Here is a 72,089-nt window from a genome sequence, read left to right as displayed (position 1 = left end):
AAAAAATGTCCCTCCATGACACCCATAATGCATAATGACGCCTGTAGTAACGTCAGGATGAAAGAGTGGGCTGAACTGGGTCTGAGAGAGGATGATATAAAGGAAAACAGAAACAGAACATGGGCTTGCAAAGAGCTAAACAATAAATATGAAAAACATAAATAACACTAGAATCTACTAAAATATGGGCTGCATGGTGGCGCAGTTGGTAGCACTGTTGCCTTGCAGCAAGAAGGTCCTGGGTTCAATTCCTGTCCGGGGGTCTTTCTGCATGGAGTTTGCATGTTCTCCTGGTGCATGCGTGGGTTCTCACCAGGTACTCTGGCTTCCTCCCACAGTCCAAAGACATGCCTGTTAGATTAATTGGTCTCTCTAAAATTGCCCTTAGGTGTATGAATGAGTGTTTGTGTGTTGCCCTGCGATGGACTGGTGATCTGTCCAGGGTGTATCCTGCCTCTCGCCCATAGACTGCTGGAGATAGGCACCAGCTCCCCCGTGACCCACTATGGAATAAGCGGTAGAAAATGACTGACTGACATTGTTTAGTTAATGGTAATCTGTGAAATGAAACTATTTCCTTAAACAATAAATGTATGAAAGTTGACCTATTACAGCTGTTTTATGGACATTTGTGTGTGAAATACTTTTATACAGGCAAGAACTCTGAAAATCCTCTAAAATGGGAGATATTTTTGTGCTAATATGAAACAATACAACCAATCATGAAAGGACAACATTTTGTCAGCTAAATGATGAAGTCCATTATATGGGATTTTAAGCTTTTCTCCTACACCTGTTTATTTATCTGACTGCTGCATAATCATGAGCTGCAGCTGCACACAAGTAGGGTTCAAAATGCAGAAAACATGATCTTTGATTTCTCCCTTTGTACCTAACAGCTGATTAGAGGAGAAGAGAGAAGGAAGTTGTTTAATAATTACCATGCTGATGCAGCAGAACCAAACAGAACTTAATGACATCCCGATGAAGGTGACTGAAATCAGGATCAGTCATTAAATGTTTAGATGGTTCAGGGTGTAGGATATCTAAATGTCTGAGCGTGACATCACTGCAGAGAGACAGCCTCTTCCTCAGTACTTTCAATTACGTTGATTTATGTAGCACCAATTCATCTCAAAGTACTTTAAAAGACAAACAGAACCACTTCATATCTATTACATATAAAGCAATTCAGTACTAATTCAGTTCTAATCAATCCAGGTTATTCCAATCTAGATTCAGCTCCAATTTACAGTTCAGTTCAGGCTAACTATCTAAGTAAGGCCACTAACTTTGGAGCAAACTCTCCTCCTGAGCGAGCACACAGCGAGAGTGGAGAGGAATCATTCTCTTTTAACAGAAAAAAACCTCCCAAACAGCTGGTGTCACTGCCACCAGCCAGGAGCCGAGTTGACAGGAAAGAAACACAACTAAATACAGAAGCACTGAACCAGGAGTACTTTCTATGGGACACAAAAACACGGAAAGTACAGTACGTTTATCGCAGTAACAGCTTTATCAATGACTCCATATCCAGGAAAGAGACACAGCTGAACACAAAGCACTGAGCAGAGGTGGGTAAAGTAGGGAAGAGTAAGAAAGTATTTGGTGAAAAGACAAGCAAAGTTCTCAGCAAGTGAAAGAAATGAGTAAAAATATCTAAGATCTTTATAAAATTCAAAGTAAGACAAAAGAAGCAGAAATCTCCAGACCTTTTCACAACATAAATCTTTTGAAGCTAATGTGTGCATGTTTGAACCGTGCAAACTGGTTTTAATCTCAACATTTATTGTTTACCCTCCAAAAAACACAGCAGGCTCAGCAGACAGGAAACATCAAAATAAGCTTGTTTACATCCAGGAAGTCTCGCTTTACCATAAACTGTGTGGGCGTGTGTCTGTTTCTGGTGCATGTTTGGTTGCTTCTTCATTCAGTGAAGTGACCAGAGTTGCTACAGTAGCCAACAATTATACAGGTCCTTCTCAAAATATTAGCATATTGTGATAAAGTTCATTATTTTCCATAATGTAATGATGAAAATTTAACATTCATATATTTTAGATTCATTGCACACTAACTGAAATATTTCAGGTCTTTTATTGTCTTAATACGGATGATTTTGGCATACAGCTCATGAAAACCCAACATTCCTATCTCACAAAATTAGCATATTTCATCTGACCAATAAAAGAAAAGTGTTTTTAATACAAAAAACGTCAACCTTCAAATAATCATGTACAGTTATGCACTCAATACTTGGTCGGGAATCCTTTTGCAGAAATGACTGCTTCAATGCGGCGTGGCATGGAGGCAATCAGCCTGTGGCACTGCTGAGGTCTTATGGAGGCCCAGGATGCTTCGATAGCGGCCTTTAGCTCATCCAGAGTGTTGGGTCTTGAGTCTCTCAACGTTCTCTTCACAATATCCCACAGATTCTCTATGGGGTTCAGGTCAGGAGAGTTGGCAGGCCAATTGAGCACAGTGATACCATGGTCAGTAAACCATTTACCAGTGGTTTTGCCACTGTGAGCAGGTGCCAGGTCGTGCTGAAAAATGAAATCTTCATCTCCATAAAGCTTTTCAGCAGATGGAAGCATGAAGTGCTCCAAAATCTCCTGATAGCTAGCTGCATTGACCCTGCCCTTGATAAAACACAGTGGACCAACACCAGCAGCTGACACGGCACCCCAGACCATCACTGACTGTGGGTACTTGACACTGGACTTCTGGCATTTTGGCATTTCCTTCTCCCCAGTCTTCCTCCAGACTCTGGCACCTTGATTTCCGAATGACATGCAGAATTTGCTTTCATCTGAAAAAAGTACTTTGGACCACTGAGCAACAGTCCAGTGCTGCTTCTCTGTAGCCCAGGTATGGGGAATGCGGCACCTGTAGCCTATTTCCTGCACACGCCTGTGCACGGTGGCTCTGGATGTTTCTACTCCAGACTCAGTCCACTGCTTCCGCAGGTCCCCCAAGGTCTGGAATCGGCCCTTCTCCACAATCTTCCTCAGGGTCCGGTCACCTCTTCTCGTTGTGCAGCGTTTTCTGCCACATTTTTCCTTCCCACAGACTTCCCACTGAGGTGCCTTGATACAGCACTCTGGGAACAGCCTATTTGTTCAGAAATTTCTTTCTGTGTCTTACCCTCTTGCTTGAGGGTGTCAATAGTGGCCTTCTGGACAGCAGTCAGGTCGGCAGTCTTACCCATGATTGGGGTTTTGAGTGATGAACCAGGCTGGGAGTTTTAAAGGCCTCAGGAATCTTTTGCAGGTGTTTAGAGTTAACTCGTTGATTCAGATGATTAGGTTCATAGCTCGTTTAGAGACCCTTTTAATGATATGCTAATTTTGTGAGATAGGAATTTTGGGTTTTCATGAGCTGTATGCCAAAATCATCCGTATTAAGACAATAAAAGACCTGAAATATTTCAGTTAGTGTGCAATGAATTTAAAATATATGAATGTTAAATTTTCATCATGACATTATGGAAAATAATGAACTTTATCACAATATGCAAATTTTTTGAGAAGGACCTGTACTCAGCTAAGAGCAGCATTGCTTCAGATAATACGTTTAATAGGTGTTGTGCAGTAAAAATACTACCAGGTGTGATTTCTATTGGAAGAAAAGGTAATGGAGAACTTAAGGCTCATTGCAGCACATCTCAGACATCAACGGCATCCAGAAAAGTGAATCCTATAAATAGGGGTGCTTTCTACTGGAAACTGTCAGTGGTTCTGTCCAGGAGAGACATGCAGCCAAACACAGGAGGACTGGGTCAGGAGTACTTTCTACAGGAAAGAAAAATGAAGGCAGTACAAACAGTTAAAAAATGTAGTTTAGTACAATGACAGAAGTCAATGATTTTGTATTAAAATGATGTTAAAGCTCAAAACACAAGAAATACTAATAATAAAAATGAGAAAAAAACTAAACAGAAAGGAATGAAATATATGGCAAAATCCAAATGGAGATAATAAACAACTGAATATGGCAATACCAATTCTAACAATAATAAGCCCAGAATGATTAGAGAGGAGCACAAAATAAAATCAAAGCTCAAACATCTGTGAATTGGGACAATTTCTTTAGATTTTTCCTCCACGCTGCTGATTTTCTTATGATCTTTTAAACATTTAATCAACATTTCTTCAGACTTTCTAAACATTTTTTCTACTTTTACTTTGATTGTTGCTTCATTTCATTTCTGCGGAAAACCATAGAAGCAGACTGTGGATGTCATTATGTATTTATGTTTAAATGTAAAGAATATTTTTACACATTTAACTGAACCTTTAGGAACATGGTGTCCCTGAAAGTGACTGGAGTATTGATTTGGAGTCTCTCTGGTCCGACTCAACTGGTTTCATCTAAAATGATTGATATGACTCCAGCTGATTGATTGCCCGATGCCAGGAATGAACTCATCAATACTACATGGCGCAGGAGGGGTCATCTGTAGTTAGAGGCTGATTCTGTCAGAAATGTGTGAATGTTTGATTTTTTTAGGACACAAAGTAAAACTCTGCCTTGGAGACATGGAGGTGGTTCTCCTCTGCACCCTTCACACAAAAAATCCACATCTTTTTCTACATATTGTAAGCATTTCTTCATGTAAAAGACGTGATCTTGTTATTTGCACATTTTATTCTAAAACCTTTATGGTTTAAATGACTTCATCTCTACTTTAGTAAAACTACAAAGGGTTTGAATTTTAATTTTAGAGGTGAAGAATGAGATTCAAGAAGGAGAGGAGGACTGAGGGGGAGGAAGATGAGCAAGCTGAGGTCTCGTGGTTGGAAGAAAGAACACTACAGAAAGTGTTTAAACTGGTGGAACAGCTCTGAACTGGACTCTGTAAAACTGCTGCTTAAATGGATCTAAAGGTACTCTAACATGTATAATATGCACTGAAGGACCTGGACAGAGTTCCTGCCTTTGTTCCTCAAGGTCTGGCTTCATTTTCAGAATGAGGTTGAGCAGAGTATTTACACCATAAACTTAATAACTGGCCTTTCCAGTGGTTTAGAAACAGTTTTACTGTTGTTTTAACTTATTATTGAGTCTTTAATATTTGGCTTTAAAGCAACAAACTTGTCTCCCTGCAGATTAATTCACGGTGATATTTCCATGTGGGCAGACAGCTAGCACCTAATTAAACATGTTTTTATCTGTTTAAATTCCCTCCACCCACTTCACTCCAACACACTTTTTCCTGCCACACGTTCTGGTGTGTCCCAGTCCTCTGCTGTCCCACTTCAGAGAACCAGTGCATTTCCATTTTCATGATTTCATCACTTCTCAGTGATAACATCAATGAATGCATTACCTTTTCAAAGAGAGACGAAGGCACCAAAATGGGATGCATTTCCACCCTCCCTCTGCCTCCCTTTCAGCATCTCTCTCCACATATCAGATGTTTGCCTCTCTCAGCGGAGATGGGCATATGGAAACGGAGCTGAAGCAGATGGGAGAGAGACCCACAGGCAGACCAGATGACTGATGCATAATGGACAATAGAGAGGAAACTGCTCTGTCGTGAAAACAAAGGTGCGATGTTCTCATCAGGTCACTATTCAGACCTCGCTAAACATGAATCAATATTGGATCGTGTCCCTCTGTCACAGTCGTTTAACCGCAGCATCAATTTGTTTCCACTGAGGCAGATATTAGATTATCAGCGAGAGAGCATGGTTTATAGGACGGGCCCGGCTGGATCCAGACTGATCTGTAATGCAGCAGGAACAGGCATGTTTCAGTGCAGCTCATAAGAAAAGATGGATTATTCCCTGGAGGGAACAATGTGCATAAGTCTGAATCCTGACTGCATAAGGATACCAAAATTACACTGCAAAAATAAATAAAAAATACTCGATTTGACCCAAACTCATTGAACTACATGGGAGAAATTTGTTTTTTCTTTTAATTTTTTTTCACATATAGAGGAGTGATGCTGCAGGTTTAGATCTGAGAAAACAGCCTCTAATTAATTCAGCCATTTTTATTAGTAAATGATAAAAACTCTTGATTTAACTACAATAAATAGTTGGTTGAGGATTTAAATGCATTAAAAGGAGGTTATTATGCAACAGTACAGTTCAACATTTTGGTTTGTTTCTTCATAAATATGTTTTATATTGTGTATTTAACTCTTTTCAGCTCTAATCCCATTTTAACATGTTGCAGTTGCTTTATAATTTGGTCAGAAATGATGCAATATCTAAAATACTTTTGATCAAATCAACATCTAAGGAGAACAGAATAAATAACCTTTAACTTGTGGTTTCTTGCCTTTTTCTGCCATCTTCTCTCCTGGGAAAATCTGCTGACACGTCTCAACCACAGTCCGCTGCAGCAAATTCACACATCTTCTCTCAGGTGTCACAAGGCTGACAGTCCCAGCAGAGACGTGTTTGAAGAAACTGGAACCAGCAGAGGAGAAAAATGCTCCATCTGTGAGAGTTCTAAGGAAACTTTCAGTGAGTAGAATCAGTGAAAGATGAATGTAGAGGAAGATGACGGATCATCAGGGTTTTATGGGTGGTGGCAGTGTAAGCAGGGACTGACAGACTGGGAGGAGGAAGGCTGGTTATTTTGGAAAATGTATGAACATGGTGAAAATGGTGAAATAGCAAGTAGCACCATAGAGCAGGATGGACTGCTACGGTACAGAGGAAGCAGAAGGGTGTCTTGATGGAGAAAGATCTGAGCTTGTGGATGACATGGGTTCTCTGCAGACAGCTCCTAATGATTCCAGTTGACGAGGTCCACAATCTCAGTTGGCTGACTGTTGATGTGTCTGGGATTATGTGGGGTGGTGCTTTTGCAGTAATCAAACATAAGTTCTTTGGTTTTAGTGACATTGAGGAGAAGATAATTGTTGTTGCACCACCTTGCAACAGTCACTTGGTAAGTTGTGATGGAGTCCTGGTCTGAGACCAGATCATGGCAGTGTCATCTGAATATCTGAAGTACCTGGTGATGAGAGATCGGCAAAGCCAAACGTTTGTATAGAAAGTGTATGGAAAGGGACCGAGAACACAGCCCTGTGGAGCACCTGTATTGTTGATGATGAAAGGAGATGTGGTAAAGCTGAATCTGACAGCCTCAGGTCTGTCGCTGAGAAAGCTGTGTATAAAGAGGATGAGAGGAGATGAGATATGAAGACTGTAAGGTTTACTGATTACCAGATGTTGTTGAATTTTGTAAAAAGCAGAACTGAAATCAATGAATAAGATCTATGAATATTCGCTCTTTGACTGAATACTCCACTACTTAAACAGGGCTGGGAAAGGATATTTCCCTCTTTACAGATTTCTTCTGTTTTTGTTTCAGATCATCAAATGTTTGTTTTTAATGACCTGAAACATTTTTAAGACAAGAAACAAAAACAAAATAAATCTATATACATTTTTACAGCTCTGTATGTGACGTCTTTGAGATGAGACACTCATGCTGTGGATTTATTCAACATGTTGAAAACAGTGTTGGAGGTCTGGTTTACCTCGAGATCATATGTATGTTAGTCTGATGCATACAGCAGCCATCTTTCTACACCACTTGAACACATGGAAGCTACTCAATATTGTGATGGAGGGATAAGTTACTGATTACTCGTAACTACTCATTCTGAAAATGAAGCCAGAACCTTGAGGAACAAAGGCAGGAACTCTGTCCAGGTCCTTCAGTGCATATTATACATGTTAGAGTACCTTTAGATCCATTTAAGCAGCAGTTTTACAGAGTCCAGTTCAGAGCTGTTCCACCAGTTTAAACACTTTCTGTAGTGTTCTTTCTTCCAACCACGAGACCTCAGCTTGCTCATCTTCCTCCCCCTCAGTCCTCCTCTCCTTCTTGAACCTCATTCTCCACCTTCTCAGCCTCCAGCTCAGAGCCCTGCTTTCTGCTATGAAGCGTGGTGCTCAGCATCTCTGTGAGTTTAAAGCTAAAGATTCATGCAGAAAATGTTTTAGAACCAGGGTTATCTGGTGGAAGGAGAGTGTTTGCTCCCAAGGATCAGAAGATCATTCCCACTATCCGTCTGATCTCTCCAGGATGCTTGAAGAAGACTCATTTTGTCTTGAAGCCACAGATACTGATAACCCACAGTGAGGGTTTGTTCCACTCAGCCGTAGATTGAAACGTAGGAGGGGGGATTAGCAGGGTAGTGGTTTTTCCATCAAAGCAAAACATGATTTTATAAACACCACACTGCTCTGTGCACCGCTGTGGTCTTTGTATTTCCAGGATAAAGGTCTCAGAACATCAGGATTTCTGGGTATTTTTACAGTTCAGATTATTCTTCCACACTGATCACTCTGCAAAACATGTATGTTAGGATCCTTTGGTGTTAAGGTTTTTTATCATTTCCTTGTTAATTGATGTTCTTTAGTTTTGTCCAGTTCAGCTCATTTCTCTGTGTTCATTATTGTTAGTGAACCATTTATATTACTTCAGTCTTAGTGTTTAGTTTCTTAGTTAATTCTCGTTTCTGTTCTTTGGATTTATTTCTCTTAAATCAGTCTTAGTCTTAGTTAATAGTTAACCAAGACTAACCAAGTTAATTGGTTAATAATCTCTTGGTTAATAGTTTCATTGTGTCTTAGTTGAGCTCTCTTTGTGTTAATTAGTCTTTCTCCCTCTGTTTCCCTGCCTTCATTCTGCCACAGCTAATTAACGTCTCCACTGATTAGTTTTTCTAGTTCATATGTAATTTTACATTCTGCCTTCGGTATTTAAGCGCCTGGTTTTTCACTGTTCATTACTGGATTCTTTTGTTATGCTGCTGGTTCCCAGTCCTAGTCTCCTCGGGAACTCCTGGAAGTTCCTGGAAGTACCTTCTGTCCTACTGTCTGTGTGTCAGTGCTCCTCTCTCTTCCCCATCTTCCAGACACCAAGAGTCCATTTGACATTATAGGCTCTGGCCACGTTGTACCCTCATTTAGCAACCATGTGTTGCCACATGTACTTCAGCGTTGTGTATAGGTATTCAATATGTAGCTGAAATAGGAAGTAACTATATAAACGCTTTTCTAACCAGAAGGCGATGTGGTTATGTGACTCTAATACCTGCTATCTACCAGCATGGGGTCCCTCAGTGTTATTTTGGTTTGATGATCAGGGTCAGAAGGGTCAGCTGGCCCAAACAGGGATCAGAACCACAATCGGTGGAACCGAGGTAAAGGTAAAATGAACAGAAAACATTTAATAAAATTATAAGTGAGATCAGAGCATTTATATTTTAATTTATTTTAATATTTTATAAGAAATACTAAAATCTGCTATAAACTGATGTGGAGACAATCATGTTTTATTTACTGCAATATTGTCGGGTTTCTATTCTATTTGATAAAATGTTATTTATCTACACTATGGTTTATTGGTTATGTTTAATATTATTTCATATTTTGTGCTGTGATTCTTCTTCACAATAAATGATCTGCTTTTATTGTTTGATTAGTTTTCTAAATCATTAATTTGTTTTCATGTGATCATTCCAGCCATCACAGCTTCTGTGGTCCCTATGAGCTGCTGAAGGTGTGAGAGATACGATGTTGAACCTGTAGCAGATTAGATGTGATCTCCTGTCAGGGCTGTGGAACTGTACCTCCAACTGAATCTGTTCAGGCACTCATTCAGAGCTTCACTTTAATCCAAACTGTCTGTTTATCTCTGTGCTGTCATAAACTACAGGAGAAAATCATGCAAAGCAGATATTGGATATGAGGTTTCCAGGCAACAGGAAGCAGCGGCAGCTTTTTCATAATGTCTCAATCCAAAGAGTTGGAGTTGTGGAAAAGCTCGGCGTGAGAAATGATTTCCTCTGCTCTGAGGCAACACGTCTGAATACGTCTCCAAATGTCAATTACTGCTGTTGTTAAAATCTGCTGAGTGCCGTCACACTGGGTGGAAACCTCTGAAAACACAGATACGTGCTGCCATTATGACCTGTTTGTTGCTGCAGCATGAAGCAGCCTTCATCATGAGGGCTACCTTTATTTGGCTGTTTCCATCACGGTGCCGTCTATTCACATCTACATTATAATGTTTGGTACGTAGCAGAACCCGGGTCGTTCTGGCTTAGGTTAGTTTTACACTCAGAAATAACTTAGAGATATGATCAGAACCAACATAATTTGAGCGGAATGACTGAATTTATTTACCACTGTTTGTCCCAACTGTACCTGTACTGTTTTATTTTTATTCTAGGCCTGTTTCTATTCATTTAATTTCTGTCTTGATTTCCTAATACATTTATTTTTGCTGGCTGTCTTACATTTAAATTAAAATTGAAATAGCTTATTTAATTAACATAAAAACTGAACTTTTTCACACAGTTCTATAGATGTATTTCAGAGTTAAATAATGAAGGTCAATACTATGTCTGGCAGATGGTCATATGGTGCCCCTGTTGGCCAAAAACACTGCATTGAAAATGTGGTTTAACTTTGTAATAAAACATTTATTATTAAAGAAATTATACTGAAGTAGACATTCCCAGAATATATGTTTGCAAAATATTCATTAAATACCTTGATTCTATTCAAAATATGTAAAATTAATGTGTCTTTAACCTGCTGTAGTTTGTGTGTGTATGTATGTATGTACAGGTGTTGGACAATGAAACTGAAACACCTGGTTTTAGACCACAATAATTTATCAGTATGGTGTAGGACCTCCTTTTGCGGCCAATACAGCGTCAATTCATCTTGGGAATGACATATACAAGTCCTGCACAGTGGTCAGAGGGATTTTAAGCCATTCTTCTTGCAGGATAGTGGCCAGGTCACTACATGATACTGGTGGAGGAAAACGTTTCCTGACTCGCTCCTCCAAAACACCCCAAAGTGGCTCAATAATATTTAGATCTGGTGACTGTGCAGGCCATGGGAGATGTTCAACTTCACTTTCATGTTCATCAAACCAATCTTTCACCAGTCTTGCTGTGTGTATTGGTGCATTGTCATCCTGATACACGGCACCGCCTTCAGGATACAATGTTTGAACCATTGGATGCACATGGTCCTCAAGAATGGTTCGGTAGTCCTTGGCAGTGACGCGCCCATCTAGCACAAGTATTGGGCCAAGGGAATGCCATGATATGGCAGCCCAAACCATCACTGATCCACCCCCATGCTTCACTCTGGGCATGCAACAGTCTGGGTGGTACGCTTCTTTGGGGCTTCTCCACAGCCCAAGATTTTCACTCCTTGCACCATTGAAACCAACGTTTGGCATTGGCATGAGTGACCAAAGGTTTGGCTATAGCAGCCCGGCCGTGTATATTGACCCTGTGGAGCTCCTGACGGACAGTTCTGGTGGAAACAGGAGAGTTGAGGTGGTTTTATGTTTTTTGGATACAATCCGGGTTAGCACCTGAACATCCCTTTCAGACAGCTTCCTCTTGCGTCCACAGTTAATCCTGTTGGATGTGGTTCGTCCTTCTTGGTGGTATGCTGACATTACCCTGGATACCGTGGCTCTTGATACATCACAAAGACTTGCTGTCTTGGTCACAGATGCGCCAGCAAGACGTGCACCAACAATTTGTCCTCTTTTGAACTCTGGTATGTCACCCATAATGTTGTGTGCATTTCAATATTTTGAGCAAAACTGTGCTCTTACTCTGCTAATTGAACCTTCACACTCTGCTCTTACTGGTGCAATGTGCAATCAATGAAGACTGGCTACCAGGCTGGTCCAATTTAGCCATGAAACCTCCCACAATAAAATGACAGGTGTTTCAGTTTCATTGTCCAACCCCTGTATGTGTGTGTATATATATATATATATATATATATACATAAATAAGTATGCTTTTTATTCTTTTGCATAGCATCAACCATTCATTAGAAATGAAATGACTTTCTCAATCTTCATGACTGAAAGACAGAGGATCGCACACTTAACTGGACCTGCTGAGGGATCACAGACTAGAGGGTTTACCAGACCAACTAAAGCCAACTGAGAACCTCTCATCTGAGGTGAGCATCAAAGTGCAGACAGGACATAGGTAGCAGCAGAGTGAATCAAATGACTTAATTAATAGCAAAACAAACTTACAAGTGGTGTGGCATAAGGACAACATGAGCGCAGGCGGAAAACCAGAGAACATGGTAGCAGAACGAAGGATCCAGTGGAGAACATTGACCAACAGTGAACTCAAATACTGAGAGAAGTGTGGGGAATGACACCAGAGGCCAGATGATAGGGAGCAGCTGAGGTAGAATGTAAGCAGGGAAGCTGAGAGAGGGAGAATAATTAAAACAGAGGAGCTGAACTAAGACACAAGGAAACACTAAACCAAGTGGAATAAACTAGAATAAATAGGGAACTGAACACAGGAACAAACTAAGAAACTAAAGGAATAAATGAATATGGGAACACCTTGGAGACATCTGGCCCTGCTGACTGACCCCAACTACTGCAGACTGACGTAGACTATTCCTGACTGGGCAATACAACCGTGGGTGTGGCCCCAGCACAGGGAGGACTAAAATGGAGGAGCACTGCATGGTAACAGAAAGAAACCATGCAAGCTGAGACCAGGCTCAGTGATTATATGAAGGTACACTAGAACGATAATCTAAGCATCTCTGATGGCATCATTATTACAGAAAACACAGATTTTCACAACTTTACCAGAGACTTCTGCTGCTCCAAGACAATCCAAACCTGATTCATCACAAGAGCATGGCTGAGAATGACAATACAGACATAAATAGGCCAAATCAGTTCTGTCACAATAGTTTTGCTTGTTTGGGTTTTGTTTTATGTTTCAGATCTCAGGTCCACATTACATTGTAGACTTCATTAATTGACTTAATTACTGTGGATATAACGTGTTCTCAGACCAGAGGAGTTGTCTCCTCCCCTGGGGGGACGTGGCCATAAAACCTTTGAAGTGGACACATCCTGGGGGTCTGCTAGAGGTCTGTCCCAGCTCAGCTGTGGCTCTTCAGAACTTGGCCACCCTGCAGAAGAAGCTTATTTCAGCTGCTTAAATTCAGGAACTCTTTATTACAGTCATGATCTAGGGTGAACCAGTAAAACCAGTCAGACTTCTTCTGCTAAATAGGAGGATTAATAGTTGGTTTGATATTCTTCTTATTGTCCTCCCTTTTTTAACCAACATCTGGATCTGCTGCTCCACAGGCATAACAGGACGGGTGAATAAACTCTAGATGTGTCGTTATGAAACTGCTTAACATTAAAATCCAGGTTCAGTTTTATAGCCTCAACATCTCTCTGTTTGTTATCAATATAATATAGAAATGTAAAAACGTGATGTTGCAAGGGAATAATCTGGTGCCCCAATAATGGTCTGATTCCGATCGGCTGGTGAACAATCGGTGCGTCCTTTATTCAGAGGTCACTGATTGAAACAAGGACAGCAGATCAAAGCTACCAGTAGATTTTAGTCATTTATTGTCTGAACATATTGAAGTCTTAAATGCTGTATTAGTATTAGTTCTGTCTATTGTAAGGGTCTTCAGGTTCTCTGAAGTTTTTTTTAGATTTATTATTTAAAGTCCAGTGTTTAGTTAATTGTAATGATTCAGTGAAAGAGTTAAGATGGATGGTTTGTTCTGAAGCTACATGAAGAAGCTGATTTCCTTCATCTCTCCATGCACGAAGGAGCATCTGTTAACCTCTAATCTCTCCACAGACAGATACACAGGTTCAGGAGTTTTAGATCAACAGCAGGAAAATGTCTCAGTCAAATAATTCCCAGATAGTTTAGACCCGAGAATCTGAAACAAAGATTTCAGATTATTTAAAATAAGGTTTTTATTTTAGAAATAATCATATTTGTTAAATGTTTCTTAGCAAGTTGCTTTCTGTAGCCATCAAAAGGCTTGTGGCATCCATCTGGCTCATATCTGACCTCTTGGTAGACCTGTTGAGTTAATTTCCTCTGCACGGACCTGGCTGCTACACATTCAAACAACATCCAGCAGCTTACTGGTAGTCTGTTTGATCCATTCCAAAACCAGTGGGGATGTGTGTTTGGGATCATTGTCTTGTTGGAACTGGGTCCAAGCTTCAGCCATCTGACCATTGGTCAGGATGTTTAAGAAGAACCCAGTAGGAACTGGTTCCACTCGAACCTGCAGCTAATCGGCAGAAACTTGGACACAGTTTGGTGTCCAACAGGACAATGAGCCCAAACTGGTTGAACCTCAGCCCGGCGTTAAAAGCCTGGTCTATTCCAAGAAACCAACCAGTTTATATGAACAGCCAGGAGGAAAGGTTAGATTATCAGAAGCTTGTTGAGAAGGTTTGATTGGAGTGAAACATCTGATTTCAACCCTGTTTCTATAAATAATCACACTTTTATGGTGCATAATCATGACTCTGGAGAAAGAACTGTTGAAATAAAAGAAAACTCTAACATCAACGTGGTTTCCATGTCCTACCTAAAGAAAGAGTAAAACAACAGATACAAATCCATAGAAATTTATTTTCTTATCAAAAATATCTGCAACACAATTGCATAGATGGATACAAAATATCTTAGCTGATGTATCTGTTTTTGTATAACAATAAGGAGAGAGTGCAGTTTTTTTAATTTAAAGGTTCCTGTTGTTGTTCTAAAGAATTTACTTCCAAATTTACCTTAAATATCCAGATCATAATAAATATAACAAAATATATTACTTGGTTAAGTTAAATATTCTTGGATTATATGTTTAGGGAACCAATCAGGTCAGACCAACAAAAACCAGCTAGGATGTCCCTCTGAGCCAAATAACAATGAAATTAAACATTTCTCCTGAAAATAAATTCTTCACAGATCAGCAAAGCACACGGATCATCAGCAGGGAATTCAGGAAGTTTTTCGGGTACTGCAAAAGAACCAAAATAAATCCCTCGATATAGCATTCTGTTGTCACCCTCTTTGTGCTTTTAGGTTCAATAGATTCAAAAAACCAATAAAAATTCTCAAATTTCTTCTTGTAATTTGAGGAAAACATGAGCAGGCAGGTAATAGTCTTCCTCCCCAGAGAAGACATGCCTCCAGGCTGAGTGGGGTCCGGTGGTGGGCTCAGTTGGCGAACTGTTTATAAAAGGCAACCTTAACACGCTCGATCTGGTGACACAGTTTGATGGCGGGCCCGAGCTTCAAGTCCATGCATTCCTGGACGGTGGGCAGAGTGAGCAGCAGCAGGGCCTGGCCATCGATGTCCTGCAAAACAGCAACAAGATGAAAACACTGGTGGACGTCCACAAATGCACAGGTTTCAGGACTTTTCAGCGACTCTGATCTTCCCATCCAAACATAAGACGTTATCAAACCTGTAGGATGCACTTGGCTATAAACAGAAATTTTGTATCATTCATTTCTTTTTTTACAACTAATTATTAAAGTGCCATTACACTTAAATGTTTAATATCTGAAAAAATTCCTAAACAGGACCTGTTTGACAACACGAAGTACGCTAAAAGATCCCAAACTTCATCAGATTATGAGAATAAAAGAGTTAATTATTTAACAATAAGAAAGACAGACTGTACAAAAATGGCCTCCATGGGAGAGTTCCAAAGCCAGAACCACTGCTGACCCAAAACAACACAAAGGCCCATTTCACATCACAGAATGTCTGGTCAACAACTTGGGTCATGTCGCAGAACATTGATCCAAAGCACATGAGCAAGCCTACCTCTGAATGGTTAAAAGAAACAACATGAAGGTTTTGAAGTGGCCTAGTCAAAGTGTGAACTTGGATCCGACTGAGATGTTGGGACTTTGTTTTAAACAGCCGTTCATGCTGGAAAACCCTCCAACGAATTAAAACAATTCAGCAAAGCAGAGTGGGTCAAAATCCCCCCACAGGAAGTTAAAGACTCATTACCAGTTATCATGAACACTTGGGTGGAACAGCCAGCTATCAGGTTTAGGGGGTAAATACTTATTCACACAGGGCCTGGTTGGTTTAGGTAGCTTTCTTCAATTTGATAAAAGGAAATTATTATTTGAAAACATCTTTTTTTAATTTACTCTGTTCATATTTGTCTGATATGAACGTTTGTTTCATTTGAAACACATAAGTGGGACAAAAAGAAGTAGAACAGAAGATGTCTATAAGGGAGTAAATACTTTTTCCCAGCCACATAGATCACAGGTCCAACTTGTCCAAATCAAAGTTTTCTAGAGTCCACTCAGGTTTGGATCCTGGCTGCCACAGGTGTGGATGTTCAGGACCTGCCCTGCATTAGCATTTGTCTAGAAGAAAGTTTTTTACTCTCTGAATGAGGTCTAAACTAACTAACTAACTAACAAACTAACTAACAAACTAACTAACTAACTAGCAAAGTGTCCAGTATTGTCCTACAGTTGTCTCCTGTCCAGGTTTGTCGTGTTTCTGGGATACAAAACTGCTTTTATTGTTTTCACTTAAAAATATTGGATTAAAAAACAAATATTAAAAACTTAAAAAAGGGCATTTTGAAGATTTTTTGTATAAGTATAAATTCAAAATCGTCCACATCTGATATCTAATATTTAATCAAAGCTCTTTGAGATCCAGTTTGAATATTTTAGAGATTCTGTTTAAATGAAAAGAAATGCCATGGAAAGCCCCTAGTGGTTATCAGTGGTATTGCATGTTTAGGCTAGTTTGCAGTGAGTAATTTAGGAGATTCAGATCGACTAACAGACAGAGACAATAGAGGCACAGCCATTGTTTCTCTCTCTCTGTGTGTGTACCTGCTCCCTGAAGATGTTTGCCAGTGACGCACAGTCGGTGGAGTTAATGAACTGGACGACTTCGTCTACGCTCCATTCCAGCGGGTTCCTGTCCAGAACCAGCTGGCCGTCGTCCTCCTCGACCTGCACGCACATTAAAACAAGCTACTGACCTCAGGGTCACTCACACTGGATCAGAAGGTGTTAAGGCTAGAAGATGATGAGAAGCTGTTTGTGGCCTCTCTGTTTCACCTTAACGTCTTGTCCTTTCTGTGGCTGGTACTTGTTGTTCTGGTGGTGGGCAGACAGGGACCGGGTCGATCGCCTGCAGGCCCCTGGAGTCTCTTGGATGGTTGTGAAGGTCCCGACGCTGAAGGCCCTGCGAAGTGTCACGGCTCGGCGGGGACGCCGGCTGCCGCTGCTGCTGGTCACCTCAACCAACGAGGCGTCTGTGTGGTCGTCACGGGGCTCTGAGCTGGTGCCTTCACTGCCGGACTGCAGCGCCAGGTCTTCATCGTCCTCTGCCTCATCGCTGTCCTGAAGGAAAGACAACAAGATTTCAGGGAGGCGTTTCTTCTTGATATGGCTCCTAAAAGGGTTCCCAGGTCTTTTGAACAACTGGAAGGCCCACAGCATGACAGAACCTACACCATATTTTACAGAGGGAATGAGGTGCTTTTCCACATACTCATCCCTCCATGAAAAGCTCAATCTGAGCCAAGGCAGGAACTTTCAGTTATAGTCCCAGTAGACTTTACATTTGTGATGGTAGGACGGAAAGGGCTTCTTCCTGTCCTGCAGGTAGCATCCACTGGTTGCTATGGAGACATGTTGACTCCAAGATGCCACTCTTTGCTGCAGCTCTCAGTCAGCTTTAGAGATGTTTTCCCTCCCTCACCGTCCTTCTGCCTGAGTGTAGTAGAAGATAAACGTGGGTCCTCATCCAACCCTGTGAGCCTCAGCTCCAGGTGGTTTAGATGTTCTAATTCCTGCTCTGACTGCAGATCTGGGGCCAGGAGCTGTGTCCTGGTAGCTTTTTCCTTTCTCGTTTAGATCAGCGCACATCTGCCTTACTTGAATGTCATGTTCTCGTGTCTTTCTTATGTTGAGTTTTGGTAGAAACAGTTCTCTGTGTCGTGTCCTATTCATTCCTTCGTGAAACAACAAGTCATGGATTATTAATAAGACGTTCCTCTAAAGTTTGATCAAGTAAACAGTTATATTTCTCTCACAGGAACTGTTATGGAGACCAATATATCAGTTAGAAACCTTCAGAATTTCTTGGAATAAAAAAACAATCATTTTAAAGCTTTTGATCTGTTTGTGTCAGGGGTGCCAATAAATATGGACGTGTTGCATGTCAGAACTACCTCCAGCTCTGCTCAGTCAGACCTGTAACATAAGGCTTGTTGCTCATATTTACTCCATTCACAACCTTTTAAAACCAAAACACAAGCTGCATTTGAGGGACGTTTTTCTTCTAGTTTTCTATTGTTTAGATGCATTTGAACTGAAACTGGAAAACTGAGAAGAATCTGGATAAAACTGTCAGTAGATTCTTAAAAAGTCTGCCACATTATATCATCTTTATGTTGGAGAAGCAAGAAAACAGTTCGTTGAAGGAAAAGTTCAACATTCATGTTGATTAATGAGTTCACTTTCCAACTTTAGATCATCTTATGTGTTTCTTCTTAGGACTAAAGCAGACATGCATTAACTGGTAACACCTGAGACTAGTGTTGTAGTCAAGACCACCAAACCCGAGACCAAGACCAGCGCCATACACTACATGACACAATAAAACGTGAAAATGATCAAAGGTTTTCCTCAAATAGATCTGAAAGATCCACAATCCCATAAAAACACCTAGATACTAAACACTAAGAGCTCAAATAAACTCAACCATCTTTATTCAGCACTCCTTGGTGACTTCCATCATTTAGCACAGAATGTAAGACAATTATTCATTGTTTATCACTAAAGTCTTCACTTTTCTTCACCTTTTAAAACAACACAACACATTATCAATTCTTGTAAAAATATGTGCTATTTCAAAACCACATATCTAAATGTGTAAAATAGAAAAAATGCCAAACATTCAACATTTAAAATGCAGAAAAGCTGTGTATTGTAATGAATACAGTATTTCTATTTGAAATGCTGATGTTCAGGAACAACTATTTTAAGTAAGAGTTTTTTATAGCATTTTCATGTAATCAAAGCAAGATTAGATACTTAATAAAACAGATCAGAAAGACAGTGGACTAATTGATAAAACTGGGGAGCAGTTTAATCATATCATCAAAATATGCTTCATAATTCCAAGTTCACTGCTATGGATAAACAATGGATGAGGAGCTGCACAACGCCACAAAAACATGACTGACTGACCATGTGATGTTATACAGTAAATCATATCCAGCTTCTTTTATAGAGTGCATAAATGCCCAAAATACGTATTGAATAGTAGTTTTATGTTGTTACTTACTTTAAAACATTAACTTTAAAGTCAGTCTATACAGCAAAATAAGTAAAATAAAAAATAAATGTCTGAGACAAATGAGGTTGAGACGAGACCGAGACCATCATAAAGTGGTTTTGAGACCGGTCTCGAGTACTACTTCTCTACTTGAAGCCAATTGGAAGTAATTAACACATTAAAGCATTATTCTGTAGTTTTTGTCCTGTGATGTTTTTCTTTGACATTTAAATGGACTTATTTTAGTCTTTAATACAGTTAAACAGTTAAAATGTCAAACAATTAATCAGGTATTTTTCTGATACAACTTTACTAAACACAGTCTTTGAATCATAATTTAATGGTCTGAACAGGGCTGCACAGTGGAGCAGTGGTTAGCACTGTTGCCTTGCAGCAAGAAGGTCCTGGGTTTGAATCCCAGTCTGGGGTCTTTCTGCAAGGACTTCTCCCGTGTTCTTGCCATGCATATGTGGGTTCTCTCCAGGTTCCTCCCACAGTCCAGAAATGTGAGTGTCAGGTTAAAATGTCTTTCTACACTTCCCTTAGGTACGAGTGTGTGTGCTTGTCTGTCCTCTGTCTCTGAATTAATGGACTGGAGGGCTGTACTCCGCCTCTCGCCCAACGACTGCTGGAGATAGGCATCATTTGAATTATGCCTAAAGGCCGAACCTTTTACAGAGAGAACAGCCATCCCTGCATTAAACCGTGGGAAAAAGGCCGATCCTGACATGTTGGGATGAAAGCACAGACGTGTCTGAGACGGTGTAACCCAGTGTAGCTCAGTCTGCATGCTGTCAAGTTATTTTTAGGTAAATCTAGCCTCTGCGGCTTCTTTCAGCTCCAAGCACTGCTAAGCTTCCCTCCTGTGAAGCTTCTGTCTTTAATATTTAAAGCTGAGTCTCTTTCCACTCATAAACTAGTTTTGTGCAGGACACCAGGTGTACTGACCTGTGGAGAGCCAGCAGGAGTGTAGTCAATGTTTGACGAGCGTCTTTTCTTCTGCACAAAGATAGCCTTCCTCTTCCTCCTGCGGCGCGGTGGCTTGGCTGGCTCTCCTCCCGCTGCCTCCTCTCCGCCCGCTGCTTTGGAAAGCTTCCTCTTTTTCCCGTAGTAATAAGCTGCAGCAGATGTTGAAAACAATGCACCCAGAACAAAATGACCCACTGCAGCTAGTTTTCTCTACATCTGTGTTTCTGGGAGGGATAATCACCGACACTCACTGTATTTGGTTTTAGTTTGGACCGAGCAGTTCTCGGGGCACTTGTCGGTAACAAGGGCAGTGCCGAAGAGGTTGGGGCAGCACTGCAGCTTCATGCACACCTTACGGCAGAAATCTGGGATCTGCTCAGCCAGACGAACTATCCGGATGGTGGAGCGGTAGGTTTTCCCTTTGTATCTGAGGAGAAATGAAGGATGCTGTCAGCCTCTGGTTACACTTTGATTTATGAAGACAAAGAATCATTAATTTAATTCATTAGGGGAGACAGAAATGAAAGATGGTCAACAGCTCAGTATTTCAGCACACATTCAGACAGTTTAAATCATCCTGAGGAGGATTATTCTGCAATAACCAACTTAAAGGTTTGGGTTTAATGAGCTCGTCTTGCTGCATTGTCTTATGTCTAGTCTGTCTGTCTGTCTGTCTGTCTGTCTGTCTGTCTGTCTATTGTTAACGAGTTTAACTCGTTCATCGCAGGCTGGAGTAAAATGGCCTCTCTGGGTCGTGGACATCCCAGAAAATTAAAGTGAACTCCGTTGGCAACATTTTCCAACATGGCTGGATGAATGTGATCATTGTGCTCTGCAGGCCACTGCAGGTGACTCACTCACACTTGTTACTGGCTCTAAAAAACATCCAGCATGCAGCCTGGAGCCACAGAATAATTTGGCTGGAGATGAAGCAAACAGGGACTGCTGCAAGAAGAGATGTGAAGATTTATTCTGACTCATGCATTAAATCCTGTGCTTCTACTGCTAGAAATGAAGAAAAACAAACGATGCTCTGTTTTGATCTTGTGCTCATTCTCCTACTTGGCTTTGAGGGTCTCCTCCTGGCATTCCCAGCTCTGGTCCTCCAGCTCCTGCAGCTCCTTCAGGACTCGTCCAGGCTTGTAGGCGGCGTTAATTAGCATGCTCAGCAGCTAGAGGCATAAACACGACTAAATAATCAGGATAATATAATAAAAACTAACAGACTGTGCACAGAATAAAAAGCACATAACCTGTGGATAAAACTGCAGCAGAGAACATGTGAGAAATATAAGGTATATGCCTGTAAACACAGTTGACTGACAGCTCCTCACATTAAAATGAAGGGCCTGCTGAGCAGCAGCAGGTGGTTAACAACACACCTGTCTCTCCATCTTTCTCCTCCTTCCCTTTGATTAAACCTGCCCAAACCAACTTCACCTCCATCTTTCCACCGTTCGTCTGACAGCAGCTCACCTCCTTCAGGACCAAGGTACATTTCCCGGGTCCCACAGCCTGCGGCAGCTCTGTGATGCGCCCCTTGTTGAGGTAAGGCCCTGAGAAACAGCGATGGTTGACAAAAATCCTGGAGCAGCAGTAACGGCCGTTGGTTGAGCCTGGAGAGGGAAAGAGAAACTGGAATGTTAACCAGAACGGGATCGGTTATAAAAACATGCATTTTACCAACACTGTGGTTTAATGAAATATTAAAGGTTTTTATTTTAATTGTGTCAGACTGGGAATTTTTCCAGACTCCATGAGAATATTGGTGTTAGCTGCTTTCCGTATTATGTATGATTTTCGTCACACAGACATCTCCATATGTTTAGGTTCCAGCCACATGTTGTGGTTGATCACAGTTTTCTCCTGATCAGCTGATCACAACAGTTTACTGCAGGCTGTAAATCTCATCAGTCCAACCCAGTCCATCTGCTTCAAGATGTTTAAAGGGAATCTATTATGCAAAATTCATTTTTGATCATTGTTATACATCCATTTGGGTCCCTAATGCCTCTACAAACAGTCCAAAGGCAAAAAACCAATTCAGCTGTTTTTTTGGCTAGAAATGAATGTTTAATTTTTTCTAGAAAACGCGTGGTTTCAAAAGCTGTGTAATTGTGACGTCACAATTATACTGGCACCTAGCAACGTTACCTGAATCCCGCCCCACTAACAACTGAAGCGGAGCTCCACCCAAATGATTTTCAAGACCTCGACTGAGAAAAATTCAGTCCCTACTGTTCATGGCAAATCTGCAGATGACAGAAATATAAGCACTTATTGTTTCTTCTAAGTTTCAGTTTTGTTTTCACGTATGAAGTGCTGTTTGGGGGCGTGGCCAGATACAGCTAATTTGCATAAAAGTGACAGAGCCCTAAAATAATTCATTCTGAAAGGAGCTCAAAAAAGGAAAAATGAGGTGAAATCTCATCTGAGAGAGATTTTGTTGGAAAATTGGAAAAATTAACATATTTTGTAAAGCTCATAGACCTCTCCCAAATGTTTAAAAGGAAGTATAATAGGTCACCTTTAATGGATGCTTTCAGGATTCTGATCATTTATTCATGTCTACCTGTGTGGTTTCTTTCCAGACTTTACAGATCTCAGGCAGGCAGATGAATGGATGGATGGATGGATGGATAAATGGTTAGATGGATAAATGGATGGATGATACATACCGAAGATCTTGCACTGGGAACTAATCAGAATAAATCGCTGCCATATTATTATGAATTTCAATAGAACTAGAGTCTCCTTAAGATCCTGCAGCTGTCTGGTCACACAACCTCATCATCTCATCATCATCATGTCTACATCATTCCTTAGTGAGTCAGGGCTGAAGAAGGTGGGCCTTTCACAGAACAAATGGAGAAGGCTCAAAAGAACCTCAACCCCACCTTCAAGTATTTTGTAAAAGGGGCTATGGTCCCTTTAGGTTCTCACTGAGCTTTTATGGTTCCAGGTATACAGGTACCACCGGTTTGGGATCAATTCTTTAGTTTTCTCTTTGAGAGGAAAAATTGTTTTATGTTTGACGATGTTAAGTATGGATTCCCGACCTGCAGAATGAAGGCAAACGTCTGGATGAAGGTTTGAGCTGCTTCCAAAGGTTGTTTCTGCTACAGTGTTTTCAGTTTTGATAGTTGCTGGTTGAAATAGGTTTTGTTTTGGAGTTTTTACCTCAGGAAATAAAGCAACGGCCTTATTTGTCTCTGCAGGTTTTTCTGTTTTTAAGTGCTGGCTGATGAATGTGAAGCTGCTGCAGGATCCGAGCAGCCTCGCTGTGGTTTTATCAGGTTTCCCAGCAGAGTTGGAGGGAGTTTAAAGAAATTACCCAGCAGTGAATCCAAAGTGTGACTGGAGCAGCCTTTTCCAGCCCACTCAAAACCAGAGAAGATGAGATAAGGACCGATGCAGAGAAGATTTTCAGAGACGGCTCTAATCTCAAGAAATCACTGTGTGTTCAGGCAGGACAAAGGTTAATATGGTTAAACAGATTAACTTTAAACTGGGCCACCAGTACATATTAATGCGAGCACTCCCCAGTCTGTACTGGGGGCTGACTGACTTTCAGTTACCTCCCCCTTCCTGCTGCAGCACCTGGACCTCCAGAGCCAGGGGTGAATGGCAATTAGCTAAGCTGATGAATATGCATTAACAAGTGGGTGCGTTTACTTAGTGGGGGGTTTGGAAAAGAGGTCAGGGGTCTCCTGGAAACAGCACGCAGCCCTCCCACCCGGCTCCCTCAGTGGAACAGGCATGCCTTCTGAAGACTGAAACCAACTCACATGGTGAAACCTCAGAGGAAGAGGAGGATGTGGGATTTTGGTTCATTCTAATCTTTCTCTGCTCACCAGTTATGGTCAACTTGACTCATTTTTCCATGTATTGATTTATTGACAAGTCTAAATAAAATACTGTGGAGGGATTTTATTTGTAGCTTTCAGGTCCATGTGGAAGCAAAAATGAAAGAAGAAGAAAGCCCTTATGCATTGCCTATACTGGGAATCCAGGACAACGCAAGAGATGCTGCTAAACTTCGGTCCAACTGCTAACAGAGAGCAGATCTGATGCTCTTGGTGATGTGATGAGGACATTCAAGCTGTGCCAATACGTCCCTGAGTATATGTGGTGGTAATGTCACTCGTTGCCAGTGTACGACTCCCTGGACAAAGAGCTAAAGTCCTCAGCCACACAGGTGGGATTGCTTATATGACTGACCACAGTAGGATCAAAGGTCAGGGAACACACTGGGATGGACTACACCCCTTTTTCCTGTTTGCTAGATAATTCGGAAAAAATAGGAGAGTTTTCCACACAGCGCTGAGGAATCGTCTCAAAAGGTCTTGTAGCTCTTCAATAAAAACAGATTATTTTGTCCTTTGGTGACGCGTCCTTATCTGGGATAGAAACAAGTACTAAGAGATAGTTGAACGACTGGTGTTTCTGAACATAAAATGATTGATTGTTTCATGGGAAGGGAAAACAATCGAATGGGATTTGAAATATCACTAATCTACACTACATTTAATAAAAATAATGTTTAAATTCTGTTATGTTTGTTGTATTTTAATGGGAGTGATTTTGTGCTTGCAGTTAATACAGGTAACCCTGGGCAGGTGATGCAGGAAAACAGTATTTATTAGTGATAGATAACTTCCTGTGCAACAAAAATCAATATGCATACAAGAAAAAAGTCTCGAATCAGAGCCTCAGGGAGAGGAGCCACAGGTGAGACACTGGAAACTATTACTTAGTATTATTACATCCTGGTCACAAACTGTTGAGACTTTTACCTTCAGGTGGTGCTACAGAGCAATGTTAGCAGAACCAGCCGCTACAGAGAGAGTTTCTCCCCCCTGGCTGTATTTCTGATGGACACTATGAATACCTGACAGCTACTCCGCTGGAAACTGAATAAGTATATTTGCACTAACACGACGTTTGAAAACCAGAACCTCCAGACCTTCTGCAGGTCTTTTGCAGAGAGTTTCTGACCTCCTGTCTCCTCAGCAACCTGCTGGCAGCTGTTGGTAGCTTCCTCCTTCTGAAACCAGGAGGCATGGCAACTGTTCCCTTAGCTGTAAATATGTGAAATCAACTTCCATCTGTATCTGCAGGAACATTCAGGCTCTGTGCTATCATTCTGTATCCTTTTTCTTGTTGTCAGTAGCTACTAGAAGTATTCAACATGGCATACGTCACTTTCTGGATTAGCAATTTCTGCTCCAGTTTATGCATTTGACATGTCAGGAAAGTAAACCTGCAGGAGATGCAGAAACACTGAAAAACCAATGAACACATGAATCTATGAAGGGTATTTTCAGTCAATTAATAAAACTTTGTGGCTTCATCTGCTAGGTTTCAAGAAAGAACCTAAAACCTGGATTAACTAATGATCATAACTATTTCATAACCTTTTGCTATCAAAGAGAACCTGACGAGTGAGTTTCCCTTTAACCGTAGTCAAAGTAGATCATTTACATCAATTACTGGGATATTAATTACCTGGATCCATGGCGACGGGCTGGCAGCGGTTCACAGGAGCTGGCTCGGCCGGCTGCGATGGAGCCAACCTGCAGCAAAAATCCCATCAATCCAGTCAGAATAATCAGTGAAATTATCCAAGAGATCCAATCAGACAGGAAACAAGAGGGAAAGCAGAGAAACCACAAGTTGGCTCAGACAGTCCATCAGCAGCCAACGCAGTTTCAGACACATCTAAAAAGCAGCAGAGAGGGAAGTATGAGCAGGAAACGATGTGAAGGAAGCAGCGTGGATGAGAGAGTTGATAAACTGCTGCTGAAGACCTCATATTTTTCCTGTTCTCTGACCGACATTCCCATCAGACTTCGGGGCAACGCTAGGCACAAAACAACAGCTCCACATCTCATGTCTCATCAAAATCAATCAGCGCCTCAGGAAGAGCAATTCCTGCTCCAAAAAACCCCCGTTTCTGTTAACGGTTGGCGCCATGGCCAGGCGACAGGAGACGAGGAGGGAGGAAGAAATAACCCTGAGTGGATTTTTCTCTCACAGGTAAACAGCTGACGGTTGGATTAGGTGATTTATCAACACTGTTTCAGCACCAGCTTCAATTCAGCTAATATTTACACCCTCAAAGGAGCCATTTTATTTAAGCTGAATGAGGGAAGTTCAAACATATTCAGAATTTTCAATGAATCTTTTTAGTCAACTGGGTTTCACTGATTTAAAAGAACCCGGACCTGGTTTAAATGACACGAGTCCCTGCTAAAACATCTGCTTGTATTTCACTTTAAACAGTAATCATCCTAGAAATATCATTTTATCTTATTTATCATCTTATTTCTATAGCTGTTTTTGTCTTTTTACAAATGAAGGACATTTGATCAATGGTTGATCAAATCTATTTATGAAGAACCCATTCCCACTATTTATTACATAAATAAGTTAGTAAATATTTATTTATTCTACCTAAAAAAATAAAAACATAAAAATGAATGTCATATTTTAAATTAAATTTGAAATAAATGACATAAATTTTCATCAGTTTTTAATTATTGTGTAAATCATGTAAAAATGTATTTATTTTGTAACATATTGGACGGTGAGGATATCATACCAGCTCATGACTACTGTAAATTATGCACAGGTAAATATAAAACCTGTCTAAAATATGTAAACTCAGTCAGATATATCTTCCTGAGTTTATTCTTGTCTGAACGCAGATGAAAACATTTAGCACTCACTGTTTCTCCGGCTGAACCACGGCGATCTTCTTCTGCTTCTGGCCTGCAAGAACAAGCAGACTTGGGTTAATGGTGGCAGCTGAGGTGCTTTGCTGTGTGTTTCTGGGAGTCTACACATACAGACGGGCTTGATTGGAGGGGTCAGAGGGTAAGCGTTGGCTTCACACCAGCCAACGGGGAAGATGTCCATGGACTCCACGTCCACGATACACTCTGACAGCGGCTTCAGCACACCTGGAGACAGGTGGACAGCAGAGGGAGAGGAGGGGGGAACTGTCAATCACACAAATGGATCTTTTATTTAAATTTAGCTTCAGTGTGAGATGCAACAAACAGAGGTGAGAACCTTCCAGTCGGAGCCACAGCAGGCGTCCTCGAGCCTGAGTGATCTGAGCCACACACACCTCCTCCGGCCGCCAAGAGTTCACCGCCTCCAGCCACATGTCCTTGGCGAAACCTCGAGTCTGCCAAGTCTGCGTGCAAACACACACACACACACCCACACACACACACACACACACACACACACACATACACACATACATACACACACCCACACACACCCACACACATACACACACACACACACAAACAAGAAGGGAGGAAGGTGTTAGTCCAACACTCACAGCAAGGACCTAAAACCATGTTTTCCTCTCCATGAACTTCATCAGCAACATTATTTTACTTCTTTACTCGACGTTACACTGTGTCAGAAAAATATAGTTATATATATATATATATATAGTCCGTCAGTCATTTTCTACCGCTTATTCCATAGTGGGTCGCGGGGGAGCTGGTGCCTATCTCCAGCAGTCTATGGGGGAGAGGCAGGGTACACCCTGGACAGGTCGCCAGTCCATCACAGGGCAACACACAAACAACCACACACACACTCATTCATACACCTAAGGGCAGTTTAGGGAGATCAATTAACCTAACAGGCATGTCTTTGGACTGTGGGAGGAAGCCGGAGTACCTGGTGAGAACCCACCGAGTACTCCGGTACTCCGGTAAATAATCAAAACTATAAAACTGCACATAAATACACACAAAGGCTGATAATGTCACTTTCACAAGTTCTATTGATAGTCTATATAATTATGTGACAAAATAGGCAGCAATAGAGTAGAATGCATATTTTTAGACTCCACACAACAAGTGCAGCTCAGTGACTTAGAAAATCATCACAAAGTTAATTTATTTCATTAATTCAATTCAAGAAGTGAAGCTCATGGTCTATGCATCCTTTCCACACAGAGTGAACCCAACATTTACTGTCTCAGAAAATTAGAATATTACATCCAGCCATTAAAAATAATATTATGTCCTCATAATGTCCTGTTCAAACATGAGGAAGACTGCTTACTGGACAGTTGTCCAGCAGACACACATTGACAACATCCACAAGGAGGCTAAGCTACAAAAGGTGATTGCTAAATAAGTTGGTAGCTCACACAGGCCTGTATTCAAGCATATAAGTGGAAAGTTGAGTGGAAGGTATACAAAGGTATACAACACCAGGGATAACTGCAGCCTTAAGAGAATTGTGGGGCAAAGTCCACTGAGATTTGGAAGAGATTCCCAGGGTTTGGACTGTAGCTGGAGTCTGAGCTTCAACACGTTTTTAGATTTCATGTGGAGACCATGTCTCAGTGTCTGGAGAAAGAGTGGAGAGGCCCAGAATCCAAGTTGCTTGAAGTCCAGTGGAAAGTTTTCACAGTCACTGATGATTTGGGGTGCCATGTCATCTCCTGGTTCGGGTCCACTGGGTTTTCTGAAGTCCACAGTTAATGCAGCCATCTACCAGGACATATGAGAACACTTCATGCTTCCTTCTGCTGACAAGCTTTATGGAGATAAGCAGGACTTGGTACCAGCCCACAGTGCCAAAGAGTACCAACATCTGCTTTAATAACCATGGTAACACCAGCAAACTGACCTGAGCAGAACCTCATAAAGAACCTTTGGAGTTCTGTCAAGAAGAGCATGAGAGACACCAGAACCAACAATGCAGATGACCTGAAAGCCGTTATTAAAGCAACCTGGGCTTCCTGAACACCTCAGCAGAACCACAGTCTGATCTCCTCCATGCTACGCCACATTGATGCAGTAATTTATGCAAAAGGAGCCCAGACCAGGTATTGCATGCAGATACTGTACAGTTGAACAAGATCACTCCGTGGAATGAATCTCTTTAATAAGTTCAGTTTTAAATTGAATCACTAAAATGAATTGACTCCATGGTGATATTTATGCAACTATATAACTTCCTTTAGAGGTAAATAATGCTTAATAGTTTAATTGTCATAAATCCTGTAGAAGTATTCTTGTTGCTCTGGTATTTTCTAGCTGAGAAAATGAATAGAAAACATGTTTATTTGAATCATTTCTTGATTTTCTCACAACTGATAAGAATTCTGCACTATTTTTTATTTTAGAGGGAGATTTATTTAAATCTCCTGGAAAGTTAAACACTGTATTTAATATGTATGTTTTCTCTATTTTGTGTCATCATTAACCTAAAAAACATTGATTTTCTGCAAAAATCAGGTTGAAGATGATTTCTTCAACAAGTTGCAAAGTTAAAAGTTTTTTAAAATAATTCTGTCTTAATTTCTTGGTTTTATTTTGACAGTTGTAGCAGTGAATGGGAACTCACCAGGGAACCTGGTCCATCTGCTGCTTGTGTTGTACAGCCCATAACTTCTTCATACTTCGTTCCCAACCAATCTCAAATAGACTGTTGATACTTTTACCACATGTACAAAATAATAACACTAAATAAGGATCCAAAATCTAGCTTATGCGTCACAGTTAATTATGGAGTACCACAGGGTCCAGTGCTTGGGCCAATTCTCTTTACTATATAAATGTTTCCAATAGGTAAAATTATCAGGCAACATGGGATAATTTCCACTGTTACGCTGATGATACTCAGCTTTACTTATCCATAAATCCTGACTAACCAGTTAGATAGACTACAGGCAGGTCTTGAAGGCATAAAACCTTGGTCTTATCTTTGACTAGGGCATTTAAATCCCATATTAAACAGGTTTCTAGGATTTCCTTCTTTCACCTCCAGAATATTGCCAAAAAATGCCAAAACAAATGCAGTTAAAAGCCCTTCAGCTGATCCAGAACGCTGCAGCACGATGGCTGTAGGACAGAAACATGATCTGATGAATGGACCCCAGGAACAAAGACTCAGAACCAGGGATCTGCTGTGTGGCAGGTTTTAAATAGCAGCTCTTTGGGGTCACCTTCTATCTGTCAAACTATGTTATCTTTTGTTTATTTTATTGATTGAACTAAAGGAACAGGAACAATTGAAAGACCCTCAGGATGCATTGAGAACAATGGATCAGAACCTCTTAAAGATGTATGAAGGTTTTTCCCCCTCAGGAGAGAGTGGAGCCATAAGTAGCCCATCCTTACATCAGGAAAGCAGGCATCTGGTGCTGCCTCAGATCCGGTCTGCTTCAGGTAGTCAGCCCAGTCAAAGTCCTGGCCCTCGCAGCCCAGAGGCCTCTCCAGCGCCACGCCGTTCTTTAGACACCACTGGACGGGCAGGAGGCCGGGCGAGTTGGCGTGACACACAACGGAGCGGGTCGTAGCATCCGCAGATAGGTCGTCCAGCGTCACCTGGAAGTAAATCTCATTGTAGACCTGAAGAGGAAAGAGAAACATGATTTCTGATGCCAGACTGAGGTGAATTCAGAGTGATGGTTCTGTCAGAATTATACAGGTTCCTGACCCAAAATCAGTTAGATCCCTCCTAACTGCTTGGATTTGAACATTAGCAGGACCTGAACAAACCAACAGGAGTTTGCTTTAAAAACAAGCATCTTCAGACCGTGAAGATCTGGGTCGGTTCTGTGGTGTAGATATAAGACACTAACACCATATTATCACCAATTTTCTGAGACAAAAATGTGGTAAACATTTTTACTTTATAATGTATTTCTGAAAAGGTTTGGGTTGTAGATTAACTCCAAATAAATGTGAATAAACAGGAAAAGTTTGAATTTTAACCAGATGATCCAGTACCTTGTGGAACCATTTGGTTTCCTGTCTGACTTCAGTTCATTGAGGTTTGCAGACGTTTGTTTCTGCACAGATTTCTGAAGGTCCCACCACAGCATTTTAATCATGTTGAGGTCCGTACTTGGACTAGGTCATTGCTAAACATAGATTCTTTTCACTTTCAGCCATTCTGCTGTTGATCTGTTGCTGTGTTTGGGTTCATGGTTCTGTTGATGACCCAGTTTGGACCAAGTTTCAGCTGTTGGACAGATGGACTAGCATTCAGAGAAGGTCATGGTCCACTCAGTGACTGTGAGGTTCCCAGGTCCCTTAGCAACATAACAGGCCCATATCATCACCCCTCCACCACTGTGCTTGACAGTTGGTCTGAGGTGTTTGTGCTCATCTGCTGTGTTTGGTTCTGTGCTTTATGACCAAACATCTCTGCCTTGGTCTCATCTGTCCAGGGGACATTGTTTCAGACGTCTTCTCCTTCATCCAGATGCAGCTTTGCTAGCCTCAGTCCTGCTACATCTTGTTTTTAGAGAGAAGAGGCCTTCTCCTTAAACCCTTCCAAACAGCCATACTGGTTCAGTGTCATGACCTTTAACCTTTAACCTGCCAACTGAGACCTGCAGAGTCTGAGATCGAGCGCTTGGGTTTTTGGTCATTTCTCTGAGCTTCACGCTCTGACCTTGGGCTGAATCTGCTGGGACGTCCACTCTGGGAAGCTATCTGAGATGTTTTCCCATCTAGGAATAACCTTTCTCTCTGCAGGACAAATGGACTTCAGATAGTTTGGAGTTGACCTTATAAGCCTTTCCAGACTGACGGACAGCAACAGTTGCTGCTCTGAGGTCATTGCTGATGTCTTTCCACCCTGAACTTGTGTTGAAACACATCTGGATGCTGCAGAGCAACAAAACTCCTGCAGTTATGTTGATGGTCAGACTGATAATGATCAGCTAATCTATGGTCTGATCAACAGCACCTGGTTGAAAGTAAACCTCTTAAATTATAGAAAAGCAGCAGAGGTGTACTTAGTTTTTCACACAGTTTTTATGTAATAAATAACGACAGTGTGGGATCTTTAGTATTTCTCTACACTTGCAGCCAGATTGAAGCAAGTTTTATTAACTCCTGATACATTCAAAGAGTGTACTTTCTTTTTACCACAACTGACACTTTTAAAAGAAGTACAAATCATGGCTGTGTTAAGTTAAGTTTAAGGTACAACGTCGTAATAAACATGGCAAATGTGCCTTTATATTTCAGTTCTGGAGGTTTAGTGGAAGAAAAATGTCGTCATCACTGAGATCCATCTGAGATAAAATACCACAGAATTTCCCTTTTCTACTGAAATTCTTTCTCTGGAATCCAAACACTTCCGGAACAAAGTCACCTCCTTCTAAAAGCATGTTAAAAGTCCTGTGGCATAATCTAAGTAGCTGAAGCATGCATGAGGGAGGAGACTGCCTGGAGGGGATGCATCTTTACTGTAGATGAAGGCTTTTTTTTTGTACTTTGACTCACCTTGGTGACAGAAACAGGGCAGATCTGGAGCTGTTCCCACGGAGAAACCATCTCCAGCTTCATGCCTGTCCTGAACGAGTGCTTGGGCAGGTCCATGTGGTCCTAGCACAGTGAGAAGAAGGCTTTAAGACAAATGAGCTCCACCTTTGATAATGCCAACATGTAGGTCATGCAAACTCTTCTGGGTGGTTGTGTGATAAATGAAGCTCACAGTGAGGACAAACCAAATGCTCTTTATGGCTTTTTTTTTGAAGCAGCACCATGCATCTTCTATCTTAGACCTTACCCTAACGTGTTGGGAGGAAATCATTGTTTTCCTTCTCTAAATGAACAGAAACATGCTGATTGGCAGCGGCATGCTGTGCTCACTTTCTATTTTCTCCTGACTTTATTTGCTGTCAGGGAGTTTCTAACGTGTCTGTCCCCCTCAGATTAAACGGTCTGTTCCCTCAGTTTGTGCTCAGTTTGTTTGTGTTTATATGTGAATAAATTATGCCAGCGTTTACACAAACTGAAAAGCTCCAGGTAAGCTCAGGAACAGAAAAAAGAAGCTCCTGGTGATGGCAGTGCTTTGGCACAAAATTCATTGGTTTTGTTTCCGAACAGGAAAGATGGGAATTCTCCGCATATTTTTAAGATAAAATCATTTTGGAAAATTGAATGAACTTTTTCTAATAAACCACCCATTTAAATCAGAGGTAACCATGGCAACATGGGAGCCACTCACCTTGAACACCTCCAGTGGCAGCGGGTTCTTCTGTCCGTCCAGCCGAGCGTCCTGCAGAGCCTGCTGCCAATCAGACTCACTGTTCAACGGCCTGAGCTCTGATTGGTCAAAACAAGGTGGTGTCAAAGGTTACCTTGTCATAAATAATCCAAACCCATGTTGTAACCCATGAAGGCTCACACCTGGATTCAGTTTATATTATATCATGTGGTTGGACTGGGTCAGAAATCAGCCCAGTCAAATCCAACATGGAAGTGCTGAGGGGAACTCTCAACTTTTCTTCTAAAACCAAACTTCTCCCCTCGTAATCAATGAGGTAAACCAGCAGATCCAAACAGATTCGGTTCTGACCTGTCGGTGGTTCTAAGGCCAGGCCGTTTTCAGAAGCCCAGCCAAGTGGGCGGAGCCTGACATCCAGGTAGAAAAGCCAAATGTCCTGGACCCGGTGATCCTCGGTGAGGCCGACGTGACGCAGCCGGAGCCTCCCTCCGATGTTCTGGACGACTCTCACCGGCCAGCACAGGAGAGGGTCAGAAACGTCCCGGAGCTCCAAGACGGAGCCGTCGACAATCAGATCCACCGTGTTCTTCCCTCGCAGCGGCTGAGGAGCAGACGTGGAAAGTTTTTAGGAATTCTGAAATCCAACCGGTCGGATCTGAATGATACACAGTAACACAGAGATCCGACAGAGGAAACAAAACCACACCCAAAGAGACCTGGTACTGCTTCCTGCTGCCTTTTATACCAGGAGTAAAACATAACCTGAGCGAGGAGGCTTCTTCTTCACATCGTCTAACGTCACTTTTACTCTTCCTGATCAAACTCATGATGCTGCTTTAGTTTTGATTAGTTTTTTGTAGAGATAAAATCTAAAAGGGATAAACTTCGCTGAAAGGCAGAAATCGACATTAAGCATGAAATTTGAAAACCGAGGATCAGAGAAACTGTAACAAAAATGTTTTTTTTTAAAAAGATATTAATGATTAAATTTGTTCTGAGCATAAATAATACCAGCTGAAAAACAAATGACCACAATAGGACGGGTTTTAAATCAAATCAAATAAAACTGATGATTATTTCTGCAGGGGTTCTGTTCGATTTGCTTCCTTTTCTAAATTCTGAATAGTTTGATAACCCATCCATAGATCCCTGATACCAGTTCACTGGAGTTAGACCCCAACACACCTGAATGGGCTGGTATTAGGTTCTGAGCTAAATTATCTGCTTTATAAAATTTAGACTAAAACCAGAAAAGGATCTAAAATCTCTCATTTGAAACAAGAAAGCAACAAATTATTTCTGCTCCAGCACAACATGTCTGTCTGTGAGTTTTATAATCTTGTTTGAGAAAGGAAGAACTGTGGAAGCTTTGACCGTCAGTGCAAAGCAACAGGTGGGGGAGGGGCAGTAGTATGTATTAAACTGGATAAAACCAGAGAAAACTCCAGTTACATCAGCACTTTCTCTGGCTTTTAAGCTGCAGGTCAGACATGACGAGAAATTTCAGTGGTTCTAAATCTGAGTTTCAAAAAGGCTTCATCTACTTTACCTCAGTACCAGTAACCGGGCCAGGCCCAGAACTCACCAGACTTCGCTGTGGTCTTTTTCTATGTACAGCATTGTGTTTAGAATTGAGTAAAGCACTAAATCCTAAATAGAGTTTTTATCTTCATGCACTGGGAAGACTCCATATTATGTTTCCATCCATCCGTCCGTCCAGAATCCAGAGTGGGATGTATTTTGTGTAAAAACACACTCACCCCCTCCAGCAGGTTGGCCGGTGCAGTCCTGGACCCGGTCAGGTCCTGAATGAGAAACTCTGTCCAGTTGCTGTATTTCTCCTTGATGGCTGCAATAAAAACACATGCAGAGCAGAAGGTTATTATCAATAATTAGTTATTAATTACTGAACTACAGAGAGCTCCTAACTGTTGCCTCCAGAGAACAACTACAGTCACTGACTGATTCAAAGGACATTTTTATCCAGAACCTGTAATTGGGATTTCAGTCTCAATAACTTTAATCTCATAATTGATGCAGCAGGAATGAATCTGAACCTGATTCCAGTGCAGAACTTGACCAGTTCAACATAGGACAAAGTTCAATGTCTTCCATGAGCGTTTGATGAAACCGTTGATATCTGCATGTAGAGAGAACAAGCAGCTGCAGGGAGATTCAACCAAGGTCCTGCAGCTACATGCTGGAGCAAAGCCACTTTCAGGCTTTAATGAGTAGAAACAAAGCATGAAGAAACTGAATCTGGATGGTTTTAGCTGAAGAAAACAGCTTATGATGACATTATGTGCAGAATGGCAGCTGCACGCCTGAGCAGGACCCTGGCAACTTTCTAGGAACCTGCCACTCAAATTTCTTCCTCTGTGAGACATAAAGAGATCATGAATTACATTGATGCTAAATAATGTTTTTATGTTGATCAAATGTATCAGATTCATCTAAAAACAGGTTTGACTCCCAGGAAGCAGAAAATCCTGATTTAATATTTAAGGGAATCCTCAAAGTGAAAATGAAAGTGAGAGGAGGTAAAGTTTGCAGATCTGCTCTCAGAGACCAGTTAATCAGGTTTTTACACCAACAATACTGTAACTGATAAGACTTGAAAACACATTAGTTATTATTTCAGCAGATCTGAGGGCAAACGATAAAACAAGTCCATTCTCTGACGTGCTTCATACACAGAAAAATAAAGCTTTAATTGGATGAAATCTCTTTAAACAGAAATCCATCAGATTGTTTTTCCAAACAAAAATTGGTTTAAAGAAATTTCTAAAGAGAGATTTAAATTGAATAAGTATTTTGGGCGCTCATGGAAAAGATCTACCAGAATAATATCAGTAACATTGAAGTCAGGAGTACCTTTTATGTTGAAGCTTAGACATAAAAAGCAGGTTAAACTGCTTTATTAAATTCGATTTGTTTCAACAGGAGAGTTGCAGCAGTTTGAAATGCACCATGCATGCATGAGGAAAAGAAAACGACTTGCATAAGGGTGGGACACTTTAACAGGAAAACTAACAGATAAGTGAGCATGCAGGTCTACTGCTGGTATGCAGTATGCAGCTAAACAGCTACCAGGCTGCTTCCTTATATTTCCTTCCTGCTTGCTTTCTATCACCGGCAGTTATTTTAGGCGGGTTACGCTGCATCAGTCAACTGAAGCTTTTTAAAGATTTTTTTCCCCTCCAGAATAAAATAAATCTGGGAGGAAAAGGTTTACCCATGAATTCAGTCATCATTACTACCCCCTAACCTCTATTACCCTTTTAGCCTCTCTGGGCTGTTTGTTTCCACAGTGACGCTGAGAGGGTCACCTCCTTCTGCCTGCAGCACAACATCTGAACTTCCTCATACATCCAGCTTTGTTCAGACGAGTAAAGAAAGAGCTCCAGGATGGGACAGACTCGTTCATTCAATTTTATTGCAATTTTCTCTTTTTATTCCTTAAAGTATTGATCTGACCGTGACTGGAATATTATATAATTTGCCTAAATGTAATTATCTTATTATTTCATGTACAATTACTCATTTCCTTATTTTCCTTATTTATATTTTATCTAGTTTTTGTAATTTATTTAGTTCTTCAGTTCTCTTTCCATAGACTGTCAAAGTTATTAAATTACTTCAATAATCTTATTTATTATTTTGTTTTTCTTTTTATATAATATCCTACATTTTATTCAATATATCCCCCCCCCCCCCCATTCTAAATGATTTGGATTTTTAAATAACGATTTTATTTCTATCTTGGATTTTAATTTTTGCCATAGGAGAAGAAGCCATTTGGATTGATCCAATCCTGATCCGATACTTTCCTAGTTCTAGAGAGAAGAACGTCTGTCTTACTGTCCAGAACCACAGGTCAGGAGACTCAGTCCGCTTTATGAAGCAGTGAGCTGGACCTAAGTAAAGTGTTTGACATTCAATTTTTTTTGGCAGTTATTCTGGTGTCAGAACTTGCTGGAATTAACAGCTCTTCAGTTTTTTCTTCTCCCAAAGTTTTCTCTAAGATCCAAATGAAGTAAAATATATTTTTATCTCTAGAGAGACACTGATAGAACTTTAATACATTTGGACTCTAATGAACTGATGTTCAACAGTGATGCTAATAGGTCATTTCTGAGTGCCACCATTATTTTTTATTATAAATGCAGGTGCTGATGTTGTGATTCTTCAAATAAATATTTAATCGCAACACACGCTAATGCATCTGTCATGTTTTAAAGCCAGGAAAAAATGCAGTGAAATAAATCATACAAACAGATTCCTGCAGATTTCCATGGATTTTATGTCTAAATGTGCGACTGAGAGCTTTAACCTTCCTTAATCAGCTCCATTTTCACCCCCCACCATCTGATATTCCAAAACTCGGCTCCAAGATCCAGTTGAACACAGAGCTGACGTTTAGAGGAACCTGTGGCCTGTCAGTAGTGACTTGCACCGACAGACGCGTGTCGGAAGAGTCGTGAAACGTTGTTGAAGGAGTGCGAGGCGCTGCAGGAGCATATTCCCTGCAGCATTGATGGCTGTCAGGCTGAAGAGAAACTCAGGCAGAAAACTGAAGCCCTGCTGGGAAAGAATGCTTCTAGATATACATTTGCAGGCAAAGAGGAAGACTTTTTAATAATTTATATCACTTGCTGATGAAGACATGACTTTTGATTTAGGTGTTATTTCTTCACATTTCCATTTAAAGGAACCAGATGTTCTTTTCTTTAAGTCTTTCTGGTCTTTCTAAGACTTTCTTTTGACGATGTAGACTTTATATCACTAATCAGTTTCAACAAATGACTTTAGTTGACATCTTAGCTCAAACTGTTAAACTTCAGCAGGGGGTATTTTAAACCTGCCAGTTTGCAGCTGGATGCATTTTCTTACAAGTCACAGAAAATAAAATCTCTGCAGTTTTCTAAGCAGATCAGCCCACAAGGGTGGTTGATTTTAACCACCATTATATAGTCATTATATGACTGTATATCAATAGATTATGTATTTAGATTAATAGAAACAGTTAAGAGCTACAGATTAATAAAACCATGATAAAACCTATAATCAAAATCCAAGATGGATGAATGGATGGATGAACAGAACGTTTAGAAAACAGGACAGGAAATTAATTTTGAAATGTATTTTAGTCAAACTGCATTTTGTTTTTCATAACTAATCCAGAAAGCAGTCAAACTCCAGTGCTTTGGAGCAGAGCTCTATATAATATTTGAATGTATGTTTCCTCTTCCTGCTCTCCAAATGCAAAACTCATCTTTAAACCTGTTTTCTACATTCTCAGCTTCAGTTGTTTTTCTGTTTGCAGACTCGCCCGTCTTTTTCTCACTGTGTGTGTTGTGGTGAATCTTTACTGACGGGCAATGGGGCTGATGTAATCAACAAGTGAGAAGTTGTAGCTTTAAAAAAACTAATTTTTTCAGCTTTCCAACACAGCTGTTCAACGTCTGTGATAAATGTATTTCTTGCTGATCTCAATGAATGTCAGGAAATCTCCTCTAAACAAATAGGAACTCTGATCCAGGCACCAAGCTAGCTGTCACTGAGCTCCACAGAGGCTCAGGATTTCAGATGCATAATTATTTTAGTAGTAGGAATCAATAAATCCTCTCCTGGCTGTGAACGTCAGAGGTTCTGCTGAATCGGACCTGAAGCCGGGTCAGTTTCTGCCAGAGTTTTCCTAGACGGTAACGTGCCAAGCAAACAGGTCTGTGGCCCTGCTGGTCAATAATAGCTTTACTTTCACACACACACACACACACGCACACACACACACACACACGCACACACAAACACTCTTGTTTTGCTATATGTAGTGAGGACCATCTGTTGACTCCCATTGACTTCCACTGATTTTCAGTCATTTTCAACCCTTTCTATGCCCTAACCCTGACAATAACCCTAAACCTAACCATTACCAGTGCTTACCTAACCCTAACCTTAACCTAAACTCAATTCACATCTTAGTCTTAAACCTAACCGTTAACAAAATAGGACGTGAGGACCAGCAAAATGTCCTCACTTTGGTACAAACGGTCCTCAATTTGATGGTGAAATTGGGAAAATGGTTCTCACTGTGATGCCAAGACAGGAACACACACACACACACACACACACACACACACACACACACACACACACACACACACAGTGTAGACTCGTGCTGATGTCCAGAAGGTAGAAATAGATTAACTATTTTTACAGATCCTGTGAGGCTCAAAGCAAAGCTGCAGAAGATAAAACGGGCACCCTGCTCCACAGTAATTTTACTTTCATTAGGCTTTACAACTTAGACATTAACAGATATTCAAATACATTTATCTGCATCTTAAAGGCAACAAACACTGTGTACAGTTTCACCTCGTCTAACATAATTCATGCGTAAGTTCTCAGGGCTTTCTCTGGTTTGTCGTTGCGCTTTGTCTGTTTTTCCACTTCAGGACACAACCATTTTCCAAGGAATGATTTTCTGTTTATTAAACCCGAACCCAAAACACTGAAGTTCAACAGACAAAAAACAGGATTTCACCCCAATAAGTTGCTTCCCAAGGAACTGTAAGATGAAAAGATCAGTGTTTTACCAAAGGTGTGACGATACTGATTGAAATGCTCAGGTATTAGAATCAAAATGGGTAAAGAAGCGGAAAAATCTGGCAGCTGAGAAATAAGAATATAAAAAACTTCACAAATCCATTTGCACACAGTAAAGATGTGCTTGCAGCAGTCTAATCCTCAAACTAAGCAAAGGATGATCTGCTTCTAAACCTTTGCTACTGAGCAAATAGATGCAGTTTTTACACTTTTAAAAGAGGGATCTTGAAACCTGCTGCCTCATTGTTTCCTGTGTTGCCGGGGTATCACAAAACCTGTTAGGTTGGCTCAGAAACAACAAAATTAGGCACATTTTGTTATTCCTGCTGGCAGCCATTAGACTGTTTAGTTGCTCAGTATAACATCCAAATGTGCAACTATGTTCCTGTCAACCCCATAACAATTTCTAGTCCAATAATGTACATTATAATTTATCACTTCAGCTTCCTTCTCTTTAACAGTGGCTGCTGCTGCTATTGTCCCTTTTTCTGCTGATGTGATGAGTTCATTTCCCCATTGCTGGATCAATGAAGTCTATCTTATCTTAAAGTATGTGTTAACTTTGACCGAGGAAATGACAGAAAGGGGGAAAGTAACCTTCTGTGTTCCTGGCTTGAAAACATGAATGTTGCCTTCATCCTCTCTTCCAGCATGTAAACGATAATTTTGTATGATTTCCAATGATTACTGCAACTTAAAAATAAATAGTTAAAACTGTAAAATTCAGCTGAGGTTAATAATAAGATGTTGAACAAATGAATCCCATAAATAAAAGCAGAGCTCTCTGCACCGACGTGGAGCACAAAACATGCAAAAAGCTGCTGTCAGTGTTTAGAGTGAAGTGTTTATATTTGTGATCAGAGTCTAATTAGTGTTAATTAGGTCTGTTTGGTTCATTCTGAGTGACGAGCAGCTCTGAACACACAGGTCATCTCTAACCACTAATCACGGTTGCAACATCAGCAAACACAAAGGCTGCAACACGTGGAGCAAATTCTGTGTTCATGGAGAAATGTGCTGCTGTGCTGTTTGGGTGGAAGCTTCCTGTTCTGTCCATTTCATACAGCGATTTGTATGAATCACATCAACGATGCATTCACTGCACAAATTACAGAGACCCACAGGCAGCTGCATCAAAGATGGAAACTCCTTTTATTCTTCAACCCATGGAGAAATTGCTCTCATAAATCATACGGAAATAATATCAGAGAAAACAGACGCGAACTTGGAGGAAACGTGAACTGGAGCTGGTCGAATCGGGCCACCTTCTTTACATGATCTTCGTCTGCCGCTGATAATGTTGGACATGGCATTTATTGTTCAAATGTAAATCAAAACATCCTAAAATGCTTCACTTCCAGCCAAAACACATATTCTTGGTTGATTTAAAATATTTGTCAAATCCAAATCTGAATTATTTTGGGCTTTACAGTACAAGCCAACATCCGACATTATTATTATTACTTTCTGGTTTCATGGTGGAGCTCTAAGAAAATATAACATTTTTCTTACAGTGCAGAGAGATAATGTTGCTCTGTGAGTTGCACCTAATTTCAGAATAATTAGCAGCATTTCTTCGGTCTTTCACCCGTGCACAACTCAAACAATAACAAAAAGGCACATTTAAACCAGCTGCCACACCCAAACTAATTCAGGCTCAGGTTCTTCCCACCAGGAATCAACCGTTTGCCTGAAGTCCCCAGCAGCACCCCGAGCCCATCACCAGCCGGATCTGGCAGAAACAGTGTGGTGAATTTATTATGCAAATCATCTCTGTCTGGAGTTGTTCTGCAAGCAGCTACCTAACCACATGACCAACCTTGTGATAGATCCTGAAAAAAATAAAAAAAAGCAGCTCTCCATGTATCCTAAATACACACATGCTAAAACAGGGAAACATGCACATGCTGGTGAAAAACTGGGAGAAACTGCCTAACCTGCAAACATTAAGGATTTATTTTCATAATGTCTGCTTTCATTTGTCCAAACTGCCACAGGAAATCTCAGCTTAAATTAATATTAATAACATTTTCAATCTGCATACATTAAATTAGCCTAAACTGTTGCATAAGGAGCGTATTTCTGAATCAGAGGAATAAAGTCACAACAGCTGAGGGAGAAGCAACCATCACATGACCGCCTAAAAATGAACTAATTATGCAACAAAGTGCTGGAAAACACTTATTAACTCGATGAGCAGCAAAGCTTTGCTGAATGCATCAGTTGGCATGCAGGCGCATCTGAATAGGAGGAGGGGTGTGTGATTGGTTGTGTGGGTGTGTTTCATGAATGACTGAGCTAATTTGACCTGAGATTAAGGCGTGTTTGTTGTGACACGTCCCTCTAAAAGCTCAGGTTAACGTCAGGTTTTGCACCTTTCCTTCCAAATGATGGTTTTTCTTTACCCAACCCAGTCTGCTTCATGCATGCATCAATCAGAGGCCGAAAGTCCGGAGGAGTCACTGTGAAACTGCCAAAGGTCACACGGCGGAAAAATCTCTGCTGCTCAGAGCTCAGCCTGACGTAAGGCAAAAATAAAAAAAAAACACCAACAAACAGAGCTGTTAAAAAGTATTTACCCTCTTTAAGGTTTAACAGCTTTTTATTGTCACACTGATAATGTTTCTAAACACCAGTTCAATTTTATGATCAGACAAAGATAACCCGAGTAAAAACAAAAAGCAGTTTTCATTTATTAAGGAAAAATGTATCCAAACCAAGGGATCCCCTTCCTAGTTAAATCATGACTTACCTGTGACTAACCCAATGTTTTTGGTTCAGTTTCACCAGTCAGCACCAGGCCTGATTACTGAAGTAAGTGCTTGACATCCATCAGTCTGGAAATGGTTACAAACCAATCCTGCTTTAGGAGACGACTGCACCTCCTGAGGGTTCTGAGGAGAAATACCATCCCACAGAGACTGCTGGTGTCCTCCCCTAGGTGATCTATTGAGAGCATAATGACCTACTGCATCTGTGTCAGGTGCACCAACTGTAGAGGGGCTCAGACGCAGCCCAGAGGATCACTGGCTGTCCTCTCCTCACACAGTTCCTGCTGTCCCCAATAAGTCCAGAACATCATAAAGGACCCTGGTCACCTGGGTCAGGCTCTGTTAGAACTGGTACCATCAGGCAGATGCTACAGACCCATTAAAGCAAGACAAGAAGATTCAACAACATATTTTATCCAACTGCAGCAGCTAAACTCAGCACAGCCAGACTGTAAAGGAGATGCAATAATGTGCTTCACTATGAATGTGTGAACATGTGGTTTTATTTTATCGTTTTAACAACTACTTCTATTTTTCTATTTTATATAAATTATTTATTGCTCTATGCACAGACCAGAGAGCCTTTTCATCTCAATTTCATTGTACTTGTGATAATGACAATAAAGTCTATTCTATTCTATGAAAGACTAGGGAGAGTTCCAAGGCCAGAACCACTCCTGATCCAAAAGAACACTAAGGCACGTCTCCTTTTGAAAGCTGGTGTAAAACTAACCCAGCAAAAAAACGATCATAGCTACAGTCAGACATGGTGGTAGTAGTGTGATGGTCTGGGGTTGATTTGCTGCTTTAAGATCTGGAGGAAGTTTCAGAATTGACGGAATTCAGCAAAGCAGAGTGGGTGAACGTTCCTCCACAGTGATGTTAAAGACTCATTACCAGTCATTTATGGTGGAACAGTCAGTTCAGTGGTTCAGGGGCGAATTACTTACTCACATAGAGCCAGGTCAAGTTGATTTGGAGATTGTTTCCCTTAATAAATGAAATCATTTCATAACAGCTTTCATATTTTCTTTGTCTCACTGTAAAATGTGTATTTTGATCTGAGACATGTAAGAAAGAAATGCTAAATCAGAAGAAATATTTAAGGGGGTAAATACTTTTCACAGCTCTGTAGATACTTCCATTAAAATTCTAATTATGAATTATGTGGAAACTATTGAATAAAAATGTTTGCATACAGTGCTCCGTAATATTAAGGGGCTGTTCCAAAACAACAAGACAAATGATGTAAACGGATCAAAAATGATCTCAGAAAGACGTTCTAGCTGCTCTGGATGAACGGTTCTGCAAGCTTTTTCAAAGTCCATCTGATTTACCTTCGGACTTTTCTTTGGACTGGACCAGTGATACTTCACTTCCTGGGAGAAGCCGTCTCTATGGAAACCTATAGTCTCTTCCCTGATCATGTTGCAAACCTGAGCTGAAAGACGCACACCGGACGTCTTTGTGACTTTTTTACTCCACATGTTTGATTCATGATGCAGCAGCTGCTTGCTGATTGATCCAAATTCATTTAGATGAAAAATAAAAACAGTGAAATGTCCTTTTACCTCACTGCTGCAGAGACATGTTTATGACATTTGGGGAAAACAACTAGAGTCTGGAAAAGTTGGGAATTCTGAAATGGAGAGAAGCCTGTATACAGCAACATATGCTGTCTGGATTAATTCACATTCATGGGTTTGTTGGAAGGAACAGTTTACTTTAGTTAAATCTCGTTCCAGTTCATCCAGAATTTTCAGTCCATTCTTTGGACCTTGGCATGAGATTTGTGTGACAATAGAAGTGGACAAGTAGAGGACAAAAGAAAGGAGAGTCAGGCTTAAAAAGAAACAATCTAGGGCAGATGAAGTTGGATTATGTTCGGGAACCGGACAGAAAAGAACCAAAAGTCCAAAGAAACATTCACCTCAAGACTTCTGCAAAGTTTTGTATTTTTAAATAAAAAATTTGAAGGACTAATCAAATGCTGCCAAATCAAACTCAAGTGACTGGACATCAGCAGTTAGTGTGGGCTCAGAAGGTTCAGACCATCTAATGATCTTATCTCCATGACACGTTCTTTAACTTCTGGACTGATGACCTTCATCACATGGAAGGAGGGCGTCGTTTATCAGAGCTCCAAGTTTCTGTCTCCCAGTTATCATTGGAGCACAGCAGTGTGTGTGTGTGTGTGTGTTTTATCTCTGCTAAAACACACTTGTTCAGCACTCGCCTAGAAAGCATGCAAGGAGAGACAAGATGTAAGAACTGAGCTGAGAGGTCACTCCCTGCAGACAGGAGGGGGAAGAGGAGGAAGAGGCAGCAGCCTGAGCATGCAGCACTGAGGTCTAACAGTCGTGTTCATTTCACGTCAGTCACTAGTGAAGCAGGCAGGTCTGATGCTCACATGGAGCAGCTTACCTGTTCTTAGGTAAATGTTATCTGAGAAGTGAAAAGAACACAAAACGAGAAGGAAACAGGTTAACAGAGGTGTAATCTTTCTCTCTCTCACACACACACACACACACACACACACACACACACACACACACACACACACACACACAACAATATTTACACTATCACTGAATTGCACACAGATGCTTGAAATGAATAAATAAAAAGTAATTTCTGGTCATATTGATCCGCCTGCTGGACGTATCAGAAGCTTCTGTAAAGTATTGGCACCCTGGTCAGTGATGTCAGCTCTGCTTGGTGGGATTTTAAACCAACTTCTCCACTTTAACTTCAACACAACTTTACCTTCTGATTCATAGGAGATGATGAATTCAGAAAGTGAACCTTCCAGTGTTTCCTCTGAACTTTGCTGGTTTCTAACAGCAAATGTTTTCACTGAAGATATGAGAGAAAGATCTGGTTCTGGACCTGTCTAATTGGGTTCATCAGCCTCTTACAGTTGATGGATCTCTTTGACCTTCTTTCCCACCAGATGTATCTGCATCACCACAGACAGACAGTATTTCAGCAGATCCTCTGCCTGGATCTCCAAACTGCCAAGTGTTTATTAAAAATATATATTTGTAACTGAAAACGTAAATCAAACCCATCATTATTAAAGCATTTTTAAAGTAATACATAAAGTGTTTTTGACTTAAACTTGAATTATGCGTGGTGTAAAATCCCTCAGGGTGAGTTGGATCTGGGGGATTATTGAGGATCACCACTGGAGTACCTGGGGGTTCTGGTGGAACTCTTAAAGGTTGCATACAGAACTGGAGGAACTTCAGATCATTTACTGCAGAACAGAGGCTGCAACGTAAACCATTAAAAATCAGAGAGAATGAATGTCAGAAACTGATCCTGATTAGTTCATTTTGGCAAATTATTCTGAGGAGCATCTAAGAACTCCTCTTCAACTTTAAGGAGATGTTAGTTTGTACACTTTATCCTTTTATAGGGAATCCACGATGGATAAAAATCAGAGCCTTCACCAAGAACTTCACTGGTCCAGACAGTATTTCTACAGTACATTTTCTTTTATTTGGGCACCAGTTGATATGATTCACTGAATTAATGATCTGTGCAGAAGCTGCAGCTCAAGGCAAACATGGAGGTTTTATTATTAGTGGAACATCCTTGGTGGAACCTGGAGGTTTATCTGGAGTCAGCGGTGGCTCTGAGGGGGGTGATGCTCAGCTACCGCAACATTTATTAAAGCTGCAGCTCGTGAGCTCCGACTGTCCATCACACATACTACAACTACCAGACGCTCCAGACAGCAACTTTTTGCAGACGGCAACCTTCAGCCTCTATGACCGACACCAACAGTTTGCTGAGATGTCAAATAAATATCAATGAAATGATATTTGGTATACAGGTCCTTCTCAAAATATTAGCATATTGTGATAAAGTTCATTATTTTCCATAATGTCATGATGAAAATTTAACATTCATATATTTTAGATTCATTGCACACTAACTGAAATATTTCAGGTCTTTTATTGTCTTAATACGGATGATTTTAGCATACAGCTCATGAAAACCCAAAATTCCTATCTCACAAAATTAGCATATTTCATCCGACCAATAAAAGAAAAGTGTTTTTAATACAAAAAACGTCAACCTTCAAATAATCATGTACAGTTATGCACTCAATACTTGGTTGGGAATCCTTTGGCAGAAATGACTGCTTCAATGCGGCGTGGCATGGAGGCAATCAGCCTGTGGCACTGCTGAGGTCTTATGGAAGCCCAGGATGCTTCGATAGCGGCCTTTAGCTCATCCAGAGTGTTGGGTCTTGAGTCTCTCAACGTTCTCTTCACAATATCCCACAGATTCTCTATGGGGTTCAGGTCAGGAGAGTTGGCAGGCCAATTGAGCACAGTGATACCATGGTCAGTAAACCATTTACCAGTGGTTTTGGCACTGTGAGCAGGTGCCAGGTCGTGCTGAAAAATGAAATCTTCATCTCCATAAAGCTTTTCAGCAGATGGAAGCATGAAGTGCTCCAAAATCTCCTGATAGCTAGCTGCATTGACCCTGCCCTTGATAAAACACAGTGGACCAACACCAGCAGCTGACACGGCACCCCAGACCATCACTGACTGTGGGTACTTGACACTGGACTTCTGGCATTTTGGCATTTCCTTCTCCCCAGTCTTCCTCCAGACTCTGGCACCTTGATTTCCGAATGACATGCAGAATTTGCTTTCATCCGAAAAAAGTACTTTGGACCACTGAGCAACAGTCCAGTGCTGCTTCTCTGTAGCCCAGGTCTGGGGAATGCGGCACCTGTAGCCCATTTCCTGCACACGCCTGTGCACGGTGGCTCTGGATGTTTCTACTCCAGACTCAGTCCACTGCTTCCGCAGGTCCCCCAAGGTCTGGAATCGGCCCTTCTCCACAATCTTCCTCAGGGTCCGGTCACCTCTTCTCGTTGCGCAGCGTTTTCTGCCACACTTTTTCCTTCCCACAGACTTCCCACTGAGGTGCCTTGATACAGCACTCTGGGAACAGCCTATTTGTTCAGAAATGTCTTTCTGTGTCTTACCCTCTTGCTTGAGGGTGTCAATAGTGGCCTTCTGGACAGCAGTCAGGTCGGCAGTCTTACCCATGATTGGGGTTTTGAGTGATGAACCAGGCTGGGAGTTTTAAAGGCCTCAGGAATCTTTTGCAGGTGTTTAGAGTTAACTCGTTGATTCAGATGATTAGGTTCATAGCTCGTTTAGAGACCCTTTTAATGATATGCTAATTTTGTGAGATAGGAATTTTGGGTTTTCATGAGCTGTATGCCAAAATCATCCGTATTAAGACAATAAAAGACCTGAAATATTTCAGTTAGTGTGCAATGAATCTAAAATATATGAATGTTAAATTTTCATCATGACATTATGGAAAATAATGAACTTTATCACAATATGCTAATATTTTGAGAAGGACCTGTATATGAGATTGTATGGAAACTGTTTGACAGATGGGATCTTTCTTTCATTCCACGTCATGTTACCGTTTGAGCTGCAACACAAACCTTGTAGTTTTGTTGCCTTAATAAAAATATATGTTTTCTTTTGGGAACATTTTAAATGTTTACACCAATTTCAGCAACTAAAAATGCCTGATTGATTTTATGAATGTTTTAAAATGATAAAATTATTATTGATTGGTAGTTTCTGAAACATTTAGATCCCTGAAACCTGCTCAGTGTATTTTTGTTTTCAGGAATTAAACCTCCAGGGTTTTATCTGTCAGCATAAATTCAGATGTGTTGATAACATTTGGTCAGTTTTATATCTTCCATATGCCATTTAAACTAAATAGATCAGTCTGTCATTTTGACATTAGTAAGAGGTTAAAAAACAGGAAATTAATGAATATTTGTTATTTGAAAAATACATTTATACAAAAAGATTCTCTGGCAATTTAAATAGAGCATTTTTTGTGTCTAAGTAACCCAGGAGGAGCAAATTATTTACAAATTAAATGACAAGAATCAAGGTTGATGCCAAATTATTACACTTAGAAATCAAACATGCATCAAGGTGACTTAAATCTCTAAAACTGGAAAAGGAAATTCAAAAACATTTCTAATTTATCATAAGAATATTTCTCTGGCAGTCTCCAATATTTGTGTTCAAGGACCAAGGTGGAAAAATCAATTTACAAACCATTTTGCTCGGCTGAAACCCTCATCATTCTGATGTGCCATAAGGGATGGTTAAGAAAACAAAAAATTTAAGACTTTAATCAGTAAAATTTGCATTTATTAAACTGTGAATATTTAAGGGGAGCATATAAAGATAATATTTCTCAGTGAGTGACTGAGGGACTGAGTGGAGACAACATGAAGGGACCCCAGTGAGGTCCAATCTAACCCTTGTTGGTTCTTCTCCACAACCAGCTCCTTCACACACAAGTCTTTTATTCAACGAGGTTCATGGCCTCAAAACAGTTCACTGAGACCAGAACCGGCCTCACTGGCTGAAAAACACCAACTGAAGCCGACAAAGTTAGATTTGAGTGACTAAATTGAAGTAAGGCAACTTCAGTTATGTTCTGCAATAACTAATACGTGTTGACTTAGTGAAGCGTGCAGAAACCCTGCATGGAGAAGAGTTTAAGGTACTTCTAAAATGTTCCTGTTGACCTTTAAACTTCAGACTTTAACACATAGAAGGAAAGTATTTTATTCATCTGAAACCCCCTGCCTGTGTGTGAGGAACACTGGAGTGTTTCTTCCTACCTTCAGGAGGCATCAGTGTCTTGTTATTCTGGGCGCACCAGCCCACAGGGTGCAGCTCGGCCGTCATCACGTCACACCAGAAGTCAGCCTTGCGGTCGTCGCCGTAGCCGCTGTAGCGCAGCAGGAGTAGCTGGCCGCAGGTGGTGATGATGGTGGCCACCCAGAAGGTTTCTGGGTTGCTCTTGTTGGCCACCTCCAGTTTCATGCCCGGCTGGAAGCTGCTCTGAAGGCTGGTTTCTACCTAAGGGGGACACAACAGGAGTTCATCACTATCTGACTGATTTTAGCTTTTATTTCTAATGAAGTGTAGAGTCAGTTTGGTTCCAAATCTGTTTTTCTGTTTTGTTTTTTCGGCTGTCTCCGACGAACTTTGGTGTTTTCTATTAAACTCAAACATTTTCTTAAACAAATCGATTCAAACGTGAAGCTAAACAGCAAAGCAGAGCATTGAAAATATTAAATTGTTGTATAGTTAGTTTAAAATGCATTAGTCATGAGCAACGGTGCAGTATTCATTAATTCATTAATTTTTAACACTTGTTAGTGTCTTTTGTTGCTCTGGAGGAAACTGCAGAATAACCTTTAATGGCATTATTATAATCCATTAAACTATAGCAGAACATTTAGTGTCAATATCTGATAGAAATATTCTCAACGTCCAAATACTTTTTAATTCAGTGATTTTCCTCAAACAGATTTCTTAAATTTGTCTCCAAATACGAGTAAAATAATTAAAACTGATTTATTTAAAGTTACTTTGGATTCAAAAAATAATTAAAATTTTCATCTATTTTGAGGCATTGTTGTTTCAGCATTTGTGAGAAATAAGTATCTTACACAAAGCAGACAGCAGTGAGACCAATCTCTGTTTGAAGAATTGGGCAGAAATATTAATGGGGGAATCATGCATTAAGCTAGAAAAGGCAGAACCACGTTAAAAACTTTAGTTCCAGCATCTAAAACATCGTAAACCCAAAACTTTCCAAACACTTTGACAGCTGGCTATATAAGGTCTAAACTCCATACTGATATTACTATCTGTCTCTGAATGCCACACAGGGTCTCTGGAATTAGCTCAGACTTTAACATACAGAAGGAAAGTATTTTATTCATCTGAAACCCCCTGCCTGTGTGTGAGGAACAAGCAACACTGGAGTGTTTCTTCCTACCTTCAGGAGGCATCAGCCAGAAAGATCGCAACAGACAGCAGAAATTAGGGTGATGGTCAGTTTACAGTTTTGGTTGTTTCCTACCCATCTTTTGTACAGAATAAATCAGTTTTTACGCATTGTGGAGTCTGTTACAACATTTCACATATTTTCCTACAATTAACTCAGAGCTTACTGTGGTAGATGTGGTTCTGTGATTCTGGTAAATAATGTTATATTTCAAGAAAGCCTGCTGACCAATGCAGAGATAACAGCAACACATAGATATAGATTGTAATATATAATACCGTTAGAGTACTTAAAAAGAATTAATCATTGCATAGAAATTAGTTTCTCGGGTCGGAAATGGAAGTCAGAAGGGAGGAACTACTGGAAACAAATTGGCAAAGGAGAGAATTGACCCGCAGCCAAAAGGATTGATTACTAAAATGATCTAAACAAGATTAAAAAAATAATTAAATGGTGGTTTGAGAGAATCCAACCACAGGTTAACAGTTTTCACAGCAACAGGGACATTTGCCAAGAAATATTTGATATGAAAATACCTTCCAATGTTTTGCAAATTTTCAAAGAAAGAGTTGGTTTACATTTGTTTTAAAACTGGCATTGATCTGAGCAGTAGCCACTAGCTTCAGTAGCCATTAGCTTCAGTAGCCACTAGCTTGATTACTGTGAGCAAAAGTAGCCACTAGCTTCAATAGTCATTAGCTTGGGCATCTGTTAGCAAAAGTAGCCACTAGTTTCAGTAACCATTAGCTTCAGTAGCCATTAGCTTCAGTAGCCACTAGCTTGATTACTGTGAGCAAAAGTAGCCACTAGCTTCAATAGTCATTAGCTTGAGCATCTGTTAGCAAAGGTAGCCACTAGCTTCAGTAGCCATTAGCTTGGGCATCTGTTAGCAAAAGTAGCCACTAGCTTCAATAGTCATTAGCTTGAGCATCTGTTAGCAAAAGTAGCCATTGATAACAAAATAATAATTTTCATACTGGTCCTTGCGTAAGAAGATTTAAATAGCGACAAAGCACCTTAAAACCAAACAAAAAAGTAATAAATCTATGCTGGAGTGCTACAATTCAACAGGAAATTCACATTTAGCCCTCAAACACCAATGAATGGATGAGACAACATCTTAGAAATAAACACAATACAATTGGCCCCATGACTTCCTGCTGCAACAATGCAAATGTGCAGTCTCTCTCGCTCTCTGCTGGGTTATGTAAGAGGGCAGCCTCGGCAGCAAAGTCTGACTCTTAAGAGTCTGTGTGTGTGTGTAGGCCCAGGAGAAATCATTGTTTCAATTTGTCCAAGCAGAGAGAGAGAAACGAGGGCAGCCCTTCACTAAATCACATTTTCCTGGGGAATTCATTGTCTGTTTCCTAGGAACTCAATCCACTTCCCAACAAGGCAATGTATCTTCCCTGGAGAGTTCCAATCAGCACTCAGACAGCTTTCCAACATCAGGACCAACTCAGAAAGATCACCCTTTCTAATCCTGCCCTCATTACATTCACTGCTGAAGGTGATGGAAGAAACTGAAACACTGACACACTTTTTAAAATCCACAGCATACATGTCTCCACCGGCCAAGACAGCTGCTCCGTCTGTCCAACACACGGTCATCTGATGGATAAGGACCTCACATCCAGGATCAGCTGCCATCCATCTGGACCTTAATGGACCCAGACCTTTGGAATGATCTGGTTTTGGACTGATTTCAAGTCAAATTTGTCATGTGTAAGCTAAATTAATACATTTAATGTACAATGAGACTAGCTTTTTATTAAAAATCATCAACCAACGGAGGATAAAACTGACCGGACCAGCAGAACACATTCATAAAAAGAATCATGTCAAAATGACCGGAAGCCAAAACACAAACAGACATGACACTGAAGACCAACAGAATCAAACTAGGAAACAATCAGTTTCAACATCCCTGATGGTCTGAACTCAGACCAGAGATTAGGCCTTTGGAACAGAATCAAGCCCCCAGCATGACAGATCCTCCACCATACTTTGGGCACAGCAGACCCTCCTGGAGTATTTGTAACTGAGAAGCTCAAGCTGTGTATCATCTGACCCAACCATGCAGCTCAATATAGTTAAACAAACACCACATGTTTATGTTTGTGATGATGTCTGGCATGATTCCCAGGCAGCCAGAGTTTTGCTGGTTGTTATTGAGCTTTGGTGACACCAATAGACCACTTTTTGCTTCAGTTCTCCAACATTGACCTCTGCAGATGTTTTAACCCCCCCCCCATCCTCCTTTGTTGGGAAGTTAAACCCGGGCACCTTTACCTCTGACTGCAGGCATGGGCGAGTTTAGGTGAGATGATTTCTTGCTGACATTTCTGGATTTCTGAACATCAACATACACCTGCTCAACTTGAATGGTATGTTCTCTTGTTTTTCTCACTTTGAAGATAAATGCATCGTTGTGCTATATTATATTTATGGAAAACATCTATTAATAACTATAACTAAAAATTAATTAGGCACTGATTTGGCACCAGGGGAATTTCTGAGCATGTTTTTTTTACCGAGATAATTTAAATGCAATAAAAGATTAATTACTTTTTTAATTTCAAATACTTTTACAGATTTACCAGGAGTGCTGAAGGATGATGTTTTATCTTGATAAACGACTTAAAAAACTAACAACCATCCTCCAAAAGTGTCACCCGACAACTTTCAATCCCAAAAAACAGACTGCTGCATTTGATCTTTCTTCTTCCCATCTTATTCTGTATTGGATCTTTAAATATTTATCATAGAGCATCAAAATAGGTGAAAAGAAGCTACAGCAAATGCATATTTTCTCCATATTCTTAGAACAATGTTCAGCATGCAATGGACTCTTCCTTGTATAAATAATGTGTGGTCTGTGTAGTAACTATTAAAGAGCAGGAAACAATGGAAATATGTGGAATAAAGAAAGTGAGTTAACAGATTTTAGCTTTGCTAAATTATTAAAAAGAAACTGCATTAAAGCAGCGGAAACCTGCAAAGCTAGAGCTTTGTCACAATAAATGTCCCGAATGCTTTTCTGCTTCACTTGTTAAATACTTTTAAAACAGCCAAAGGTCACCTGTGTCAAAAGGAAATATAGACAAAACAAAGAGAGGAGTATTGAAAGCATGAACTCTGCTCCACAGCAGCCTGGACCTCTCCAACGCGGGGTTAGGCAGGTCCAAGCTGCTCATCTCTGAGGCTGACGGTCATACACACATGTCTGAAGGTGGTGTGAGGGGCGGCGTCGGCTCCCGTCTCCTCCATGTACTCCTCCCAGATGAACTCCTCCTCCATGGACTCTGCATCTGAACACAACACAGAGACGTCTGAAATAAGTGCAGACACTAAGAGAACGGACCCATCTGAGGGCACAGTTGTCTTTCAGAACGTCACTGATGTTGGTGCTGAAGTGTTGACCTTCCCAGTGGGACACCGATAAACTCTGTTGTGTTTCTGCAGACTAACCCAGCTTCACACTGCTAATTACAGGTGCAGGTGAAATCCTATTTAAGGCCTGGACCACATAAAAAGGGATCAATAACATTAGATATTTAAGTTTATTATAAATAAGTGTGACAAAATGCTGTATTAGGATTGCAGAACCCCCTACTTTGGACCAAACCAATCTCTCACCCCTGGGAGGTCACATCATTATGAGCTCCACCTGTGTCTCATAGACAAAAACTTGTTCCCCTAAAGACCATCACAGAAACATCATGTTTTACCAAATTATTTCTATGTATAACATTATTAACATCAGTCCTCATCATATGTAACAAGTTTTCTGAAGTTTTAACCCTTTTAAGGCCAGTTTTAATGACTAAAAAGCTTTTATTTAAAGAAAAATAACAAGAAGAAAATGGGTGGTTTTAGGAGAGTTTTATCTGAGTGAATGAATAAGAAATAATTTTTGAATTATTTTCCTTCCATTTTATAAATCTGATTTGTGTTGAGTTTGTCTATCACAGCATGAAGTTTGAGTCTGTAATATTTTCATAATCTGTTTCTTTTTACATGAACTAACTATAAAATAAAACTCTTGCTAACAGAAAACAGCTATAAATAAACCATAGGATCGTTTCTTCACTGTGAGGAGCAGAGCTGCTGTAAATGCTCCATCTCTGTGATGCTGATGTTCTGATGTAGCACGCTGTATGCTGAGGGTCAGCTTGGCTCTACAGCAGCTTTAGGTGATCTCTGACCACGAAGGCTAATGTGTAGGTCCTGCCTGATGACATCCTGGAGGGGTTGTGTCTCACTGTGCCCCATGCAGAAATCAAGATGTCACCAGGTTGCTGTGCCTGTTTTATGAAGGACTGCTCAACTACTGTGGTGGAACTGCAACCTGCATCAGTAGCATTTTTCTTTATAATGTAAAAGTCAACTATTTAACATAAAAATGCTCAGGGCTGGAGGAAATGCACCACAGAGAAGTTCACATGCTCTATTGTCTTTTACTGAAACCCACGTCAAAATGTTCTGCAATGCTGACAGGCTTGTGGCGTTCAGGAAACCTCTGTAAATTTCAACACTTTTCACCAACAAATAAATATTGTGTCAGTGAAACATCTGCGCAGTTTCCATCACTTTGTTCAGTTGGATTTCACCAGATGTTGCATTCAGGGGAACCTGGGAGCTCAGGCATCCCAGGATTCTATGCTACAAACTCAGATGAATGTTGTAGAAAACTGCTACTTGCAAATGTCCTTTGGACAGATAAGTCTGAAATAGAGATGTTTCACCAAAAACGAACAGAACCATGTTTGAAGAAAACCAAACACAGCAGATCAGCACAAACACCTCAGATCAACTGTGAGGTACAGAGGTGGAGGGATAATGATCTGGGGTTATTTTGAAGAGGAGTGGACCATTAAAGTCTCTGCAGACCAAAGTATTCAAGAGTTAAATGTGAGTCCATCTGTCCAACAGCTGAAGCTTGGTCCAATCTGGGTCCTCAACAGAACAATCACCCCAAACACAGCAGCAGATCTACAACAGAGTGGCTGGAAGAGAAAATAATAAATATACTGGAATGGTCTAGTCAAAGTCCAAACCTCCACCTGATTAAAATGCTGACATTCATGTGAGAGACTGAATGGGATGCATGATTGGTTCTCCTGCTATTTCACTACGTTCTAAATCTTGTTTCAGCTTCTTCAGGCTGTGAGAATCTCCCCCACTTCCTTTCTGGAGGTGTGTCATGAGACAAAGAATCATTCAGTCTGAGAAATTCAAATTCAGTTTCTGATGGCACAAGTTTCTTCCCATAATTTTGGTAAAAGTTTGGTGAGTTTTTGAATATGTTCAGGGCCCCAAAAAGGCAATTCATTTGTCGCCTGAATAATAATAAGAAACGGAGCAATTACAATAGGCCCTTGCAGCCCTTCCTGCTCGGACCTAATTAAGGCGTACAGAGAAAAATCCAAACAATGACATGCATCTACAGCAGATGTTACCACCACTGATCCATCAGCCTGAAGATGGAAGCTGTATCTAACCACCCAGCCCCAAAAATCTCACCTGTGTTCACCTCTTCCTCCTTCCCATTGGTTGGCGGAGCTGCAGTGAGGGCCAGCGGCTGGTCCTGAGTGCCGGTCTGCATCCTACAGCTTCTGATTTCTGCCAGGATTTGATCTTTGAGCAGATGTGTTTCAATCCTCCCTCAGTGCATCTCTTCACTTCCACCTGATCGGACCTGCAGGAGAAAACTTCAAGCTATGAATTCTTTGATTCCTCACATAACAATCAGGAAATGGATCAATTCAACCAGACAGTTTCTAGAAGTTGGGAGATTTCTTTAATAAACACCTAGTGGGATCATTCAACTGGGAGGACACAAGGCATGTTGAATCTCCAGTCTTTTTCGAATAAATCAACTGATGCTTTGACATCAGACATCAGTGTTTGTGAGGACATGTGTGTGCAGACCAAGACCTTTCACACATACATGACTATAAACCGTGGTTCACTTCACATCTGACAAAGCTGAGTTGGACCAAGGTAAAGGCTCACTGCAGTGGGAACAACCTGGATAAGCAGGCCAGGAACGAACTGACAAAGGAGATCAGGAAAGCAAAGAGAAGCTACAGCGAGAAGCAAAGAAGAGGCTTCTCAGCTAACGATCCAGCAGCAATTTGGAGGAACTTGAATGACATTACTAGCTACATGAATCTGTGATGATCCCCCGACTGGCTCACGACCTCAACAGATTCTTCTGTAGGATGGAAAACCAGCCATTTACACCTCACTCCCACACAAAAGGACCACCTGCACCCCCACCGACAACTCTACAACCTCCTCCCCTATGTCCCCCTGCCTGCATTAAAGATCTCTGAGGAAAATGTAAAAAAAGCTCTTTCAGCATCAGAAGACCAGGAAACCTCCAAGACCTGATGGTATTTCCACCTGAAAAGCCTGCACTTTCAGGCTTTAAGGCTTTTCGACCAACTGGCACATAGTCACATTAAATGACTACAGACCTGTCACAAAGACGTCTGTGGTCATGAAATCTTTTGAGCATCTGGCGTTAAAGCATCTGAAGAACATCACAGACCCCTGATGGACCCCCTTCAGTTTGCTTAACAGGCAAACAGTTAACTTAGGACTACTCTTCATCCTGCACCACCTGGACCACCAAGGGACGTACGCCAGGATCCTGTTTGACCTTTAAGTTTTAGGTCGACGCTTCGGAGACAGTTTCTTCCCCAGGCATCTCTCTGATGGACACAATGAACACCTCACAGCTACCCTGCAGATATATATATATATATATATATATATATATATGTATATATGTATAAAAATAAATAAATAAGTGGGTGTCCAGCATAAGGAGCAGACCTCCAGGTTGAGGTTTCCAAATCTTCCAGGACTGAAACTCTGCAACAGTGAGCAGATGTAAAGTGTAATTTGATGAAGCTGTAATTGCAGACCATCCTCAGCCTCTGCAGCCTGCGCTCTGCAACACGCCTGCACGCTTCTGCAGGTTATTTGCATGCCACAGCAGAACTCAGCCATGTAAAACAATCAAAGTCGGGCGAAGCAGAAAAACTGAAAGGACGCAAGCAAGAAGATGGAACCAACAAATTAACATGAGATGAGATAAATTTGCACACATGAAGGGAGAAACGGAAGCACATGGTGATTGAAAAGCAGCTAAATATAGAAGGTAAATGAGGAAATATGAACGTGTGACACAAACATATTAGAGTTTTAATGATATGGTAATTTGCTCTGCAGGTTTATAATGAGGTTCTGGTTTCTTCTTTTACTTTATCTGTTCTAACCGTCTCCAGGTCTACTCAGACCCTAACAGGTAGAACATGTACAGGGGTTGTACAATGAAACTGAAACACCTGGTTTTAGACCACAATAATTTATTAGTATGGTGTAGGGCCTCCTTTTGTGGCCAATACAGCGTCAATTCGTCTTGAGAATGACATATACAAGTCCTGCACAGTGGTCAGAGGGATTTTAAGCCATTCTTCTTGCAGGATAGTGGTCAGGTCACTACGTGATACTGGTGGAGGAAAACGTTTCCTGACTCGCTCCTCCAAAACACCCCAAAGTGGCTCAATAATATTTAGATCTGGTGACTGTGCAGGCCATGGGAGATGTTCAACTTCGCTTTTATGTTCATCAAACCAATCTTTCACCAGTCTTGCTGTGTGTATTGGTGCATTGTCATCCTGATACACGGCACCGCCTTCAGGATACAATGTTTGAACCATTGGATGCACATGGTCCTCAAGAATGGTTCGATAGTCCTTGGCAGTGACACGCCCATCTAGCACAAGTATTGGGCCAAGGGAATGCCATGATATGGCAGCCCAAACCATCACTGATCCACCCCCATGCTTCACTCTGGGCATGCAACAGTCTGGGTGGTATGCTTCTTTGGGGCTTCTCCACACCGTAACTCTCCCAGATGTGGGGAAAACAGTAAAGGTGGACTCATCAGAGAACAATACATGTTTCACATTGTCCACAGCCCAAGATTTGCTCTCCTTACACCATTGAAACCGACGCTTGGCATTGGCATGAGTGACCAAAGGTTTGGCTATAGCAGCCCGGCCATGTATATTGACCCTGTGGAGCTCCCGACGGACAGTTCTGGTGGAAACAGGAGAGTTGAGGTGCACAATTAATTCTGCCGTGATTTGGGCAGCCGTGGTTTTATGTTTTTTGGATACAATCCGGGTTAGCACCCGAACATCCCTTTTAGACAGCTTCCTCTTGCGTCCACAGTTAATCCTGTTGGATGTGGTTGGTCCTTCTTGGTGGTATGCTGACATTACCCTGGATACCGTGGCTCTTGATACATCACAAAGACTTGCTGTCTTGGTCACAGATGCGCCAGCAAGACGTGCACCAACAATTTGTCCTCTTTTGAACTCTGGTATGTCACCCATAATGTTGTGTGCATTTCAATATTTTGAGCAAAACTGTGCTCTTACCCTGCTAATTGAACCTTCACACTCTGCTCTTACTGGTGCAATGTGCAATCAATGAAGACTGGCTACCAGGCTGGTCCAATTTAGCAATGAAACCTCCCACACTCAAATGACAGGTGTTTCAGTTTCATTGTCCAACCCCTGTAACTGATGATCAGCAAACCAGCAGCATCCTGTTGGACCTGATGAGCAGAGACCTCTAAGCTTGATCTCATGGCCACCGACTGCCAGAGTCGAGGGTTTTATCTGTAGGCAACAAGGGTTCACAAACAGACTAACTTCCTGCATTGCACAACATGTTGCCTCGGAAAGAACAAGACTGACTGAGACGAGTCGGAGTGGACCTATAATAACGTTTACTTTCCTAAATTTGGGAAAATGGAAAGTTTCTCCCTCCCTTTTTAAATGTTCTTCATCAATACTTCTTCATGCTTTCTCAAGATCTTCCACATGTTTCTCTTTGGACGTCCTTCAATCATATGCAACCGAGGAACTCAGTATTGTTTGCTTCTTTTGTTTGTTAAATTTTGTAGATGTTCTGCAAATATTGTGCATCAAAAGATAGTCATATGTTCAGAAATCCAAACAAGTATTGAACATATCGACGTTATTCTCGGTAAATTTATTTTTAATGGCCTGACTGACATTAAATTCACATCAGATGTTAGTAAAAACCCAAGAACTCCCCACATACAAATAAATAAATGAAGTTATGTTTAATAAAGTGGACTTTTACAATTATTAATGACAGAAGACATGAAGGAAAGATGCTGCAAAACAGCAAAAGGCCAAGAAAGCATCTGAAATCTGTCAGTATTTAGAAAGTATCCCCTGCACCTACATTTCAACACATGCAAATTAATGTCAGCTGGTTTAGTACTAACTGCTAGCCTATAAAACGGTTCTCATTCATAGGGTTACTCTGGTGAAAGCATTAATCTCTTTCTCAAGACCTTCTCATTGCTGCAGAACATCCTGATGACATTATTTAAAGCTGCATTTCTAAATGTTTGAATAAAAGAACATCCTTCCACCATAAACCAACCATGGCCAGGCGCTCCTCACAAGATGTGTGAGAGTATTCAAAAAATATCTGAAGAGTTGTCCAAGAGTCCAGGACCAAACACGGCGATTCAGAAAGATCTGGAATAAGCAGGACCAACCTTTCCATGAAAACTCAACCACCATGGCTTCTCTGAATTCTCACGGCACAACACTCCACTGCTGAAGAAAAAAGCCAGGAAGACACTGGAAGCCTGATCAGACGCGACCAAAGTTTACCTGTCTGTATATCACTGCACATCACCCAAAACCTCTGAAACCTGGAGGTGGGAGCATCATCGTGTGGGCTGCTGTGCAGCATCTGATACTGACAAAGCTCATAACTGAGTATAAATGGAGGATGGAAAAAGGAAAATTTTTCAGGAAGACAATATTCTGCCACACAGCCAAGGAAACATCAGCTGGTTTCAGAGGAACAACATAAACCCAGATCCACCTGAAAAAATCTGGAGAGAACTGAAGATTAGAAGGTACGGAGAACCTTCAAGATTTGGAAGAGTGCTGTCCCACCCTGAATAATGCATGAGACTCATTTCTACATACAGAAGACGTCTTGGAGTTCCCATCTCCAACAGAGAATAACAGAGCTTCTGATTTCACGGTTCTGTACTCGTACTCGTCGTCTTCTGCTTATCCGGGACCGGGTCACGGGGCAGCAGACTCAGCAGAGATACCCAGACGTCCCTCTCTCCAGACACCTCCCCAGCTCCTCCAGGGGGAGCCCAAGGCGCTCCCAGGCCAGCCGAGAGACTTAGTCCCTCCAGTGTGTCGTCCGGGGCCATCCCCTGGGCCTCCTCCCGGTGGGACGTGCCTGGAACACCTCCCGAGGAAGGCGTCCAGGAGGCATCCGGTATAGATGCCCGAGCCCCTCACCTGGCTCCTCTCGATGTGGAGGAGCAGCGGCTCTACTCCGAGCCCCTCCCGGATGGCCGAGCTCCTCACCCTATCTCTAAGGGAGTGCCCGGCCACCCTACGGAGGAAGCTCATTTCAGACGCTTGTATCCGGGATCTCGTTCTTTCGGTCATGACCCAAAGTTCATGGCCATAAGTGAGGGTAGGAACCTAGACCGACCGGTAAATCAAGAGCTTCGCTTTTTGGCTGAGCTCTCTCTTCACCACAACGGACCGGTACAGCGCCCCCATTACTGCGGCAGCTGCCACGATCTGTCGATCTCCCGCTCCATTCTTCCCTCACTCGTGAACAAGACCCTGAGATACTTAAACTCCTCCACTTGAGGCCGGAACTCCCCTCCAACCTGAAGAAGACAAGCCACCCTTTTCCGGTCGAGAACCATGGCCTCGGACTCGGAGGAACCTATCCTCATCCCAGCCGCTTCACACTCGGCTGTGAACAGCCCCAGTGCATGTTGTAGGTCTTGGCTAGAAGGGGCCAGCAGGACCACGTCATCTGCAAAAAGAAGAGACAAAATCCTCTGGTCCCCAAACCAGACCCCCTCCGGCCCTTGGCTGCGTCTAGAAATCCTGTCCATAAAAATTATGAACAGGACCGGTGACAAAGGGCAGCCCTGCCGGAGTCCAATATGCACCGGGAACAGGTCCGACTTTGTGCCAGCAATGCGAACCAAACTCCTGCTCCGCTTGTACGGAGATCGGATGGCCCTAATAAAGGGCCCCCGACTCCATACTGCTGGAGCGCCCCCCACAGGGCATCACGAGGGACACGGTCGAATGCTTTCTCCAGGTCCACAAAACACATGTAGACCGGTTGGGCAAACTCCCATGAACCCTCGAGTACCCTGTAGAGGGTACAGAGCTAGTCCAGTGTTCCACGGCCAGTGTTGGCGAAGCACTGCTTCCCCCTCCTGAGGCGGCGGACGGTTTGCCAGAATCGCTTCGAGGCCAACCGGTAGTCCCGGGCCGCAGCACGCTTGGCCTCACGGTACCCGTCAGCTACCTCAAGAGTCCCACAAGCCAACCACAGCCGGTAGGACTCCTCCTTCAGCTTGACAGCGTCCCTTACTGCCGGTGTCCACCGCTGGGTTTGGAGATTGCTGCCGCAACAGGCACCGCAAACCTTACGTCCGCAGCTACGGGCAGCAACATCGACAATAGATGCGGAGAACATGGTCCACTCGGACTATATGTCTCCAGCGTCCCGTGGAATCTGGTCAAAGTTCTCCCGGAGTTGTATACATCCCTGGCCGAGGGCTCCGCCAGACATTCCAGCAGACCCTCACCATGCGCTTGGGCCTGCCAAGTATGTCCGGCTTTCTCTTCCTCCTGCGGATCCAACTCACCACCAGGTGGTGATCAGTGGACAGCTCAGCCCCTCTCTTCACCCGAGTGTCCAAAACATGCGGCCGAAGGTCTGATGATACGACAACAAAGTCGATCATTGACCTTCCGCCTAGGGTGTCCTGGTGCCAAGTGCACTGATGGACACCCTTATGTTTGAACATGGTGTTCATTATGGACAATCCGTGACTAGCACAGAAGTCCAGTAACAAAACACCACTCGGATTCAGATCGGGGAGGCCATTCCTCCCGATCACGCCTCTCCAGGTGTCACTGTCGTTTCCCACGTGGGCGTTGAAGTCCCCCAGCAGAATAATGGAGTCCCCGGGAGGGGCACTATCCAGCACCCCAGACAGGGACGCCAAGAAGGCCGGGTACTCTGCACTACTGCTTGGCCCGTAGGCCGAGACGACAGTCAGAGACCTCTCCCCAACCCGAAGGCGCAGGGATGCGACCCTCTCATCCACTGGGGTAAACCCCGACACAAGACTGCTGAGCTGGGTGACGACAAGCAAACCCATCCCAGCCTGCCGCCTCTCCTCGTGGGCCACTCCAGAGTAGAACCCCTCATGACGACGATTAAATCGAGGCACGTGACGTCGCCCGGTACGGCGGAGCCGGGGTGTCACCCTGGAGCCAGGCCTGGGGTCGGGACTCGTCGAAGAGCGCCTGGTGGCTGGGTTGCTCCTTGCGGGACCTGGCCGGGCCAAGCCCGAAGAAGAGACACGAGGCCATCCCCCAGTGGGCCCATCACCTGCAGGGGGAACCGTGAGGGACCGGTGCAAAGAGGATTGGGTGGCGGACGAAGGTGGAAACCTCAGCAGCCCGATCCCCGGATGCTTAGGCTGGCTCTTGGGACGTGGAATGTCACCTCGCTGGGGGGGAAGGAGCCTGAGCTTGTGCAGGAGGTCGAGAGATATCGACTAGAAATAGTCGGGCTCACCTCCACGCACAGCGGGCTCTGGAACCCATCTCCCCGAGAGGGGCTGGACTCTCTTCTTCACGGTTCTGATAAAAGTATAATTGTTTTTTTGAGAACGTCCTCTGCTGCTGTTAGAGACAGTTGCTCTATGCATGAGACGTGTGGGAGGTATGATTTCACAGCAGGAGGTAAAAACCTGAAACACCTGGTGAACCAGTGTGAGGGATTTCTTCCACTTCATGCAAACAGATCATCTAATCAATAAAATACCACTCAGAGTGACATCACTAATCCAGACCTTCTACCTAGAAGCAAAACCGGATCTTCTCAGAAAAGAAAATTAGGTTTCTTCCTTTAGTATTTTTAATTGCATCATCCTTCACTAGCTGACTTTGACTGGAGGAGGACTTACACAGGTACACAAAAATAGATCAGGTATAGTTTGAAGGACTTTATCCAACATTTCAACAATTTAAAGACCTTAAAATATCAGATTCACATTTTCAGTAAAACAGATAAATAACAGACAAGCTTTTATGCATCGCTCTTAAAATGTCCTGGATCAGCAGCGTTCAGAAACGGGGTAAAAACTGCTCTTCAGTCTATTTGTCTTCAGCAAGGTCTTCAGGTTCTGCATCCAAGCAGTTCCTCTATGATCCCACATGCTGTACAGCTGAACCACACACAGTGATCCAAAGGGTGTTTTACCTACAGAACCACACATGAAAGAACCAATTTTAAACTGGATCTTTAGCTGCTTCGTGTTCAGCAGCCTGTCACCGAACACCATTTCTTTAGCTGAATATAGGATAGATCCCAAAGTTTGACAGGCAGGAAGCAGGTCTTTAGCTCCAAGAAGGTGAATCCCAAAGAGCTGCTGGTGGATGATCAGATCAAGGATGATGCTTGAAAAAGCATAAATGACAAGAAACGATGTCCAGAAACCAACCAGAACTGTCGATGAAGACCACTTTATTACAGTAACGTGGGACTTTATTCAAGCAAAGTGTGAAAAATGATGTTAAACCTTCTTCTACAGGAGAAAACAGGTTAAACTTGACATCACAGAGGTGGAGAAAGCCCTTCAGATGAAGAAACATCTGTCATTAGTTGGTGATGGTCGTCTTTTCACACATTTTGGTCAAGATGTAAATTTTAAGCAAATCTTTGCTTAAAGTCATGGTCATGCTCTGGCCTTCCTTGTACAAAGGCACCAATCAGGCTCTTCCTGGCCAAAATTTCTGGTTTGCTTCTGATCTGCTGATTCTGATTTTAACCAATCAGAACTTGAACTCAAAAAATGCTTTTGTGATCCAACAGAAGGATTCTTCGCATTTATGCATCAAAGCTCATGTTTCTCTGATCTCCCTGATTTGTATTGAAATGAACACATCCAGTAGATGCTGTTGGTTGACGTGTTTACAGATAAGAAAAGGTGGGAGTTTAACGAACAGGAAAACTAGATCTGAGTTTCATTATTTGACCTCTTGATCACGGATCAGAGCGGATCAATGATGCAACTGTCCACCTGCGACCTCCAGCAGGTGGATCAGTGCATCTCCATCAAAATGGAACCCTTTAAAGATCAGGCTGAAGGCTTTAAAATGCAGGACTGGGCATGTACTGATATATTATAGGAAGCTGAAAAGATTATAAACATAACAAAATCCAGATTCTAAAAAAAATTAGAAGCAAAACTCAATAAAAAAAAATTATTGCTTTATTTTTAATGATTGTTTTTCTTGCAGCTTTCTAATTCTGAGATATTAGTAGAGGAGATATTTCAGATCAAATGTTGCACCCCGATATGAGAGATCCACAACAATCCTCAGTTATTTAATGTAAAGTCCTTTAAACGTGTCAATAAAACATCAATAACAAACCTTTTGGCAACAATTGTCAGGATTTACTTCCCTTACTGATAAATTTGATCTTTAAAAAGGTGAAAAATGAAAAAACAAGTTCATCCTGTTTTCCACCAATTCACATTATTATTTCTTGTTCAATGGTCTGGAGCTCATAGATTTTTATTCACAGCAAACATGCAGATCCTGGAACAGCAGAAGCTCCTTCTGCTGCATTAGAGGAGTTGATTAGATACAGTAGAATCAGGAAAACCTGTGGCTGGAGTCCAGTTTGGGACTGAGTTGGAATATCCAAAAAACAAGGAATAAATCCACATCATGACGATTCAAAACAGGAAAAGAGACTGAATACCAGCTAGGTGTACGAAGAGCACAGCCTTGCCTTGTGATTGTCCTTCCTCACCCAGTCACACCAACAATGACTCACACACACCGGTTTCAGCCCTTCTCCATCAACCCAGCAATTAGTGCTGCCGTCACATAGCCATCCTCAAAGCTGGGAATTAATCTGCAGAGGAGCAGGGAGCACAGTTCTTCCACCGACAAGGTGAGCCGGCCATCCCGATGTTCCAGGGAAGAAAAAACTAAATCCGAAGGATCGAAGCCAGAGACGTTCCTTCTTCTCGGAGAAATCCAGAGAACATGAGAACACACGGCTCCTGTTTGAGCTCAGTGTGAGCGTTTGCAGAGCAGCGAAGGTTCAGTACAAAGGCTGTGACAGTCTCCACAAACCACCACACACACACACACACACACACACACTGCTGTGACGTCCGCACAGAGGCTCCAGCATAGATCCCGTTGCGTAAACAACACACTGGACTGACTTGGCTCACATGACGCTCCCCACCACCACCACCACCACAGAGCCTAAAAGCAGCACTATCTTCAGCAGTTTGATACGTCACATTCATCAGCAGGAGGTTCTCTGTGAACGAGGAGGAAGACCTGAAACACGGAGTTACCCTTAAATTCCCCCTCAGATGCAATAATTCAGATAAAAACATCTGCCTGCTCCAACACATCTGCAAAGCAACTGATAATCTGGATTCAGCATGTTCAGCAAGAGATAAATGCCAAGCAAACACTACTGGGAGAGTCAGAGTGCTCCTGATCAAAATCATCTTTTTTCCCCACATTCCAACCACAAACTTTAATGTACTCACTAGGATTGTATGGGACGACCAAAATAAAGCAGAACTAGATGCATCCCTCACCGTTCACATTATGAAACATGGTGGTGGGAGCATTATGCTGAGGGGATATTTTTCTTCAGCATTAAGAAAGACGTTGGTCAGAGTTGATTGGAAAATGGATGGAGCTAAATCCATGAGAGATGTTTAACCAAATGGCAACAGAACTAACTGGGCCAAACCATCACACGTACAGAATTAGTCAAAATAATAAACTGTAAATATAATCCTTATCTTCTGGCAGTAATGAGGAATGTCTCATATTTCAGTATTTGTTTAGTCTGCTTATTTATATTTAAAGTCTAATTCCTTGATCCCAAATAGAAATAAATTCCCTAATCCTAACTGAACTCAAACAGGAAGGTTCAGTCTGAACTTTGTGACTTTTTATATAAATATATATGTCTTCAGCTGTAGGTGCAACGTAAAACTTTTCATAAAAATGTTCATAATTTGCTGCAGGCTCTATATTCCACAGAAATTATCCATATTTAAGCATTAAAAGCATCAGTCTATACAGTTATCTGATTTATACAGAACTTAAAATAAGAGTGGCTTAAATAAAATGTTGATGCATCTCCAGATAAAAAGAAATGGCAGATTTTATTTTTGACAAACTGAATGAAGCGGAAAACGGTCTTTGTTCTGCAGGAGATGATGCATCCCTCAGCTCATAGCTCAGATCTTTTTGCCTGACGTTCCACTTTCACACACAGCACAACGTAACCATCAGGTACAGAAACCAGGCTGAACACGAGGGGAAAAGCTGCCAAAGTCCAAAGAAATCCTTAGAAAAACCAACGTTGTCCACCTGCTCCTGGGCTCCAGAACAACATTTTAACAAAGCTCTGAACATTAGAGCTGAACCATGTTTTATTACATTCTAATAAAGAGCGCAGAAAATGCATCAATCTGTCTGCATTGCTCATCTCCCTTAAATTCAGCCTGACCGGTTTACTGTCTGCGTGAATGTTTGAGTTTTCCCAGGAATTTTAAGGCTCTTCCATTTGACACTTTTCCCTAAAGTCCATCCTGATGTTTTCCCCTCAGGATTCTTTCATTCAGAGGTCAGAAGGTGGAAATTAAAGCTTTTTAGCTGAAACCCTCTATAAACAGCAGCCCTCTGAAGATAATTCACAAGTGATTTCTCCTCCTTAACCTCACCAGTTGAACAGGTTTTTCCACCCTGAGGGTTGGAAAACCATCAGCAATCTTTTCCCCAAACACTCGCTGTCAGTATCAGCTGCTTCGCCGCCTGCTCTTTATCTGCCAGGACAAGTTTCTGGACCTTTTTTAAACCCATGTTGAGAGTTTGAGCTCAGTGCAGCGCATGGTACCAGCAGCATCCTGGAGGAAGCAGCCCAGATTGGTCACCAGGGGATTAAACTGGCCTGATGGTGTTAATCTCAGGGGCAGAACATTTGTGGCCCCCGCTGTCTCAGATTGAGAGTTTTTTAATTGATTGGCCCCAGATGGGGCGCTGGGTGTGCACGTGCTGCCCTTCTGCCTTTCTCTAAAGCCATCCACGCCAAAGATTTAATGAGGGATTTAGAAGATTAACTACCACTGCACGGGCTTGGCTTTTATTGCATTACTGCCTATGAGGTTCTCCTGGTTTAGACCCTTCCAAGAGTTGTATCTTCTTCATGAAACAAGTTTGCCTCTGATTCTGCAAGCATCAGTACACCTATGCAGACGCAAGGCACTCGCTGTGTTTTACATCATTTCACAACAAACTGAGAGCAACAGCTGTCCCGGAGCAGCTTGCAGAGCTTTCCCAATTCAACACATTTACATAACCGTCCCATGCATCCAGTCAGCAACTCAGAGACCGGATGTCTCCCAACAAGCGGAGACCTCAGGGGACCTCCTTTTGTCCAAATTAGTGCTGCACCGATTGGGCTTTTCTTTGCGATCTGCTGGCTCCAATTTCATTTGAAAGATTTCTAACAAATGCAAAATCATTTGTATTCAAAACATAGCGAAACAGACACCGACCAGAAAAATGCTGCAGCGGTCTTGATTAATGATAGAGGTTTATCAGACCACCCCCGTTTATGCACACATCCTGAACCTTTATCAGGAACTTCATTTAGAGCTTCTTTATAGAAAATCTCATTAACTCCAGAAAGTGAAAAGGGAAAATCAGCCATCGCAATCAGATGTTAAGGTGGTGGATCCTCGATGGAGAAACAGGCTTGATTTGTTTTGCAAAACAGAACAAATCAATATTTAAAAAAAAGACTTCCCATCTTTGTTTCTGACTCTGTAATCTTTCAGAAGCACAATTGGCATAAAAACATAAATCTTTGGTGGTTTTTGCACAAAACCTGACATCTATTTAGAGTCTGCACTATTACCCCGCGCCTCTGTGCAGGAAACCCTCAAATATCTTTGATGAACTTTGATAAATGCAAACTCTGCGTTTCAGAAACTAAATGTAACCATTAAAGGGCAGTACGTTCATTGATGGTTGCAGGAGATTTTAACCCAACAGAAACTGAAGGAATTTAACTTTTGGTGCATTTTAATGCAAACAATAAATGCATCAGTTTGTGCTTTAAAACAACCTTCATATCTGAGGAAGATAAAAATTGTTGCTTTTTCACAAAAAATGTAAACCACCATAAATGTGCAGCCTGACTCATACTAAGCTCTTCTTGGAAAAATATGTCTGTTCTGCTTTATGTATTTTTCCTCCTGAAAATGTGTCTTCTTCTCTAAGACACGACGCATATCTGAAGCAGCTTTTCTTGATTCAGCTCATCCTCACGAATTTCATCTAAGGAGGGATCTTCTGGAATAATTCTGGAAATGTTGGAGATAAGCAGCCATAAATATCCTGGATCCCTTCGGACTGCGTGGGGACTTTGGTCTGGGGGCTTCCTGCGTGTGGACTCCAGGAGGAAAAGTGAAGAAACACGCCGCGGCGCTGAAGGCGCATCGAAAGAGCGTTTTTGGAGAAAAGTGAAAGAGGAAACGCAGAGCGCTCAGGAGGAAGATGAGGCTGGTCGGGGTGGAACCAGCCACCCTGATCATAGACTTTGCACACTGAAAACTGCAGCGGAAAAAAACTCCCACGGAGCTGCCCCACGCGCACTTCGGATTTGATTGATTAAATCTCGCGTGTATCCATCAAAAGAAACCGAACCGGGCCAGGTTGGTGCCGCCGTTCGGTTTTTTCCTCCTTCAAAGATTTTCAGAGGCAGTTTTCAGTCCTTCCACACGAACAGCACACAGCCCGCCATGTTGAGACTGCCGTGACATTTCCACACTGTCCGGTGCTTTCCCACGGACTTATTTCTTTCACGAGTGACGAATAAAAATCTCCCACGAGTCACCCAATCGAGCGAAAAGACACGCAGAAATCATTTTTTACTAAAACGTGTCCAAGCGCAGCCTCCGAATTTATTTCTAGCTTTAAATTTGATTTCCTGATTTTTCTCAGAGTAACAAATAAAAACAGAGAAATAAAAATGATTACCGCAGTTGTTCTGCTCCGCTGCGAGCAGCTGAGTCCCTCAGAAACTAGTTTATCGCTTCTTCCTGCAGAAACACACCGACAGCACTCCGAGAGCGTCTAAAAGCAGCAGGGGGTGGGAAATAACTCCCTGCGTGGGTCCATTCCGTACACGCAGTGGCAATAAGAACCCCACAGAGATCGAAGACGTCACGAAGTGGACCGGAACCCTCACCTGTCTTACCTGCCCCGGTTTGTCCTCCACAGACCCCCCCTCCCAGCGACGTCTCTCAGCTGCTGCTGCTGCCCCCGTTTCAATATGGCATCTCCCGTCTGCGCATGTCCACAAACATGTACAGATATTTTCGAGCCAACTCCTTCACTGACCTTTCAGCGCAGCGAGAAAAGCGCAGAAAAACCCAGAGAGCAGACTGACGCAGAGGCAGCGTCAGCGCAGTTTCACAGAAGCTCGGATCAAATCAGGAAGTTATTCAACATTTTTATTTGGAGGAGTTACTCTTTCACAGCAATAAAACACTTTATGGGATGTTTTTCTGCCCTTGCTCCTTTCTGTTTCCGTTTCTCTCTAAACTTCTTCCTTTTTCTCGCCGATTTGACCAAAATTTATTCTGTTCTGTTGGGTTTTAGGACTTTGATCTCACATTTTGGACCTCAGTATTTAACATCTATCTCCTTCTATTTGACTGACACCTAAAGAGACCTCTGCTCATTATTATTATCGTTATTATTATTCACATTTTTTCTATCTTGTCTCTGTAATTTAGCACCATAAATTGTACATTTTTCCATGAAGTAATCTGTCGTCCTAGCGGTGTGATTATGTTTTAAGGTCATCTGGTTCTGGGTGTTTTGTGACCCAAATTCATGCTATTTTGTCATGTCATTTTTAGTCCCTTTTTTATCTCTTTGGGTCCATTTTTTAAAGTTTTGTCAGTCCTGTATTTCCTGTTTGTGTCCTTATTTGACTGAAAAGCCAACAACTGTGGTTTTCTGTCCACTGTCGCCACATGCTTACTCAGACAGGAGGATTGATGCCAAATCAATAACTCTTCCATACTTAACTTTAAACCAACTGTAATTACATGCTCACAGATTGGACTGATCTGCCCATATGACTGGATCTTCTTAGCATGAATCAGATTCTTAGTATAATTCTTTCTTATTAGAGACAAACTGGATCTGTTTTTTCTGTAATGTGGCATTTTTTGCTATATTAATAAACTAAAATGAATTGCTCTCCCACTGTGTCACCTGTTTATTCCATCTCAGCTTGTTTTTAGTCACATATTTGATCTGATCTGGGTTATTTTGTGCCATGTTTTGATGACTGGGTCATTTTGTTGGTTTCACACGTGTTTCTGGTTCTTTGGTGACCCAGATTTACATGATTTCTGTACCTCTGTTTGTTCAGTGAAATTCAGTTATTTTGGATCCTGTCTGTTTTTTGTCATATTTTGATGAAACTCTTGTTTCATTCATGTTGGACCTAACTCCCTTTGCTCGTCCATCTCAGTCGGGTTTGGTTCATCCACCAAACAGGACCGGTCCAAACTGCAACGAACAATCAGGTCTGCAGAGAGGATCATCAGGGCTGACCTTCCTTTCATCCTGGACTTATACAGGTCTAGGGTCAGGAGAAGAGCAGCTAACATCTCTGCAGACCCCACACATCATGCACACAAACAGTTTAGGCTTTGACCTTCAGGTGGCGCTACAGAGCACTGTTAGCAGACACCAGCTGCTACAGACACAGTTTCTCCCCCCAGGCTGTCTCTCTGATGGACATAATGAACACCTCACAGCCTGAATAGTCAGCTACTCTGCTGGGAAACTAAATAAGCCAATTGTTCCATCACAACCCAGTCCAGTTTATTGTCATTATGTCACCATAGTGTAATTTTGCTGAGACACCGGCTCAAAAAAACAACACATGTAGTTCACAGACATCAATTAAAAACAACTTACATTTAAAAACACTTATAGAAAACAATATATATATAACACGCTGGTACTTCCTGTTTCTTGTCATCATTTTTTCCGTGTTTTAAACATTATGGATTGATGTAGATGTATGATGAAAGCGATGGAAACCAACGTCAAATTTGTGCACACAAACTTGGCTACTAAAGTTTGTTCTGATTTACATCATATTTGATGCCGTACAATAATTCTGATATATTTAACACAAAAAATGTTTCAGCTTGTTTCTCTACAACATTCATCATGTTACGTCTTTTAGAGCTTTCTCTCATCTCTTTATTTGAATTCATCTCTTCTTTTGACCGGCAGGTTTATGCAGTTTTTTGTGACTCAAACTTATATTATTCCCTCTTTGTTTTTATATTTTACAGCTTGTTATTGTTCTGTTATTTTATGTTATGTTTGATTTCTCATCCTATTTAATGCATCCTGTTGTTTTGTGTCATTATTCGATG

At 41.6% G+C, this 72,089-nt stretch overlaps 1 protein-coding gene across 6 annotated transcripts; it reads right to left on the bottom strand.

Annotated features, from left to right (window-relative positions):
- Window positions 1–14,447: 14,447 nt before the first annotated feature.
- Window positions 14,448–70,067, bottom strand: sfmbt2 (Scm like with four mbt domains 2). Of its 6 annotated transcripts, none has more exons than XM_047389840.1 (21): window positions 69,869–70,067; window positions 55,943–56,117; window positions 53,639–53,727; window positions 49,239–49,479; window positions 44,960–44,980; window positions 34,916–35,004; window positions 33,507–33,756; window positions 33,156–33,253; window positions 32,429–32,530; window positions 30,308–30,538; window positions 27,219–27,345; window positions 26,993–27,106; window positions 26,873–26,915; window positions 25,650–25,717; window positions 21,618–21,757; window positions 21,204–21,313; window positions 20,393–20,568; window positions 20,121–20,290; window positions 16,946–17,230; window positions 16,715–16,837; window positions 14,448–15,193 (listed from the first exon to the last, which is right to left on the bottom strand). In XM_047389840.1, the coding sequence occupies exons 2-21, from the start codon at window positions 56,022–56,024 to the stop codon at window positions 15,053–15,055; spliced, it is 2,700 nt and encodes an 899-aa protein (XP_047245796.1). In that variant the 5' UTR covers window positions 56,025–56,117; window positions 69,869–70,067; the 3' UTR covers window positions 14,448–15,052. The 6 variants fall into 6 exon arrangements, with proteins under 6 accessions (XP_047245796.1, XP_047245797.1, XP_047245795.1 ...); XM_047389841.1 differs by having other exon boundaries at window positions 69,878–70,067; XM_047389839.1 differs by lacking the exon at window positions 69,869–70,067 and adding an exon at window positions 69,658–69,862.
- Window positions 70,068–72,089: the final 2,022 nt, after the last annotated feature.

This window comes from Girardinichthys multiradiatus, chromosome 17, assembly GCF_021462225.1.
Source record: "Girardinichthys multiradiatus isolate DD_20200921_A chromosome 17, DD_fGirMul_XY1, whole genome shotgun sequence".
NCBI lineage: Eukaryota > Metazoa > Chordata > Actinopteri > Cyprinodontiformes > Goodeidae > Girardinichthys > Girardinichthys multiradiatus.
This window is presented reverse-complemented; position numbering and strand designations above follow the sequence as displayed.

Coding starts and splice junctions, on each gene's coding strand:
- sfmbt2 (XM_047389840.1), bottom strand. CDS start 56,024: ATGCAGACCGGCACTCAGGACCAGCCGCTGGCCCTCACTGCAGCTCCG. Junction 20,569..21,203: donor GAGGAGACCCTCAAAGCCAA/GTAGGAGAATGA, acceptor ATTTCTCCTCAG/ATACAAAGGGAAAACCTACC. Junction 17,231..20,120: donor CTCCTGCTGGCTCTCCACAG/GTCAGTACACCT, acceptor TCTTTCCTTCAG/GACAGCGATGAGGCAGAGGA.